Here is a 72,089-nt window from a genome sequence, read left to right as displayed (position 1 = left end):
ACTCCTCTTGGATTCTTGGTCTACTCCCAGCTCTACACTTTAACAGTTATCTTGTTTATTATCTATCCCTTAGATTTATTTAGGTAAGTTCATCCACACTGCTACCTAGCAGAATATATTCAGGCGATCTGCTTATATTTATAACCTATTTCCAGACCAGGCACACAAAACAAAGTAGTCATATTTTTTATGAAACTAAGTTATTGTCTGATCTTGGAGCTGTGATTCACTTTTTATCAGGATATAAACAAAAAGTACATTTGGAGATGATAGACTTGATTTTGCGAGTTACGGTTTAAAACAGAGGTTATTATGAATATTTTGTAAAACGCTATTTGTGTGGGGAAATTGAAGCTCATATTACTTTCAATAAATTGTAAATAAGATCTTTAAGATCTTTTCTTGAGAAAAAAAAAAGGAAAACAAACAAACAACAAACCACACTGTGCCAAGAAGCAGAAAGATCACTTCAGTGCTATGGCATGATGGTATTTATTTGCTAACTGCTAACATTTATGAAATATTAAGTGGAGAATCTGTCTACTGACCTGAAAATCAAATGTAAAAGCTACAGACAGTGCTACAAAGTATTTAGAACAGTCTGGCACAGGGGAAAATAAAAAAAAACCAACAAACAAACAACAACCACCCAACCAACAACAATGACAACAACAACAAAACAAACAAACAAAAAAAACCCCAAACCCAAAATAGCAACACCAACAAAACTCTTCTGTTGTTTACAGTAAAAGGACTACTGCAGTTGCTGGGGAGGGAGACTATGAAGTGGCGAATCCAGGCTCACTGATCTCTGTTACAGTTTGTGACCTGGAGGAAGCCACTTAGATTCAGAGACTCAAAAGATACACAAGTTCTGTGCTACTTGGTGCTTCAAGACCTGTACGATTTCAGTAGGTAGGACATCTTTAGAAATTAGAGGTGCTTGGAAGCCTGTAGCCCTTCAGTAGCTCCCCAGCATCTCTATGACAAAGCAGAGGTTATACAAATATATGCAATACTCAGATGTTGCCTGCTGAAACACACTTCAACATAGATGTAAATATTTTTGTAAAGATAACAAAGAATGACCTAGAAGGTTTGGTGTTTTTAAGCTGTCTTGCAAGACAGCTTGCAAGAGAGAAGGAAAAAGAACTTAAAAATCAATATTTGAATGTAAATGTGTATGTGAAAAAATAGTTTCACAACAAATGGGCCTCAAAACATTCCCCAGAAGGAATGATGCATGTCTGTGTGCTTGTGATGTAGCCGAAGGACTGAGAAAGTTTAGGAGACATCATGCACTAACCTTCAGCTATACTTCACTGTAACTCCTTAAGTCCACATTTTCTATAGCAGCTTCCTAAAGCTTAACTTAATAAACTTAATTTAGTGGCTTTGCAATTAATATACACTACAAAACCACACCTTTTTCTTAAAATTAGTCATCATTTCAAAAAAAAAAAAACAAAACAAAACAAAATTCCAGCAAATAGACTGATACCAGCTAAGGAAACCCATTAGCAGAAATTCTATTTTGCAGATATTTGAAATGGTTATATTCCTGTTCTGCTTAAGCCCAGATACAACATCACTTCTCACAACTGCCAAAACCAAACTCTGTTAATTTTAGAGATTTGTTGTTCTTTATGTGCTCAAAGTCAGTTAGAGAGAGAAGTCAACCCATCAGCTCAGGAATTGAGAGTTTCCATCAGAGAAACACTGAGGATAGTGGGCATATGGTGAGACAACTGAAGAGCAGAAAATGAAAGTATGTAAAGGAACAGTAATGTATCTTGATTTTCAAAGTCTTCTGCATTTAAAGAATAAATTCTGGCAACGCTCATTGCCACTAAATTATTGGAGGATGCAAGCTCTCAATGCCATGAAATGTGTTAAAGTAACAGCCTGCTGACTCATGGCTACATTGCATTGAAACGATCTAAATATTTTATGAAGCATAAAATGAGCAATGAACTGTGTAGCATTTCAACACTTGCTTACAATTCCAGCAATTACAAACTAAAGCACAGCAAGTCTTTAAAATGGAAGAGAGAGGGAGAGAAAAAAGAAACATCCTAAACGCTAGTACCACTAGCTAATAGATTTTACAAAGAATTCTCACTCAATGTATAGAGGAGTAAACCCTAGAGGGTGATATGAAGAGGTTGCAAGGTGGCAGAAGAATCTCACATCAGAACAACAGCACAAAATAAAGGAAAACAAATTTACTAGTTTAGGGCAGGTTTTGCGTCATCAGATTTCAATTCCCCCAAGTCTTAGGGCGATGTATAACAGGGATGCCACATCCAACTCTGGTGGTGATTTGGTGCAACGTACACAACAACATCCCTTGGACAACAAATTCATACCATAAGCCAAAAAGCTTCATGTTGCTTTCTTTGATTTCCAACACTATGGTGGCTGAGAGAAGACTACAAGCAGTGATTGATGTAATAAATTTGGTACAAGTAACACTTCATAAAGGAGTTTTTTATCTTAGTCTACTTGTGAAACATACTGAAGCATGATTTTGGATCTGGTTTCCCCTTGTCATGCTTCTGATGAGTTCTTTTGTTTCAGTAAGTGAATAAATAAAACTACTCTGTATCTAACATTATTAATACAGTCCCAAATTCCTATTTTTCATTGTATGCTTCAGCCAAGCATTCCACTAATCTCTGCAGCTCTGTGGCAAATTAGAATTCCATCATCCATCTGAGTCTCAATTACCAGCTTTGTTTCAATTAGCCACAAAATTTTTTAGTCAAAATCACACCAAATGACTCCAGACAAATCTGGGTCTAGTAAGGACTTTTTTCTAACTATGATTTTGACAATGTCTGCGGAACTTGGGACTTAGAAACATAAACTAATTTAATTTGGAAAATGGCATTGTCTAGTGAAACCTAAATGAAAGAGGGACCAACTTCAACATTGGATGTAACTCTGAAGTTAGACTACGGTTTTTGACTACCCTGAAATGGTGACTTTTTTTTTTTCTTATATCTAATTGGATTCTGCCTTACTGCAACATGTGGATGATGCCTCCAGTTCTTTCCTTGTTCACCTCTAAGAAGAGTCTGGGTTTTTTTTTGTCTCTATATGCTCTCCCAGCAGGAAGCTGTAGACAGCAAGAAGATTCCTCTTTTCCTTCTCTTCTCCAGCCTCAAAAACCCAGTGCTCAGCCTATCCTTCCACATGCTGGCCAGGTTGCTTGTCCTTGGCTGGACTCTGTCCAATATGTTAATGTCTGTCTTGTACTATAGAGCCCCAAAGTGTGGAAAGTACAGAAGATAAAGTCTGAGAAGGGTTGAGTAGAAGGAACTGTAAGCGTAAAAAGAATGGCTATCTACCAAAGAACCCCAAAACCAGCCAAAACCAAATTGCCTTAAAAAAAAAGAAGGAACCCTGAAGCTTTAGTTCTTCTGTAGTTGTACGAAACACAACTTCCTTCCTTACAAGAAGCACAAAACAAAATTTGTGACCAGCAACACAAAAATCATTATTTTTTAAAAAATAGATAAATCTATTTTTTTTTTTTAAGAAATCTGTATTTACATCCAACACAGTAACTGTGGGAAAGCTAGGAAAGGAGAATGAATGTGCAAGACGAGCCACTGTAAATATATCAGGGGTTCAGTTCCCGAATGCAGTTGGCAAAACCAGGCCTTCCTTGGTTCTGCTTACCCGTAGGGCAGAGTCTATTCAGCTGCAGAAATCCTGTTGTAGCCAGTATTTCTGTTGACATCAGAAGATTGGTTGGGCTCTAGGTAAGTAAAAAGTCTCTCAGACTTCCTCCTCATTTGGTGTGTTGGAGCTGCACTATGACAAATTAGCCCATCCTTTAGAATATTTTCAGATTTCTGACTTGTGTTTGCTTTGCAGTTGTGTACAGATGTACACTGTGTTCAGCTAGTGATGGGAATAGGAATTATTCTCTGAGGAAGAATATAATTTATATTTTATATATAATTTCGCGTTCATATTTTGAATTTTAATGCAAACAAAACAGATGTGGACTGGTTAGGTCTGTAGCAGGTTAAAAGGCTGCACTCTACTGTTCAGAAACGATACTGCACAATGTTTATAAAATCAATCTATTCTTGAATGCTTTCTTTCTTTATGCAACTAAATTTGCATATCCTGCAGCTGAAAAAGTCATAATTAGTAATTTGTGATTAATTTAAGCGGGAGCAGCTATAAAAATTGTAGGTATTTTCATAGTTCTCATAAATTAGAGTCACAAACTGTAATTTGTTAAATTGAAATTCTGCTAAAAGCTTGCATTTACATAGATGTTCAGATGTTAAAGTGTTGACACGCATTTTAAAATCAACACTGCTGGTACATTAATAATTTATGCCGATGAGCTGGAAGGTTTATTTGGGAAGTTACTTGGACAGTAAAATATGATGGCCAGTAAGAAACTGCAAATGCAACAGCTCTCAACCAATGACAACATGCATCTTCTTTATTAAGAGCTGAAGATGTTTCTGTGAAAGATCTACATGCATGATCATTGTGAAAAGCAGAGCTACACTGGCTGATGTAGGATAATATCCTGAGCTACTCCCCCAGTCCTGCTTCATATTTGTTACTTGCAAGAAAAAAGATCAAGAAATGGGCTGCACAAACCTGTCTAGACATGTCAACCTTTGGTACTGGATGAAAGTTTGCAGATGAAGACACCAAACAAGGTGTTCACTGCAAGAATGGAACATGAAAAATGTAAAACATCAAAACTGTCTCATTTTAAGATCTGTGTCAGTGCATCTGGATTCAAAATGGAAAGGTCATGTTAAGGTCTGGGAAAGCTCTTTTCTAAATTTTTGCAACTGTCAGTGGTACTAATGCAAATAGCAAGACTGTTAATGGACTGAAAGAGAAACATCAATGCCAGGTCACCCATTAGCTCACAGAAGTCAGCACAGATCTACAGAGGCATAGCTAGCTTTATGTCCTCTAAGAATCTGCCACCTAATGTACTAAAAAAAAATTAAATTTTACTTCTTAGCACCGATGAAACAATGGTTTAGTACATTAAAATACTAATATCAAGATTCTTTTAGGTAAATCAGTGCTTTTTCTTGTTTTGTTTTCAAAGAACACTCTTTGTAGCCAGATATGACTAATTTACAACTAAGTGGCTATGTATACAAACATTTGTATATCTATAGAGAAGTAAGATACTGTAGAATTCTCTTCTAAAAGGTCAACATGGTTCTGTAAGAGAATAAATGGATAAAGTAGCATTGAAATATGACTGCTATATAGATACGCCAACTGTGGGAAAAGATGGAAAAGTAAAATGCCTAGTCAGTGCTTGGTGATGGTGTCAGGTGGGATATTCTCCCAAAAGTCTTTAGAAATCTCTAGGAAAACACGTTTCTTCTGGCACTGCTATTTATCCACACAGAACTGGTGAGGCAACAGCTTCTCTCTTGACTCAGCAGAGGATTTGAACAGAGTTGCCCAGATTCATCTCACTTGGTATGAAGTGCTGACACTAGGAACAGTGTCACTCTTAATGCAGTGAAGGGTAAAGACAGACCAGTTCAGGCCCAGGTAAGATCACAGGTGGGCTGAAACTCCCTCTGAAGACATCTAGCTCCTTTCTCTCTCTCTCTCACTTGCAGAGTCAGCTCTTTTCCCATCCAGATGCCTAAAGGTTAGTGAGATGGATCAACACCATGGAATTTCAAAGAAAAACAAGAACTATAAATTCTTGCTTTATTTTCCAAAATTTGGGGTTTTTTTTTTTCACTCCTCTTTGACCTTGTTCCTTGTTGGAAAATTGCATATGCACATCTGTATATAGTCTAGCCTTTTACCTACAAAGGTGTACAAATTTATGCCTTTCATTTTATTGGATTGTCCAAGCTTGACGACATTCTGCTAATATTTCACCCATGTCCCTGCCTATATCCAGAGGCAACCTTCCAACAGGGCAGTCTTCTGTCTCTTGGGTTCCCTTTCTGCCCAACTGCCCTGCCAGAGCCTTTGCAACCCTTGGTAGCTGCAGAGTGATCTGTGCCTTGTTAAGTTAGATCCTCAGTGAACGTAATACGACTTTGTGCCTGCCTCTAACCCCAAAAGCACTGAAACTGTTATTTGCATACTAGAGTTGCATCAATGTTGACTTGAATCTGATAATCTTTAGCATTTGGTCACAGGTATAAGTTAAGACAATGCCCTGGATATTGGCTGTAACAATAAGCTCTTGATGGGTCTAACAGTACAGAAGAATATCGTCTGTGCAGCCAGAGCCAATGAGCAGTCTGATGCTTTACATTGCAGTACTTATCATGGGGTCAGGCTATCTGTAAGGTTTAACCGATGTATATGACAGCAGACAAGCTGCTGATAGTAGGTGTTGAGAATATTTGTCAATGAAACCAAAGATTAAAAATCAAATTTAAAAATATACATATACATACATAATTTTCAAAGTACTAATTGTCTATTTTTCTTTAGTTTGATTCATGAGGTATTACATTTCCTTTCTTACTCTGTAACAGTTTACTTGAGATCCCACAATCTAGTGTACTGTAAGCTCCTTTTAGAGAACAGAAAATTACATTATGAGTGCTTAATTTTTGTGCACAGCTTGCCATAGTGACTAGCTCTCCTTAGAAGAGAAGCTGAGTTATTTGTTACTGCAAAGCATGCTGCTGATAATAAGATTAGACATTATGTGTACTCGTATTTTCACCATTACCAATAAAACCTGGCTCCCATGTGTTTAACTGTTCAAATCTTCACAGTGATCTGCTTCATAAAATGCCAGACACCCAGGAGCTTCCACAAAAGTCAGTGGAAACAGTACTCAGCAGTTTCAAAAATAGGTTTTGAAACCAGAATAAGCATATAATCTAACATTTTTCATCCTATTGGCCCCATAAACCATATTTAGATGCCTACATAAGCTTTTAGAGACTTTCTTAAAGACAGCTGTATCTTAAAAGAAATAAACACTGGCTCTGTTTTTTAGTATTGGCACTATTAAATACTGCTGCAATGTTCAAGGGACATTTTAAAATTTTTATCTATCTTCTTGGAGGTGGCATTAGATTAATTGACTTTTGCATCACTTGAGTTGTGAGTTTCACATAATCAAAGAAGTATAAATTTACCTCAATTTTTTAGTTTTTATCTTTTTACTTAAGTGGAATGGTAAAAACCAGCTTGTCAGAGGTTAAATATGGTTTTTACAAGATGCTAGGAGTTTTGGAATTGTTTGCTGTAAAGAAAAGAACGTATAACATATAGTATAGAGTGACAAACTTGTTATTCAGTCTAAGAAATTTACAGTAGAGCCAGTAGGTGAAATAGTCAATAGTCAATGACAACTAAATTATTTTATTTTATTTTATTTTATTTTATTTTATTTTATTTTATTTTATTTTATTTTATTTTATTTTATTTTATTTTTTATGTTGTTTTATTTTATGTGCCCATATATCATTGCATCACAACTATTGTTAAGTCACCGAAGTAGTCTAATTGAAGGACCACCAAACGCCTGTCAGTGAATACTGTGGAAGGAGATTAGCTGTATTTCTGGCAGGAATGGTTTAGGCCGAGGTGATCTGTGGAGGGGAACAGGGTAGATGTAGGAAGAAATGGTCACCAGAAGTCCACTCTTTCTGTCAATATCTTTTATTAAAGGGAAACAGAACTGCTTATGGACACCATGCTAATGTATGCAGTTTCTTACATACACCCCTCTGTATATGAGATCCTTTGCTCCTCTATAGTGAAGGGAAAAGGCAGATGGTTTCAGAGAGAAATTTAGATTAATATTTTAATCCCCAGCTGGTAAGAACTGGCACTTTGCAGTTGGAGCTAGTGGCAAGGATTAGCATATCGGACAACAGTCGATTGCAAAAGTGCCTACAAAACATTTTAATTGGTGTTCCCACCTGTTCTCGGTCCATTTTGTGATTGCCCTGTCAATACCTAGCTTTGCCTCTTTTCTCTGGCACAGATTATACTGACAGTCTCAATTCATATTCTTCTGTCTCTAGTACTCTAGTACCTCTAATGATCAAGCACTGAATAAAATTGTGCTGTTGGTTTACAACATGGCTTTGGCTATGCTGAACGTACCAAGACCCAATTGTCTTAAGCAAACACATTCTTAGGAAAATATCTTCTTCAGGCCACTCAGTTTAGTGGACACACATGTAAATAGAAATCTAGGGGAATTATTTGGCCAGGCCTTTGTCCCTATCCCAGAGTATAACTCAGCTGTAGATGAAACGAAAAACTATCAATTTTCAAAAGTGCTTGAATTCTGAAGTGTGGTAGACACTGTCTAGTGTTTTCAAGGACATTTTAACATTTTTAAACGGCTGAGGTTTCCAAAAGGCCCAATCCAGCAAGAGATTTCTGAAAGTACCTTAGTATCATCAGATCTGCCATGTATCAGATGTATCTGTTTTCTTTCCAGGATGATGGTGATGTTGCCCTCTCTGCCCTCAGGTTGCTCAACCAGAACACAAGAGGTGTAGGTTCAACCAGTCAAAGCCTCCAGGCATTTAAAAACAATTTGCAGGAGAATTCATGAATCAGCAAACCAGAGATTTGGCTTAGAGCAGGGAAGTTTCCATTCTTTCCTGCTGAACTCCTGCTCCTGAGCAGAAGGGAATGAAGAATTCAAGTGGCCAGAAAGATAGAGGGAGAGGGATTCAGCAGCTGAATAGTTCTAAAAGTCTTTTGAGATCAGAGAGAGTTTTGAGAGTCTGCTTCTGTTCCAAGGACTGTTGAAATTTTTCTGTTAAATTGAAATGATCTGGGGAGCAAGGAAGATAAGTACTGATGAAGACTCATCATCTACTGAGCAAGAATTTTCTCCAACTTACCAGTTAAAGTAGAATCCACACCACAGATAAATATCTAAGCTTTTGTGAGATTATCTGACTCAAATAAGAATTTTTGGGCTATACCTGGTAAAATGTACTAAAAGTGTGGTGTCAGCATCTAAGGAAGGCAAAGAAAAACACTTAAGCTTGTGTCTGGTTCAAGAACTAAACAAAATTTTTGAAAGCTCTGTAGCATTCTTAAGGGCAGTGGAGGTTCATAGGGGTAGATGCAATAGTTTTCAAAAAAAGGTGTATACAGCAATACCACTATGCATCATACTTGCAAATCTAAATCAAGATCCAAGTGGGAGCTTGCTTGGTCCATAATCAGAAACCTCCAGTAATGATTCAGTCATCCCACTCATGATACTGTGTCTTAAGTACCTGCCATAGTAATGATATCCTCCTTCAATATGCTTTTTTAATTATTATATTTAAATAACAATGAAAAATAATTTTGCCTGACCTTTCTCTAGATTTAATTAATGCTGACAACCCCCATCTCTGAATAGCCATTCCTTTAAAATTGTCCTGGCCCTATCAAAGACTCTAGTTAATATTTTTTTTTTATTTCCAGGCTCCAACTCTCTGCACAGTTGTTCTTGCTCTTGGGAACATTAGAAAATCTCTCCCTAATTGGTCATATGCTATCTTTTAAAGGTCATACCCATGATTCTTCTTATTCACTTCAGAGTAATTCTTTTAAAGGGCAGGCCTTGGTGCAGATTTATAATCATGTTCCTATATTTTTGCTGGATGGAAAACAAGAAAAAACATAAGCAATGCTATAAGGAAGTCAATTGTCATAAGATTCCCAATCTATAAGACTCTCAATTGAGTTCCAGCAAGTTTTTCAGAAAAAAAAAAGATCCAAACTCCTAAATTTTTCTCTATGCTGTGAAATTTTGGACATTTATGTCAAGGTACATGAATTCACTTTTATTAAAGTGATATTACATCCCAAAGCTGACTTCTTATTTGTCAATCAAGAAGTTATTTTAATAATATTTGAAAATAGTAAAGGGCATTTATTTATCCTTTGAAAGAAGTGATTCAGGTCTCAGCAGGTAATTTGCATATGTCACTAGTTTAACTAAGTAAGGATTATAAAATTAAAATGTAATTAGGCTCTCTTTTTTTTGCATAATTTGTCAAAATTATATGCTTTATGTGAGTGACAGGTGGGTGGTAAAGCTTTTAATACAAAGTGTATTCCAAAAGTTTCCTTGACTTCATAGGAACTTCAGTGGAAAATTTTACTATTTTATTTTACTGAATACGGCTCTCTCACAAGCTCCTGGTTAATGTAGAGAATTAGATAACAGTTTATAATGTTTATCCAAACTGTAAGACAATTTATTTTTCTTTCTCATAAACTCCAGGAGCACTTCAGTATCCTACCCAGAAAAGCTTAAAGTCTCATCAGGCTAGACAGCTTGTCAGACAAACAACAAAAAGAAATACAATTACCACCTTACTAGCCCAAAGGGATTATGGGACTTGTTCAAAATCATGTAACAAAACCCAGAAGACGGAACTGGATTTTCTGGGTCTCAGAGCAGCAACTTCACTGCAGTCAGTGCCTTCAAACTCGCCTCAAACTGGCTTTCTCCCAATTACTGCAGCACATTCAGGCTCATGCTACATTCAAAATTATGCAAAGAGGTGATTTAGACTGTGTAACCTGTACAAGTGCATGCAGTATTAAGAAGGTATAAAATTATAATTTTGTATGTTAATCCCATGGAATGTCAAAATAACAGAGCATCAGAGAAATGTTTTTGTAAATCTTATGTGAATCATCTATATTTGGTTACCCTTCATAGAAACTGTTTCCTCTCATAGATGTGTGTTTTCTATTTAATATGCTGATATGAGATATTGTAAAAAGGCATAATTGTGAGACAGTCAAAGGAGAAGGATCCTCATTCTTGTTAGTCACATAGTTTTATGCATTTCCTATATTTTACAACAACATAGGATAGGATACTTCTGCAGAGGCCTCTTAAATTTGACTAAAGAACTGCCACACACACGAACTTGCAGTATTAACAGTATCTACTCATTAGTCAGTTGAACCACCTGAAAACGAAGGTATTCTTGGAATCAGAGTTCTTAAAACATCAAAAGTTGAATGTATTGCAAAGTAGTCCAGGGAGCAGTCCTTAACATATTCAGTCTTCAGTGCACTCCAAAATGTTTTATTGTTAACAGTAGTGTATCTACTTAATGCTTGCATGTCATTTTGAGAGGACAGAGAGGAACTCCTGTTGCCTTTGCAGAAGGAAAGAACACAAAGAAAATCAGCTTGGGCTCACGGCCTGATCCAAAATGCATCCGGGGTCAATGGAGCACGCACTTATTTCAGTGGATTTAGGTTGCATCCTGCGATGAAAAGAACAAGAGACTACTCTACAGAAACAACCCTGAAAATGACATATTTCAGCACAGGGAGAAGTACAAGGATAATGCTGATGGCTCATCTTCTTTCTTTGCTACCATCATGTCTCCACTACGAAGGGCCACTACATAAATTCAACCCGACTTCTACAAATAATACAGATGATACAGAAATGGCAAAAATGTTCCAAAGTTTTTCAGTGGCTGACAACCACAGGGGATGTCCTGAGAGCTGTCCATCTACCTACGTATGGGAGCCAGCCACCATTACTCTATGATCACATTGCGGTCCAGCCAGCAGCTTTAGGCAGGCAGGTACTCCTACCTGTTTTAAACTCATTAAAATAATGGTCTTTTTTTTTTTGTTATTATATTATTTTACTACCTGAGTTAGATTTGCTAGTCCAGAAAGCCACCTTTGACCCTAATTGTCAGAGTAGGGTAAATAGCTTATGCTTATACATAGGTTTTGGCTGATCAAAGTATGAGGAGATTTCAAGAAGTGTTTGCAATGTGGATGTAAGGTATCAAGAAAATCCTTTGTGTGTGGCTAGAAGTAAGATTCAGATTTACACAGACTAGAAGCATCAGACATATTTCCTAAAATAGCTATTCACTTACTAAGGGTTCCACCGAGGCTTGAAGGATAACAGAGTGCCGTTATGAATAAGCTGTTGTCTGCTCAGCTTTGGATGACAAATTCAGGTGCTACAATGTTTTGCCTTTTGCAATACATCATTTTCTTAAAGCATGCAGTGGTTTAGGCAAACCTCTGCTCAGGTGCTAAAAAATCACAGAAGGACAATTAGCCGAAGTAGGACAATTGTGTCTGACAGTTCTATAATAATACAAACCCTACTGAGTTGCCCAAAATAATAGTGGCAAGTAAACCAGAGCCATAGCGTATGTTTGGTCTTTTGTCTATAATGTAAAGGATAACTCACATCTGCTGTGTGATAGCACAATTAATTATATTTTACCACAGCTGCCTATTTTTAGTGTTGGAAAGGAATAACGAAGTTGTGACTGTAGAAGGAAAAAAAAAGTTTTGTTGAAAAGAGTACAAAAGAGAGTGGTACTGTGTGGCTAAACCGTCTCCTTGTGCAAGAAATATTAGTGTTGCCGCTTTCCAGCAGACCACCAGGTCTCACTGAGATCAACATCAGCTACCTCTGCATCTGGCAGTTGATCTCTAGTGCAGCTTCATTGTTCATATGCCAACATAGTTGCAACAATTAAATGGCTTAAAATGAATAAATTAAATTACTTTTTTAAAACAAACAAACAAAATCATACCCCTTTTCCCCACTAATTCTCCAAGGAGCTTCTCCAGTTGTCCTTAGAATAAGAACCTATAAAAGGTGCAGGGGCTGCTAGAACTGCTTCAGTGTCTTCTAAAATATTTTCCACTCTGGAATAAAATACATAAGCAATTCTCTCTTTTCCTCTCCTTTAGGCTTGCTAATCTTGCATACAAGAGACCAAGACACTGAATGCAGTTGCTTCACTCTCAAAAATGTCTATACTTTAAAGGAAAGGAATAGGTATGTACCCTGAGTTGCTGGCTTGTGGCTGTCTGTTCTGACGGGCAAATGCATATCCCTGCAACCCAGAGGGATGTAGCTCAGTTCAAGACTTACGCTTTTAGCATTTCTCTGCGGCTAACACAAGGCAGTTATAGACAAAGTACTTTAAGTGACAGGTTACATAATGTCCTGCTTTAAGCCTTATTCTGAAATATCCACTTCTCATGTACCACAACAGAAATTAATATTCGCAGGAGGATAACAAGTGGTCATGGTCCTTAGAGTTATGCAAGTCCTTTATTGCACCTACATACCTGTTAAAGAACTCTGGATTTGGGTGAATGATCATTCAGTGGTTCCTGTCCACCCAAAAAGGATTCAAATTATTCTGTCTACACACAATCTCCATGTCCACAGTCAAGCACATGCTTAAAGTCCTCTTTCTCAAGGAAAGACTTGATACAGTTAAGATTTCAGTGTTTCTACAATGTTTATTGTTTGACAGGTTTAAAGCATCGAGAATCAGCACAGACATATCTTGGGACTTGTCCTGGTTCCAGTTAGGATAGAGTTCATTTAGAGTAAATTAACAGGACCAAAATCCCAAGAGTAGATAAGAATGCTTCATTAGTAGAATGAAAAATGATAACAGACTGAGAAATGTTTGAAATGTGAGGACAGGAAACACAATAAAAATAGAAGACTTCCATTATCCTCAGTAACTATGTAAATATCACATCACAGTGTGATCTTAGGCATCGCAAGTGCCTTCCTCATGGATCAGGTAGTTAAGGTTACAAAAGGAAAGAAGCAGCTCTTTATTTGATTCAGAATAGAAAAAAAAAAGGAGCTGATTTAAAATTTTATTATTAAAGAACATTTCTGTTACAGTACATGTAAGATGTTTAGAGTTAACAATCCTCATAAGTGAGGAGGACTGGTGTATAGGCTTGTTACAAAGGAACTAAGAGCTAAAAGGCTTAAGTATTTGCAGGTGGTGTAGAGTTTAAGGACATCGTTGTAGGCACTCTAAGCCCAAGTATGTCAGTCAGAAAGTTGTATGGCAATCAAAAAACATTACAAAAGGATCAGAAAAGAAAAATAAAAAGAAAACAAAGGGCAGTTAGACTTGACAGGAGGACAAAGGAGGCTATTAAAAATACAACATTCCTTAAGAAAGCTATACTCATGTTCAGCCAAGGAAAACAGAAAAGAACACAAATATGAGTGGGGAAAACATACAGGGCAGGCCAAACCAACTCTGAAAAAGAATTTGCTAAAGGCATGAAAACTAATGTGATTTGATTGTTTGGTTCTTTATTTTTTTTCAAACACACCCAAAGCAGTAAGTTTTCCTGCTAGCCAGCACAGCCAGCATGCATTTAAGACATCAAAGCAGCACAGATTGATTGAAAGTATAACATTGACCAGAGCAAGTGGTTATCTGTAAAATATGATCAATACTGGGTAACAGGAAACACAGAATATGCCAAAAGCTGGCATGTGTTACAATTTCTCTGAGGCTACCACAAGAAGCACATTGCTGAAAAGAGTCGGTTGCTATTGTTTACCTCCTTGGATGGCCGAACACTTTTGATAAATCTCCCATTAACGATTCTTATAGAAACTAAGCTTCTGTAGGACATGAAGAAATTTATCTTCTAAATTAATATAAATAGATGAAAATATAGAAAGCAAAGTTTAGGAATAGATTATCAGTTTTGAGAAGGCAGAGAAGATTACCACTGAAGTCCCACAGGAACTAGAGACAGCTAGAATGCTAGAGACCTGTGCTAGTAACTTATACTGGTTGACATCTTTATAAATTACCCAGGAAATGAGTTAATAATGAGGTAATAAAGCTTGCTGATCAAACTAAGCCATTTAGAGCAATAAAACTGAAAAACTGATTGAGAAGAACTGCAAAAAAAACCCCTTATGATACTGAGAGTGCCATTCGTCTGACTGAACTTGTGCATCTGCAGTGCACAGAGGCCTTTTCTCCCTTTTGGCAATCAGTGGAAGGAAACAGGTACTTTTACAGAGTGACTTGTCTCCCCGTAATACAAGGTGGGATAAATCATTCCTTAAAAATGCCGGTTTGTCTCCAATGATTGTAAAGGGAGCCAAAGGCAAAAAGTTCAGACATCAGCAGATGAATATAACTTTGAAAGACTTGGACATAAAATGTCAGATAAAATTTTCTGTAACTATTTACAAAGGGATAAATAATCCTAACTCTGCATTCATAATATGGAGTATCAACTAGCTGTTACCACTCAGGAACGAGATCTTAAAATTATAGTCCACAATTCCAAGAAATGTCATTTCAGTGCTCAAGAGCAGTGAAAACCAAATCAAACATCAATAATTAGCAAAGGAGAGAGAACACAGCAGAAATCATCATGCCACTGTGCAACCTCAGCAACTTGAATATTGTCTTTGTTTATGGTTCTTTCTTTCGAAGAAGTGCAGATTAGAAATAGAAAATATTCAGGGAAGATGACAAAGAGGATCAGAGCTACAAAATGAGACCAGCAGTCTCTGGTCTGAAAAAGGGAGGATGGAGTGGGCTGTGATAATAACTAGAAAACAGAGTGTGGCATAAAATAAGTTAAAAGGCAGTGGCCGTTCACTGTATTTTTTTCACTACATGGCCAGGTACATTAAATTAAATTACTAGAATGAAAATTGTAGCAGAAACAAAAGCAACAGCTTTTCCACACAGCTGGAGTTAAGGTGGGGAGTCCATTTCTGCAGAAGACTGTGGCCTTTAAATGTTTCTATCAATACAAAGAGCAATTTGAAAAATTAATGGGAAAAAAACCCACACAAGTGCTGCTAAAAACAAAAAATACCCTTCTTGCTCTTGCCTCAGAAGTCTGTAAGATGTAGAATTCAGGTTGCTGGGAGGATATAGTAGATGAAGTGTACCTGCGTGTTTGCCCTTTTATTATATTCAGTCATTTTTTCCAGGCCACTGCCATAGACAGTGCACTAGAACCAAAAGAACTGCTGTCTGACTTAGTAAACCTGTTCTCACATTCTGTTGTTAAACCTTTTGACCTATTATTTCCTATCACATTTTCCAAGGGAGGTATAAGTCCCTTAAACCTATTAACAGAAACTTGCCTTTTATAGCTATTTTTCCATAAACTGAGCTGCATTAGGGCAATGATTTGGTATTAAAATAGAAAGATTAATTCTGTTAGCATTATGGATGGTGTGTATAATCAAAGGTGAAAAATGACATTGTTGTAAAAGGATTGTTGTAAAAGCATTCTAACCAGTCTACGATTCTATGATTCCATTGTCTTTATAAATTTTAAGACCATTGTGTATTCCTAGAGTCAAACTTTTCATTAAAGCTGCTCTAGAAATATTTTGACCCGCCCACAGTACTGATACAATATATTAAATAACAAGCTTCATATCATAATGAGTTAAGCTTCATCTATTCCTACTGAAATGCAAGGGTTGTGAAAGACCACGGTACCTGGCAAGATCAGGCTAAAAGGTAAGTTAGCACAGACATAGGTTCACTTTTGCTTTGTTTGAGAGTGATTTGAAGAGGAATTCTGCTCTAACGTGAGCACTTAATGAATTCTATAAATCCCATAAGGTTTACTAGAGCTGTACTCACAGAGATTAATATCATATTGCTTGCTAGAAGTGTTTTTCTGTACATCTTGCACTTCACATCAGTGACTAACTCCATTATCAGATGTTTCAGTTTCCTAGAACATTTATTTACTGGCCAGACAAGAGATCACATACAAAGGTGTCTTCCCTTGCTGCTCTGTTCCTGGCAGGGGGGATTGGATGTAGATAATTCCCTGTCTCTCCTGCTGCCAGAGATTTTTTTACCCATAGGTTGACAGAAATCTGTACGGAGCCTCCAGAAGTTATATGCACTTGCCACTGACCTTTGTCACACATTGGGCAGCAGTCAGACATCACGATGCTCTTGCCATGGAGGGAGCAGTACTAATGGGTTATCAGCTCAGTATGCAAAGAGCATTCAACAGATGAGCAGAAGCAGAAGGGACCAGATAAAAGGAAAGGAATCTATATTCTGTTTATTGAACTTTGTGCTTCGTCCAGAGTAACAGCAATGTCTTTTCCTTTTAATTTTTCCTTTCGAGTTTGATCACAAACCATGCAGATGTTGTTTCATGCTTCAGGTGTTTAAACCAACTAATTTTAAGGATCTCCATGGAGCATGCCTCTTTTAGCACTCTGAGCAGCTTTTCACACTTCTGCTGTCTATCGGCTTTGGGAAATATTGCTTTACACTTGAAGACACTTTTGTTAAGTGGCCTGGAAGCAGGAATTCTGTCCTGTCATTTTAGCAAATTTAGACTTAAGCTGAAAATAAAGAAGCCTTCAGAAAGTCAGTTTTTCCCATTTTAGAAACCCAGCAAATATTTCCTCTCTGGTTAATTAACATGAATAGCATGAAAACTCACAGTTGAACTGTACATGTTTAAAGCCCTTTCATCAAACTGAATTTATGGAAGCAATTACCTTAGTGAAATATAGGAAAGAAAAGCATTATCAGGACACAATCAGAAGGAACTAAGACTCTTATACTGAAACAAAACAGAGATGTACCGAATTTTTTGAGCATGTGGAAGAACTCAAATAAAGTTCAATGGTGGTCTTCACTAAAAATAATATATACCATACCAGTATCATTATTACATGTATCATACATATAAAAAAGTAGTCCAAAGGAAATCTCAGGTGGGTGGAGATAATCAATTTGAGGTCTTAAAATGTCTGATATGCAGCTGGAGACTGAACTGGTGGTGATTTAAGCAGCAACTTTGCAGAAATATGGCTGAGAAATGAGATCTGGGACAGATGGATTATATCCTGTATACTCATTTTCTCTTGAAAACTTTCTTGTTAGTACACAGCTCACAGACCTTTCTTAAAAAATCATCAGCTAAAAGAGTGCAGAAATATAGAATCATACAATCATAGAATACTTAGGGATGGAAGAGACCTTTTAGGTACTGGAAGGCCACTATAAGGTCTCCCCAGAGGCCTGGCTTCTCCAGGTCTGTCAAGGTCCCTCTGGATGGCATCCCTTCCCTCCAGTGTGTTGATTGCACTGCACAGCTTAGTGTCATCAGTGAACTTGCTGAGGGTGCACTCTGTCCCACTGTCCATGTTGCTGACAAAGATGTTAAACAGGGCAGGCTCAATACCGACCCCTGAGGAATGCCACTTGTCACTCATCACCACTTGGACATCAAGCTGTCGACCACAACTCTTTGAGTGCAGCCATCCAGTCAATTTCTTATCCACTGAGTGGTCCATCATCAAATCCATGTCTCTCCAGTTTAGAGACAACGATGTTGTGTAGGACAGTGTCAAATGCAGTATATTTAAAAGTAGCAAATTAGGTATATTGAAAATATACCTCAACCTTCAGTGTTTCCTCACTAGTAAGTTCAATATCTCAGTTGTTTTGGATGCTGCTCCCTTCTGACTCCTCTTGTGAGGAACTTACTACTGGGATGCAGCACCCACTGCACTGCAATTTCTGTCTCCCTTTGTGATTTGGGGTACATGTTGCTATTGAAAATGAGCCTCTGCGATTTTTCAAATGAGACTTTCAATTCTTTGTGTGCATTGCAAACAAGACGAAATGAAGTATAACTCAATCAGTCATGAACTGCAATCCTCTGTTGTTGGGGGTTAATAGACCACTGGGAATTTTGTCACTGCCTTTCCTATTACCTTTATTGTATGCTTTCTCAATGCTGAGAGCATTTCCCCTCATTTTTCATTAATGTATTTGTAATTTTGATAGACTTACTGTATCAGGACACCAAGATTCAGCACCCACAAGTGTAATTTGAAACAGTATTTTAATTGAGAATCTTCCATATAAATGCTGTAGTTGTACTGGACCAATTTTTTTATTAGTCAAGTACCATTAGGCTATTACAACAGTAATCTGATTTTACAATATAATATAAGCTGGAGAAAAAGAAACATTAAGTGTTATTTGTCAAGAAGAGTGATCTTTATTAGATCTGACCTTTCTCTAAGCCAACACAATAAAAAGGTGAGTGTCATTTTTATACATATAAAGATTAGTTTTGCTTACAGTAAGCAAAAGATTAGGATCTCAGGGGGCTTAAAATTCTCATTGGAAATAATTGAATCTCATTACCAAGCATGCGCTATGAAGCTCTTATGATTTGCCCCAATCAACTATTAAAAGCATGTTCCTACTCAGAGCACTACCTTTACCACCTCTGCTGCTACATAGTATAGTACTAGAGAATTGACCTTTTATAAAGACTTAAAGCACCGTGTAATTAACTTTTTCTATGTACAGAGTTAAGACTTAATGAAACTGTGAGGTTAAATGTCAATATGTCCTTTGCAGGCATTTTTTTATATTACAGTTCTTGGCTGTCAGATGTTAATGATACACTTTCTGTACTCACCTTGTTTTTAAAAAAATATAAAAATTGCAAATTTGTATTGCAGTGCATAACACAGTCCAATTTCACTCTTTGAGCAACCGCAGTCAATGAAGTATAGCTCTGAAATGCAAAAAAACCAAGCCATGTTGGAGATTTTCTTGTGATCCTGATCCAAAAAAAATCTATTGAAATGGATGGAGATGTATTGTACTTAAGGTTGCATGGGTTCCACATATCTCATTCATTTTAACATCCAGGACACCTCTGTGTAAGACTTCTAGATGGTCATCAAAGTGTTTTTGCAAGATTAGTAAATGATTTGCACACCTCTGAATTGAAGTGTTTACCCTCGAAATAGGCATGTGTAGATAGCAATTTCATCAGTGAAAAGTCTTATTAAAGGGATGAGTATTGTTTTCCCTATATCTTAATGATACTTGAAATTCAGTGAAGACAATCTTCCATGTCTCACTTAAGGTTTTTCTATTTGCAATTGAAGATCTTTCACTGACCGTAGGATTTTTAGGGTTCAAATGGATCTTCTTATATATTTATCTGAGTATTCTGAATTCAACTAGGAACAAGTCGTGGTATATCAGACACTGTGAGAGTTGCTTCCTCTTGCGTACAGAGAAGCTGAATGTATTTCTTGATAGAATTAGACCCATAAATATTAGCTCCTAAATTGTAGCTACCATCATTTAGTAGTAATAGTAGTACTAGACACTATAGTAGTAGACACTTGTCGTAGTTCAGCCCCGACTGGGACCAGACTACGCAGTCTCTCTCTCACTCCCCCCACCCTCTCAGAAAATAGGGGGAGATAATATAAGAAAAACAGCTCGAGGTTTGAGATAAGGACAGGGAGAAAATCCTTAAAGTTACCATTACGGGCAAAACAGACTCGACTTGGGGAAAACTATTCATTTATTACTACAAACAGCAGGATAATGAGACAGAGAACAAGATAACCTCCCCCCACCCCTCCTTCTTCCCCAGCTTAACATCATCTCTACTACCTTCCCCCCACCCCGAGTGGCACAGGGAGAGAAGAAGGAATAGGGGTCACGGTCAGTTCATCACGCATTGTTTTACACTGCTGCTTCATGGTCGGGGGAAGAACTCCTCACATTCCTCCCCTGCTCCATTGTGGGGTCCCACCCATGCACCACAGTCCTTCATGAAACTTCTCCAGCGTGGGTCATCTCTTCCACGGGGTGTAGTCTCTCCAGAATGGCTGTCCCAGCGAGCCCTCCACAGGCCACAGCCTCCTTCAGGCATCCACCTCCCCGGTACGGGGTCCTTCACGGGCTCCAGGTGAATCTCTGCTCCTCCATGGACCTCCATGGGCTGCAGGGGGACAACCTGCTCCACCACGGTTGTCGCCACGGGCTGCAGGGGAATCCTGGCCAGGAGCTGCGTTACTCCTCCCCCTCCTTCTGAACTGACCTTGGCGTCTGCAGCTGTTCCTCCGACAAGAAAAGCTCTTCACAACAGGCTGGCAGATGCCTCTCAGAATCTCTTCACGTCATCCATCTCATCTCTCCACTTCTTGCAGCCGGGCCGAGTCGGGCCCAGTCAGCTGCCTGGCAAAAGGCCAGAGGGTGATGCCTGCAAGGCCCATGAGGCCTGCGCCTCCCCCTCCGCACCTGCTCAGCTTCTTCACATCTTCTCTTCTCTTTTTTTTTCTGTTTTTCCCCTTCTTAAGTATATTATCACAGAGGCGTTATCACGGAACATTCTGCTACCAGTTGGCTCGGCCTTGGCCAGCAGCAGGTCCACCCTAGGCCCAGCTGAGTCCACTGAGCAAAGGGGAGCAACTTCTAGCAGTTTTCTACAGAAGCTACCACCTTAGGCCCCCCCTCACTAAACAAAACCACAACAACACTATTGTATCACAGTTTCATATCAAATTAATGAATTCCTAATACTCAGATTGTAATCTGCCTAAGTTGATATGCACTGTGTTTAACAGATAATTAATTCTAATTAAGATAATTAAGAAAGATCATGCTTCTAGGGCAATTTTGTGATTATTTTTTTAAACATCATTGACTAACACATTTAACAAAAAAACCAAAACAAACCATGCTGCAGATCTTGTCAGACCAGATCCAAACCCAGTTTTTCATATGCATCAGAACAGCAATTGAAAGTGTATATATCACTCAGGAGCAGTTAGTTGTTATAATGGACAATTTAAAGCCAAATAAGGGGCAACAGGATATAGGCCAGAAAGGCTAGACAAGAATCTGCTGAGGCCTCTTGATTCCAAAGAATAAAGTGATCTTCTGGGGAAAAAAAAAAAAAAAAAAAAAAAGACAAAGCAAAGGAAGCAGATTTCTGAAACAGCTAGAAACAAAATCTTAAATTGCATGGAAATTGTGCTTCAAACATTGTCTAGCCCATGGTGCCACAACATATGAAAAGACCAATTGCTTCAAAATCTATCCTTTCAGGTTTTTGGGGAAAATGTCTTTTATTATAACTAGCAGTGGAGAAGTGCTTTTGGGAAGCTTTACAATACCAGTTGTCATACATCTGTATCCAGCACATTAATCGGGTCCCAGCAGACAATTACAAAGTAGCAGGGAAATAATTTTGTGAATTATAACTAATACATTGCTTGTGGGGTCCTGGAAGCTGCAGCAAATTATTCCTGAGTTAGAAGTCTTTGGACATCCAGCACTACCTACAAGACAGAATGCACCTGCATCTTTAGATGAATGCTGCATCTTTAGATGCAATGTAAAGGAAGTTTCTCAATAGCAGCAGAAAGAAGATTCAGAATTTCTGAAAGTTTTGGTGTTTGTTTTGATTTTATTTGTTTTAAGCAAGCAAAAAGTGCTTGTAATAAAGACAAAATTTAAATAATTTTTTTAAAGTCCAAATGAAAAAAAAATTTTCAGGCATTTTTATCTATTGCACTTTATCAGAAGAGACATGAATATTATTCATTAAGAAAAATATATAAACAGAAAGTGTCTATAAGCATATGACTTACATACATAGACATATTATTTATAGACACCCTAAGCTCAGACTGCAAAGCAGACTCATAGCCAGGTCAGATATAACATAGGTACAGTCAAGGAAGTTCCTAACAGAGACTACAGTCTGGCCTTTTTATATTCCCATCCACCTACTGAAGATTTGAACTTTTACATTAGTTATCCCATAAACTCTTCCAATTGTTCACCCATAAACCAAACTTTATTCTCAGAACCATTTTGCTTTAGGATCACATTGCATCAACACAAAGGAATATTCTTCTTATATCTGTGCTCCTGAAGGAAAAAATGCTGTAAAATATTGTGTCTTACTGTCTTTATTAATTTCATGGAAATCTTCAAGATCTTATTTAGAATATCACCAATTCCTGGTTTGAACATTAATTATGAATGACTCATAAATCTGTTGGAAGTTAACTTAAAAACCTAACTTGATATGACTATCCCAGAAGAGAAACAAGAAAGCCAGGTATGCTTTACTAAACATTATTTTTGACAGAGCAATTTTCATCTCTACATGTGAAAATGGAAAGGAAGTTAATTATCATTATTATAACTTTTCTTTTGGTGAGCTTAGTCAGAAAGAGACTACATAACTCAACAGAGATCCAAGCTGAAAAGTAAGGGAAAGAAGTTGTATCTCTCTGAATACCTGTCTGTTTGTTTGCAACTCAGCCAACCACAGAAAGATTTAAGGCAATGGAAATGTAGCAATCAGCATAACACAGCAAACTTGTCAAAACGTCTCCAAAGTGGCCAGCTTTGGTTAGACCTCTCCATTTTTCCTAGGTCTGAAGTGCCAGCTGAAAGAGGAGGACATGAGGCCCAGTTTACAGTATTATGCATGGGCCAGCTTTTGATAAAACCGTGCAGGTAATATTCAGCAGTGGCATAAAAAGACCTGATCTTGGAATAAAAAATTCCTATGGTGTGATAAGAGTATATTACTTATTTTCTTTGTATTACATATAGCTTCCCTTTTAATTTCATTTGTGATGTGGAAAACATTCTTGATTGCAATTTTAAATCAGTTGCTGCATATCTCTAATTTCACCTGCATGATTCCATGAAGTTGCATACCTTGAAAGATCAAAAGTTACATATAAAAGGATAGAAGAAAACTATTGGCTTTTTTCCTGCAGGTTCAGCAGTGATATCTTTTCTTGATGCTGTTCTTTAGACAAAAGAATTGTTTCTTCTGAGATTAATAGCACCCAATAACACAAAGCCACGGGTACAGGTGATATCAGAAAATGCAGACTCCAAAAACATCCTGGTTCTATGCATTTAGGTGTCCTCCTTTGCTTTTAACTGCCTTTTGCAGACTGCAAGTTCTTCATAGTCTAGTTACAAAGTCAACTTTCCTCTGCAAAGCCATGAAATGTTGCAGTCTTCCATCTAAAAGCTCTCAGAAACCATTCAGCAAGTACTGTGATAACAGGGTATTTTTCTATAAAAGTGAGGTTTCAATAAAAATTTTACAATTAAGCATCATCTTGCAAGTAGATTTTGACAATGTGTGTGTAGGTCTGCCTGTGAGCAGAGAGACACTGTAGAAGAAAGTTCCATTAACAGCAATTTTCGCTTTTACTACATCTCTTAGAAGAAAACTCTTTGCTTCAATTGCTGTCCCTTCCTGAGGGACTTTTCCCTCTAGTTTTCTTTCCTTCTTTCTCTGGTTTCCTTCCTCTTCCTTTTCACCTATTTTTCATCTCTTTTTTGTCCCACCATTTTCTCCTTCTCTCATTCATCTTACTGCTTTTTTTTTTTTTTTTATTAAGCTGATACTACATAGACTGTCAAGATGGCGTGTTACCACCGCAAGTCGTATTATCGAAACGGTACCAATACTTTGACTTTTGCTTTCTGTAAAAACTTCTGTACAAAAAGATAAGAAAAAGTTTTCATGTTCTGAGGGAATCAAATTGCTCTTTAAACTCTGATCATCATGGCATGTGTTCTCTGATATTTATGTCTGCTGATACTAACAATATTTGTAAATAATGCAAGATACCATTGCAGATGGAAGTGTTCACCGTGTGAGCATGAATGTTGCATATTCATGTTAGTCTCACGGATACCACTTGGGCTCCTGATCTTCTCACCACATTTTTATAATCTCTTTTTTGAAGAAGCAATGAAAAATTTTTGAAATACTCACATTAGCTGATGACAACAAGCCCAACAGCTCGAGTTCATGTCACGTCAGCTGAAAATCTAGCTACTTTTATTATCAAACTAAAACTAAGCTTTACTCAGTTCTCTGTTTGCAACATTTATGGGTTCCTTAAACACTCTGAGGTGTACGATTTTGTGAAAGACACTTCGAATTGTGTCTAACTCTATGAATCAAGCAGCTTACGATGGATTCTGTAATGACCTCTGGTTATCAATAAATTGCTTTTGTGAGCAGACTTTGATGAGAAAATGTTTTTAAGGGAGAAACAGCTAGTGCTGAGAGCAACTTAGATTTCAAAACAAATACTACAAAAGGTAACAATCTATAAAAGTGATATTACTCAGGAATCAACAAGAAGAAGCTCTTTTATTTCATTGTATTCCTCTACCTTGATGCAGGTATATACAATAGTGATTTGTTCTCTGATGCTATCAGAGGCTGACATTTCAAGAATAACCTGTGAAATTAGTGCCCTCCTGCAGATCTCTACCAGCACTTCCCATAGGTCATCTGAAATGAGAGGAATTTTGAGGGGTCTTTTTAGTTCAGTTTTATTCTAGAGCTTATCTAGTAGCTCTTCAAAAACCCAATCAGGGAAAAAAAAAATCTACTTAAATAAAAAAGGCTATGTCATTCATCAATTTATCACTGGGAAAGTTTTAAGTTAGGGTGAAATTATACCTCTCTATACATTTCTTTCTTTCTTTTTTTTTTTTTTCCCTCAGCTTTTTCTATGGTTATATTCCTGTTTAGTCTTTTGTTTGGTTTCTTTTTACTTATTAGCTCCAGTTTTCATCACATTCACTAACACAACAGTTCTCTGTCTGTGAGATATACAGCACTGAAGTTTGGTCATAAAACAGCATGAAGATGGAGGTTCCAGCTCCTGTAGCTCTGAGGGATTTCCTTCACTGGTAGTTTGACTTCACACCAACACTGTTCCTTTTCCAGTGAGCCATTCTTGCAGCACTGCCTCTGATGTTCCCACCTAAGTAATATAGTACTTCAAAAACAGGCTGCATTGGGAACAAATATCGGAAACGTCTTCAGTAAGATACTTTATTGAAAAGTACCTTCTGCTGTACTCTAGCTGACACTAGCTAACATTTGTGGAGCACACATCTGCTGTAAAGAAGGGAGCATGCGATGGCAACAGAAGATCAGTGACACGGTATTGAAGAATTTAGGATAAAAGTGGATATTTGTTGCTTTAAAAAAGCAAGATAACAACTTAAAGGATATCTAAGTTAATTAAAGGTACCATGTGGGGGGAAAAATTAACCACAAGGAAACCCATATGGATAATTATAAATGAAATTCAAATACTAATTATAGTAATAGATGCTCACTTAAAACTCACAATCAATTTTATTGAGTCTATGTAAAGAAGAAATACAGGCTGCAGTTTTAGAAGATGATAGCATTGGCAGCAAAGCTATTGCAAGAAGTTCACAACCCCAGTCCAGCCCTCACTGTTCACTGCTTGTAATTTAATTATTCCAGTGAGGCAGTTAACCACAAACCCACAAACATCTGTAATAGCATGAGAAAGAGAGTCAAACAGCATCGTAGGAAGACAGGACTGTAGAAATATCCTAAGCTGCCTTTTTGTGCCAAGCAAACATCTTATGAAACTATATCTTAAAGGTAGATCCACAAAGGAATTTCAGACGTTGTGATAAATTGTCTTTACCAATACTTCTTGGCTGCCTGCATCCTGATGTGAAGCCTGAAATGTTGAGTTAGGTAGACATCTCAGAGTCAGATTCAGAAAAGCGAAATGTTAACAAGAAGAGCGTTTCATAAACCTTCCACTTCACTGTCCCCTGAGCACAGCCTGGGGCTCTGCTTATGTGTACTGGGTCTGCCTGGGATGGAGTTAATTTTCTTCACAGAATCCTGAATGCTGCTGTGTTTTGGATTTGTGAGCAAAATGACCAAAGGGATCTCTCGTATCATATGACATCATGCTCAGCAATAAGAGCTGAAGGAAGAAGGAGGAAGAGTGAGGGGATGTTTGGAGTTATGGCATTTGTCTTCCCAAGTAACCATTAAACATGAGGAAGCTTTGCTTTCCTGGCAATGGCTGAACAACTGCCTGATGAAGGGAAGTAGTGAATGAATTCCTTAATTTACTTTGTTTTATGTATTGAACTATCTTTACCTCAAACCATAAATTTTCCCTTTACCCTTCTGATTCTCTCCCCATCCCACTGGGACAGACTAAGCTGCTGTGTGGGGCTTAGCTGCCTACTGGCATTAACCCACAGCATTATGTCAGATTAATTTACTGAGGACTCTGTTCTCTCCGAAGAGTGTCCTAATCATTGGTGCCTCTTTCTCCTTTCTGGTCCAGTTGATCTTAAATTAATATACTGATAAGAAGAATTTCAGAAACAGCAGAGTTTCTCCACTCTGCTTTGTACATGCACTCCATGTCCCTTTCTGATTAGTCAAACTCTCCATTTGCAGGTGGACTCAGGACAAGTTCCTCTTCCGCAGCAAATGCAATGATATGCAAGAAGACCTGGGCAGGAGCTTTGAAACTTTCATGTTGAGAAAGAGAGAAAGTACTTTTCTGCAAAGCAACGGTTTTATAAAGGAGGGCACAATCTTCTTTTTTATATATTTTTAAGAGGTGTTGGACTAGATGACCTTTGAAGGTCCCTTCCAACCCTAACCATCCTATGATTCTAAGCCCTTGTACTATGCTCTGCAGAGACCCTAGTTCTTCCAGTGTTGAGGTTAGGTTTGCTTTGGTAGACTTCTCCCAGGGCCCTTTATGCAAGGAACTACTTCATCTGGTGTTTCTATATGGGCTAAGGTTAGTTGTGAGCACTCACTTCTTTTCCCTGTTAATCCACAGCAAGATCAATAAGCACAAATGCACAGAGATACACCTGCTGACTGCAGGTGTAGGGCCTATTTGCTCACATGTAGACATCTATAAGGAAAATAATCATCTTAGGCTCCTATACAGCCAAAAGAGGTAATGGACACTTTGTCACACCCTAAAATAGACATTTAAAAAAGATCAGGTGAAAAATATCTTCAAAACTCTGCCTAAACTTGAGGTAGAATAATATGAGGCTTTAATATCCTAATATTTTTTTTTAATCTAGCCTCACTTTAGGTGTATGAAAGCTGTAATTCGTGAAATCCATAAGACATATTTGTGTATAAATTATGTCACAAATCACCACAAACAAGACCCTCAAAACAAATCTACTCAAAATGTAGAGGTATTTTAAGTCCAGATGATGACCTACATTTGATGAGTGTCTGCATTTTATTTACTGATGGGATTACATTTTTTGGCTGAACTTTAAAGACAAAGCCATATTTGATGGTTTGTTTTCAAGACCTTACTTAGAATGGCATTTCAGCTTTAAAGAACTGAAGGTCTTCTCTAACATCCCTGGGACTTCAGTTTACAGCATGCTGAATTGTTGGCTTGAACAGTGATGCTTTTCTGAACTGCATGCTGAAATCCAAGTGCTCCTTTAGGGTCCACATCTCCCTCATGCAATGTATCAGCCCTCCTGTTCAAAAATCAGTAATAGTTTGGTATATATACAGTAGTGAAGGTAAAATTGACCCTTTACATGAAAATTGTGATTTATATTTACTGAAATGTGCATGGATAAAAATAGCAAGGTAAACGCTTCAGTATTGAGAGAATCTGAAACACATTTTTGAATATTTATTAACACACTAGATCTTTGCATCTTGTGCAAAACCAGCATGACGCTAGCTCACACACACTCTTCAGACTTCACTGTTTTATTATTCAGCCACTCTATGCGCTTATATTTCTAACATACTTTCTTTCATCTGTATACACTCATAAAGAAAACAGTATCTGGGGGTCATGAGGGATTTGTGTTTTTCACCATCAGATATTTTAAAAGCAAATATTTCCCACAGATAATATAATGAAAACAAAACAAAAACTTCTGAACACTTTTAACAGATAAAGTAGCCATGCAGCATTTTATGAATAATTGGCTCTGAAAATCCCCTAGTAAGCTTCAAAACAACCCAAGATTTGTATGTGAAGTTCCTCTTTTTTTTTTTAGTGCAATGGTGTCAGAGCGTCAAGGTATTCTGTCACATGTTCTGAACTTCCAGAAAAGGTTTCACAGAATGGATGGCAGAGGGGTTAATGGTTTTTGATAAGATGTTATCACAGTACAATGAGATTTTGTTTCTGTTTTTTTTTTTTTCCAAATCAATGCAAATAAAAAGCATAAAAAGTGTAGTTTATATCTTAAGCAACTCATTGATTTTGAGATGTTTTGATGGCAGTAGCTAGTGCTTTGATTTTTCAAAAAATACTAGCATTAATATGGCAATCTCACCACTGTCTTCCTCTTAGCTTTTCCTTGAGCCATGATTGGGTTTTATTTAGTTTGTTTCTTTACTGAATCACAGGGATTAAAGGGGATATTGCTAACAATTCACCTGTGTGTTCGTCTACATCCTCTCAGAATCTCTCCATTTCTGTGCAAATATACCAAGAGTGATAGAGACACTTCTGTCAGAGTCTCTGTCAGTGACTCTGTCCTGGTTTTGGCTGGGATAATTTTCCTCATAGTAGCTATTATGGGGCTATGTTTTGGCTTTGTGCTGAAAACAGCATTGATAACACAGGGATGTTTTTGTTATTGCTGAGCAGTGCTTACACAGACTCACGGCCTTTTCTGCCTCTCACACCATCCCACCAATGAGTAGGCTGGGGGTGCACGAGAAGCTGGAGGGGGACACAGCTGGGACAGCTGATCTCAACATATCAAAGGAATATTCCATACCGTATGGCATCATACTCAGCAATAAAAGCTGGCGGAAGAAGAAAGAAGGGGAGGACATTCAGAGTGATAGCGTTTGTCTTCTCAAGTAACCATTACGTGTGATGGAGCCCTTCTTTCCTAGAGTTGACTGAACATCTGTCTGCTGATCGGAAGTGTGAATGAATTTTTTATTTTTCTTTGCTTTCATGTGTGGCTTTTGCTTTACTTATTAAACACTCTTTATCTCAACCCACAAGTTTGCTCACTTTTACCCTTCCAATTCTCTCTTCTATCCCACCAAAGGGCGAGGGAGTGAGAGACTACGTGGTGCTTAGTTGCTGACTGCGGTTAAACGATGACAGACCCCTTATCATTACCTTCAGAAAATGCATTTTACTTATGGTTTGGATTTATACAGCTTTCTACTCCCAAACATAAGATTGGTAATCATTCAGTCTCTTAAAGGACTTCTGTTGTCTTCTCTAAAGATCCATCTGATCTTCCACAGATCTATGTCTGTGGAACTGACATGCTACCTACTGTGTCAATGTGGCTTTTATTTGGACATTGTTTTGAATCTAGCATGTCAAAATTTTCTTTACATATATGGTGTCATATAAATAAGTGCCAGTAATAAAGACAAATGGTGGCTTGATCACGGCTAGTAAAAGTCTACTTGGGGAGAATACTTTTTATAGAATTATTTTTTAATCTAAGAAGGAGAAGACATAAGAAGATCCAGAGGTGAAAATTGAAACTATGTAAACTAATTTCAGGCTAGAAATGAAGACAAGAATTTACCACTAAGACAATTAATAAAAGCACATCATGTATTTTTCAGCACTTGAAATATGCACACTTGAATACCTACATGAAAGTGCACTTCACTAAACTATGAGCTTGAAACAGGAATGACTGGATGGACATCTGTTCCTGTGCTGTCATGGAAACAAGTTCAATAAACAGGCCAGCCCTTTTCCATCTCTAATTGAGATGAATAAAATAAATAAAATCTCTAAAAGAACTATAGTAAGAGAAGATAAAACTAGAGAGCAATGCAACCTACAAACAACCCTACCACAATTTGGTCATTTTTTTTTTCTTGTCCCAATAAACCAGCTCTCTTTAGTCATAAAATGATCAAAGAGAGAAACAAACAACATCGTTTTAAAATACAATTAAATTTTAGTTGTATTGTTAAATTACATAGGTATGGATAGCTATCCCATATGTCTTTTTCTGTAACTGCAATATTGGCTTTATCTTTTTTACGCCAGTAAGGATGAAAGCTTAAAAATACAAAACATTGAATACTGGTTTAGACTGGAGAACATCCCACTGTCAGCTCTGAGAGAGGGATTTTGTCCCATTTTTTTTGGAAGGCTGATGGAGAAAAAAAGAGATAGGGAAAAACTCTGTAGAACATTTATCTTTGATAGATGCTTTTTGTAGAATTACTTAAAATATACATGTTATGGAATCAAAGAAAGGTTTAAGAAATCCAGGAACTTATCTTTAAATCTGATGGGCTTTCTTGGAAGAGGAAACAGTCTGGCTATTTCTACACAGTTCTGTCAATTTATATTTGTTTAGTCCCTTTTCAGTTCCTTTCACTTAAGGAACCTCAGGAATAGCTGTCATGCAGTGCTGCTGAGGTCTGTGGTTCTCAGAAAGGAGAGTTTGTTTTGATGCCTGAGGGTACAGAGACATAGTGCTGTCATATCTTCTATATATTGCTAATATACATCCTCTGACAGCTAACAGGAGTGTGAGGTCCCAAGCTAAACTATACAGAGCATCAAAACAGAGAATCTGGAGCATGTACAACAGATCTACAGATTTATTCCTATCATGATTTTCAATTTGATTGAAGCATTAACCTTCTGAGACCTGCTCCTATTTCTACCTGTGCAAGCATGAGAAGGGTGTCATTAGCCACCTGATTTCATACTGATTTTGACTACTGTTCCTTAAATTTTCATATGGTACAACTGAATGGACAGAGGCACCCAAGATTGGCACCTGGTCCTGTGTGAAATGGAGAGGAAGAGCAAATCTTAACACTCCATCCCACAGACTAGGTTTTATGAAGACTATCCAGCTTTTATCATCTCCAGAAGAGAGTGACAGTCTTTTGAAAAGCTATGCCAAAAATGTATTATATATGGAAGTAACTTTTAACTTTACAGGGGAAATTAATGTGGAAGTGACTCCTTTACAGAAGCAATGTTTGATCATGGACCTTGAGTTTTACATACAGCTGATGTCTGGCATCAACCAGGTGAGAAAGTAGATTTTAAAATTATTAAAATGTGCCTTGTCATGATCAGTGCAGACATAAACAGCTCTTAAAATAGCCGAATAACCAATAACTTGTTTAAAAGGACAAAAATCTCCAGTCAGTCTATTCTCTTGCTTTGGACCTCTGATGTTAACTTGATGTGATAAACTGAGGTGGGATGTTGCGCAGAACAGAGTGCAGATCCCTGCACAGTGATTCATCTCATTTATTATTAAACACTTTAAAGAAAAGAAAGATCACCAAATTCTGCTTGTCATCTATCTCAGTTCACATCTCAAGGGGCTAACAATTACGAGTTTATAATTATCCTTCCTTCATGTGATACAAAAACTCCAGTCTTTTAGGGAAGATCAGAGATTCAGGCAGGAATGAAAAATCTCATTTTATAAACACAGAAGAAAACATATTATGTAAAAACTCTGATATTATACTGACATTAAAAACTCCCCAAAACATAAAATTTATTGCATAAATATGCCTAAATTAAGGGTATTTTGGAGGCAATTTCTTCCCTAGTGTTAGTAAACTCAGAGTTAACACATATGAGGACTGTTACGACAACATAAAAAGGATATTCCTGAAGGATCTGTTACTCCCATCCCTCTGATCAATCCTCACTAAATGTAACACTAGATTTCACAGGGAAAACTAGTTCAAAATTTTAAAAGTTTTTAAGGTTTTCAGGAGAATAGGAAACTTTCAAAAAGTTGCAAATAACAACTGAAAGTAATCTTATATTACTGTGAGTTCACTTGAGTTTTATATACTCAAAAGTGTTCTAGGCACTTGGAGTAAGAGTTTTTGAAATCACAGTAATAAATACTGCAGGAGAAAATATTGGGGAAAAAAATCTGCCATAGACAGGGCAAGAAGTCATTTCATAAACCATCAGTTCAAGATTTGAAAACAAAATTGATAATACCAAATCTGCACTATGAATTTGCTTTTGAATAAACTTACATCAAAGTGAATCAGGAGGAAATCCAAAGGAGCATATTTAACATACAAAGATACAGAAGATGAGATTATTTTATCTGAGTCCCTGGAACAGAATTTATGATAGGATACTTCTAAGATTTTCATTGTAAATATTGCTTTCTTCTTTTCCTTATTAAAAATAGCTGATTTCTACAAGATCTTTCATCTTCCACTCAGCTCAGAAGTTTCTTTATGTAAACACAGAAAGAGGCATAGACTCCATGCATATGTTTTCTGAAAATAGGTAATGAAAGGACTAATACTACCTTAAAATGCCATTGCCTGTCTCCTTGTCTTCTATATTTTTGTCACTGTCTAAGCATCATAATATAAACTGATTATTCCATAGCCTTTTGTAAAGAATTACGTATATTGGAGCCTTTACAATACAGATACTCTGCATCTTGGAACTGGGAGACTAAGGGATTTTTTGATGCAAAGACAAACTCCACTTGCAGGAACAGAAGAGAGAATTGCTGAAAATATTACATTTGTGAAGTTTTGGTTTTTTTTTTATTAGAGAATCTGATTTGTGATTCAATCTCTGCCAAAAAAAAAAGAAAAAAGATTGCATTTTTTTCCCTCTTCCTGGAAAACCTTGTACACTTTTCATTTCTGACTAAAACTACAATGTTTTTGCTTTCTTATTGCTACTTCACGGTTCCACATCTTAATTTGCTAACCATATGCTCCTCTGATCAAATCAGCAGATTTTTCTTTTCTTGAGCTCAGCCTGCACATATCTCAGCAGTGACAAAAGAGCTACATCCCAGAATGCTAACTAAACTAAACGTGTAATAGAAACAGATAAAACCTTTATCGGTCAAATTCCTAGGTTACTTCTATTATTCTTTCATAGCTATCATTAATCTGATTGAAAATATAACTGTGACTTCAGAATTTGAAATTCTGTTTGTTCTCAGCATCAGAGTATCAGAATTCATCTTCAGGACATGATACTGTTTATTATCTCAGACACTTTAAAAACAAAAAGCCAGCAGCATTTCTTGACAGGTGACAGGCCAGTCAGGCTCAGCACACTCCCTGGGGTATTATTTTTTGCATCATTTTTGACCTTGTATACTAGGCCTGTCACATCTTTCTTACCCCTATCAATACACTAAAGTATGTATTTAACATTTCAACCCTTTTTCCCTCCACTCTGTTTTATTCCCTTTGAGCTAACAATCTGTATGTAACTGTAGTAGCTGGTGAAAGAAGTTCACTGCATTATCTAGTTTTGTTTGCTTTGTTTGAGTGCTGGAGAGAATATTGATGTCCATGGCTGTCTTATTCAAAGTACTAATTCGTTAGTCATATCTCTTCATGTACATATTTTACAGTTGGTGTCTGTGTCCTTAGGGATTTTTAAATAATATTGTTTTCCAAAATGCTGCTCTTTTTTAGGCAAACCACAAATGAGTATGAGAAACAGTAGTTCCTATACTTACCTGCAAATGAAGAAAAGAATGATGGATGATTTAGATCTTCAAACATTTTCACTTTTGTCTTGAGATACTGACATGCAGTAAGAAACATCTTATTCAAAATTCACTGAGCCTTTGAATTTTATTTCTTTGCATTTTGGACACACCTGTACTGATGGTCCAATGCTACAAATTCTCACTTCAAGAAACCCATATTTACTTCTATTTCTAGAAACACTTTGATCCTCATGACCATGAGGGATGGACTTCTGATAATATGTTTATGTCTATGATTCTCTAGAAGACTGGATTCTCCAGCTGCTAAAGGGGATGCTCCCTTCCAGCACCTATATCATAATCTGCTAAGTACACTTTAACGTAAGTGATATCATTCTGTCGTGGTCCTTTTAATCACTTCTAAGGTCCTTCTTGCAGCTCTGTTTACTTTAAAATGTCCATGGCAGATGGCAAGGGTAACCTCAGAAATGACACGTGTTACGGTGCTTCTATCTAAGCCATAGTCCTAAGGTTTGTCTGGCACAAAAAGTAAAGTTATTCTAATATATTCAGAATCTAGCCTCAAATGCATTTAACATTCTTTAACAGTAACAGGAAGATTTCAATATGGTGGACAGGAAGGAAAAAAAGGCAGAAGGACTTTTATGAGTGTGGAGGAAGAAAACTAAGTAATGTTTCATAAAATCAGGTAGAAATAATAGTTTCTAAAAGTGGAGACGACATATTCACTTCATTCACCAGCAATTCTGTTGCCTTCATTTCCATTTGAATGCCTCTTCTGAGTACCTATAGAACAATATAGCTTGGTTTTATGCTAGCCTTTTCCTGGTCATTTTGCTGTTAAGTTAGCCATATCCACACAGAAAAACAATCATCTAAGCCACCAGTGAGCATTTCTCTCTCTCTTCTAACTATCTGTTCTTGGTTATTTTTGTTGTTGTTTGGTTGTGAATTGTTGTGTTTGTTTTTTTTTTTCTTTTAAACTCTATTTGTATATTTCTATACAAACTCTTTCCTGGAGAAGAGGAGGCTCTGGGGAGACCTGATAGCAGTCTTCCAGTACCTCAAGGGGGCCTACAAGAAAGATGGGGAGAGGCTGTTTAGTAGGGCCTGTTGCAATAAGACAAGGAGTAATGGTTTTAAAATAGAGGGGGGTAGATTTAGATTGGAAATTAGGAAAAAATTTTTTACTATGCGAGTTATAGAACACTGGAACAGGTTGCCCAGAAAGGTGGTGGAGGCCCCATCCCTGGAAATGTTCAAGGCCAGGCTGGATGAGGCTCTGAGCAACCTGATCTAGTCAGGGATGTCCCTGCTCCTTGCAGGGGGGTTGGACTAGATGACCTTTGAAGGTCCCTTCCAACCCTAACCGTTCTATGATTCTATGATTCTATGATTCTGTGATTATTTGGACAAATATGAACACAGCTGCCATTATTTGGTCATCAAGAATCAAGCAGATGGTAGATAACGATCTTAAATCAATGATACTAACTTAATGGATTAGCTTGCCAATAAAAAAAAAAGTTGCAAAGGCTCTGATTCAGAGTCAGAACATATCCTTTCAATCCTAATGTGTATCTGACATTTTTCATTGCTTGGGAATTGAAGGCATCCAGCTCTGACTGGGAAAAAACAATTGTGTATGCCAAAAGATAAATTCACATATCTTTCCTAAACTTCTAGCAATTCTAAGTTTCAAGAAAAACTCTTCTACTACGTCACTATCTTATTTAATTGGATGTTGGGGTAGGCTAAGCTGAGAAGAGTTGAGATGAAGAAAGAAGCCTGAAAATCTTCAAGAAAAGGCACTTTTTTTCCTGCACCTCTAGGCACCTAGCAAAACAGAGCTGTGATCAATAATTAAGGATATAGAAATAGATTTGGCAAGCTAATAAGCAGCATTTATGGTGCTGCATAAGATATTACTCTTTCTTCCTGGAGTCATTAATGGACATGCATGTTTTTCCTCATTCACGAGATGTACATCAATAATCAACCCACTCATGAAAAGAAAAAAACAAAGACCAATATACAGTTAAATATACAATATTTCTTCTATCATAAGAGATTACACTTTGCTAGGAAGAGAAACCATCAGCAAGCTCACAAATGACAAATACAATTCAGTTTATTCACAGTGAGATGAGCAGTTCACTTCTGGCAGTTTCAGGTTATTGAACTGAAGAAAATGGACACAGTTCCTTTCAAAGCTAAGAAATGCTCTTTGACAGGTGATTAATATGACAATCAAAATAAGCACATTAAAAAAACCAACACAAAAATTTGGATTGGGTAGGTCAACCCTTTTATGCTACTTCTAACCCTGCAAGTCAAGGGTCAGAGCTTAGAGTCCACTGGGATTTAGATGGGTGACACAGATCTAAAGTGAATAACAATGAAAAATAATGGGGAAGGTTTGGTCAGTGAGAGATTAATTCCTTTGACAAGTATAATGTTTTCTACAACCTCAGTTTCATGGTTGAGAATTTTAAGTGTAATTAACTTTCTATAATAAATATTGAGAAATTCCCAGACCATGTGTTGTAGAAACAAATTTTGATAAAACGCATACTTCACCTCATAATCAGAGGGTAACTATTTTAATACACAGGAGCTTACACATATTTAATATCCCAAATATAAATAAACTCAAATAATAAATTTTATTCTATTTTTTGTTTTCTTCTGAGTCTCTTGAGAGATTACAATATACACTTCTTTAGGGGAAGAAATAGAAAATTTTAAACAATAATTTTATATCTTATTATGAGTATTTCAGCTTTTTAATGACTTGACCACAATGTAATTAATGCTAACTAAAATGCATGCCTCTAGTATTTTGGAGAAAAGAGGATTCAGGGAAAACTACCTTGTAGCCTTATCTCAGGAAATTTACTGAAGAGATCCACAGCACATGTGTGCACATGCATGTGTGTGGGCATGAGTCAAGGGGTCTCTTCCAGCCGCTGGACTGGGGCTGCAGCCTCAGAAGCTCCTCTGTTCAGGTGCCAGCAACCGAGGAGACTGAGGTCTAAGGGCAGCTACCAGACTGACAGAGGGTCTGAGCCCTGATGCTGGATGGGATCCACGTTGTACATGAGTACATACATGGATATATTTCCCCCTAACAGACCTTCATCTTGATGAACCAGATGAAGGAACAGGATGACACTGTTGATGGTTTTTGTGTTTGTGTGAGTGCTGAGTGTTTGCCTGTGTGCCTGGTCATGCGTGTGTGTGCATATGTGTATTCCATACATGTCTTTGTGTGTGTACCTACAGGGAATACATGCTCAGCATGACTTCTGGCTAGAGCTGGGAAGACGAAGCTGGGGCATCCTGGCATCTGCTGATCTCTCAGATTTCACAATTGCTAACAGAAAGAGTCCAACTCACCCAGAGCTACAAAATAGGTTTAAAAAAGAATATAGGACGACATCAAAACCTATAGTCCATTATCTATTCACTAGGGTTTTTTTCTTCCTTACATAACATGGAAGTTTATGCTCTGGATGTTTTAGATAATTATTAGTTCTTTAAGAGTGGAGATATTTCTATACAAATTAGCTATAGAAAACAGATGTTAACAGTTCTTGGAGCCCTGTAGTATAGCACTTCAATTCTTTGTAAAAGGCCATAAGCTTTCTGCTGAGCTTTCAAGACCTCAGAACTGAGACTTGTCAGGCTTGCTCTGGATGAACTTTTGGCAATCTGCATGAGCTTCACTTTTCTTGTTTTAGCTGTAACAGCAATTTCTCTAGTAGACCCAGTGTCTGTCTATGTGCAATTTGTAATAATTTTGTTTATCTTTGTATAGTACAACTACAGTTTTATATAAACAGAAATAAGAACCAGTTATTCCACAGAGAATGAGATATTTTTAGCTCTGGTAGGACAGCAGAGGCCTTCAGAAAGGGAGACACAGGATGTGGCACAGAGGATTACAGGCAGGGGATGACAAGAGATGGGGAACAGGCTGGCAATAAAGGCAGCTCATCCATGGTCAGTTAAAGAAATGCAGACCTGGAGCTGGACAAAACTGAGTTTAGGAGTTACAAAGAGAATTAAGTCATATCTGACATAGGTACCATACACAGTAATTTTTGATGTAATACACAGCTGCAGACAGATGAAAAACTAAGAGTGAAACCATGTCAACAAACATCTGAAAATGGACCCCAAATGGATCCTAGGCCAAGCAAGAGAAAACCATCAACATGAGCATTGTATTCCTCTTGGTGAAAGACTCCAGATGCTGATTATTTGCTATAACACCCTCTCAAACAACCACTACAAGAATGAACCTGCCAACCTTGGGACCCAGAGGAGCAGAGGAAGGGTGAGAACAACACCAGGAAAAGGGGTAGAGAATAAGTGTGTGTACAAAAAATGTAACTGCATAATTCCATCTTTTTCGGTAACATTTAGATGTGAATAAATAATGATTCCTGGATTTGACTGATGAGATTTCACTTACACAAACAATAAATTCTTGGATATATACACACATATATATATAAAAGTGTGCTTACTCTTTTCCTACAAACAAGATTTTGAGCATAACATTCTCACATTAAAGTTACTGAAATTACTGAATTATACTGGCTGGAATGAAATCTATATTGTGCCCAAAACAATAATGTATGATTTAAAAAAAAAAGAACCAACAAATGAAAGAAAATTAATCTTTTAAAAGCCCCATGAGATATATAATAGTAACTACAAAAGCACTGTAAAAGTAATATTTCTCATGTGGTGCATCACTGATTTTGAATTTGATCTAGAGGCAAGATTTTCAACTGATCTTTAACTAGGCATCAATTTAATACATGTAATTTTGTAGACAGAAATAACAACAGATGCATTTTATGCTTGCTGTGATACAAGAAACCAAAATCAACTAAGTAACACATGTAAAGCACAGTAAAAAGAATACAAACATAAATGGAGAAGACAGATTCAGCTCATTCAGATCTTTTAAGCGTGTAGTGTCACCTGAAGAAAAAAGTTGTTAGTGCTTTGCTCTCACTTTTCAAAATAACTGTTGGTGGCAGGAGATTTAAGTTACTATTCCTTATTTGAAATGCAGGCACTAATTGTGTGCATATTCTCCGTCTATTGTAGCACAAAGTAGAATGGGTAAGTGAAATGCATAAAGCAACAGTAATTTCTTTACAGTAATATATTTCGATTCATATTTCAGTTCATTAAGAGCATGCCAAAAGGAGTTATTCAGGCTCAGCTGAAGGTTGGTAACATTTTGTGAAAAGAGGAAATTGCTTCGTTTTATATCCCTGCTTGATCACTTGTCCCCATCTGATCACGTCCTTAACATTTGTTACCACTTAATAGGTCTCTGTGTAAGTGGCAGCAACTGAATTGCACACCTCAAACCAGCTCATCTACTCAGCCTCTGTCCAACATACTTTTTTTTTTTTAACTTTTTTTTTTTTTTTTTTGTATCAGGACATGGTCAGAAGAAGGAAGAAGTGATTTAGGGACTTGGTTGATTTGTCTGTGTAAACACAGGCATCTCCTGAGATTTGAGATACTCTTGCTTCCAGCTGTCACATAGGGGATGTGTACAGAGTCTTTCCTAAATCCCACATTTTGTCTGCCAGCAGATGTGAATGCCTCAGATACACCAGAATACCTCTTAACATAGCTAAAAATGTCATGACATACCTCTGTTTAGGCACTTGAATTACTCCCACATGGTTTCAAATCACTTAAAGTGGGAATGAATGACAATTGACACCATCAGAGTAAAGCCTTTAGTAAGTTTTTATTAAGTTATTATTTCTGGAGCTGAATCCTAATTGGGTTCCCAGCCAAAATTCTGAGCATTAGGGAAGATGGCAGTGAAATCAACAAAATTATGTCAATAAGACCAAGATCATACCTTGGAACACTAAAAAAAAATAATTTCAGCATATTTTCCTTCATAGGGTACTTCAATTTCTGTGTTCCGGATGTCAGCACATTACTCTGAATCATAACTCCTTTAAATCTCTTTTTCTAGCAAAGCTTTCAAACAAACAACAGTTCTTCCTGCTCTCTTTCTCTCCAGAAGTACATCTACATATATTTTCCAAGGCTATTATCTGCCTCTTTGCTTTCAGAGGCCTGTTAATCTTTTTTTTTTTTTTGCTATTGAACTTGCTGTCTTTCAAATGTGGCCTCTGCAGGATATTACACAACAAAAGAAAAAAGAAAACTCTCATCACATATAGTTACCTACCAGTAGGAAAAATGTGCATGTCATCAACTTGCTGAATGTTCTTTATCAGGCAGCTTTTACTATACTACGTGATGTCAGGGTCAACAATTCATAACTTGTACGCGGGTGGTCAGGTGAACATAACTATGTTTTTGTAGCCCTCCACTGCAGGCTCAAAGGAACCACACTAGATGTGAACTGTAAGACTGAAATTTCTGCATGGATGCCTATTCTTGCTGTAGTGCTGAGATAAAGGTTAAATAGACATCAAATGCAAATATTGTGTTCTTTTTCTATTATTATTATCGTTGTTGTTATTATTATACCTGATATAACAATCCCTCAAAGTGTCAAGGAAAAATCAAGACTGAGTTTTATACCAATCTACATGAGGCATCACACTGATTTTTTTTTTTTTTTGTAAAATATTTTGTATTTATTTTAAAATCTTTTGTAAAATATTTTGGTGCTATTTATTGAGTAATAGTTGATCATTATTGTGAAATAATGAATTGTGATTTTCAGGAAGAGAAATTGTTTGATTTTTCATTTAAGCGATACATGTCTCTCCATATACTTAGGAAATAGTTCTTCAGGAAATCTCAGCATAGTCTCTGTTTCATTCCAAAACAGGGAAGTGGTTGTTCTTTTGACTCTGTGTCCTAAATACTCCAATAAACCTTTTGACTGCTTTGTCAAGATATCCCAAAGAGCCTTGTGAATGTGTTTACTTCTTCCTAAATGTAATAGCACACCTGGATGGGCCAGATTCTCAGCTGGCATCAGCAACCTTAATTCTCCTGAAATCAATGAATCTGTATGCATCTATGGCAAGTAGGAATTAGAAAACCACTCCTTCTAACAGTACAGATTTGCAAACAGCAACATCAACTGAATCAGATATTATTATGTCCCTTAAATAATTTCTCTGTATTAAAAACATATATTTGCTGATTGCATTAAAAGCAGGAATGTATTTTAGCCTGATCAAATGACTCCCTTAATAAACAACAGGTGACAGTCTATGCTGGATATGAGTCTACAGCATAAAAAAAAAACGTTTTAAAAAAAGCAAAAGTGGTGCAGGCTGTTGTAAGCTAATATTTTTCAAGAAATTCGTATGTGCCTTCTAAAGTAACCACCTCAATCTATAGGTAAACCTTGGAATATTTTTTATTTTATTTTTTTTTCCCCTATGGATTTTAAGCAAATTCTGTTCTGGGGGGAAGGAAATCCTTATCTTGAAAAGAAGTGCACAAAGTTAGGTAGTAAAACGGTGAGAAATGCTTTTAATGACAGGGAAGCTGGCTTAGGGACATTTTGTCCCTTGAATGAAGTACGTGCTAAGTGGTTTCAAGCCACTGTGACTAGCAGGGAGAGGCTGGAATCAAGAATGAAAAGAGGGAAATTATATGGTCAGAAAAGTGTCCCAAAAGCACTTGAAAATTATGTAAATTAATGCTGAAGGCCTCAGTAACAGCCCAGGCCAAGAGGTCCTTCCACTCAGCTGCTCAGAAGAGAGGGTAAATTTTTTCATTGCCAGGCTTTTTAAAATGTCACATTTGATAATAATGAGGAGGTGCAGGATTTACTGAAAATGCAGAAATCTCAGCTGTGTAGAGGAATGTGGACTTGTTCTGAATTGCATCCTGCAAGGACAGTATCAATGTAAATTGTGCAAAATCCTTAAATCAAGCACAGTTGTGGGACCTGATCTTTAAAGCCCCTGAATGCTTCAGAGGAGACTCTGAAACATTTTAATCATCACTGGCTCTGAAGTATGTGCAAACAGAGGAGAGGAAAAGCAACATCTGCCCTTTGACATCTGTCTAGATGTCACAGCACAGTGCCAGGCAAAGATGTCTGAGTGGCTTCTGAACTAGTTCAGCCAGAAAAAGCAACAGGGTATTGGTGCGATACCTCACCCAGAGAAATTAGAGCCTGCAAAGGTGTTTTGGGACATGGGATTATTTAATTCAGCTCAACTACCTCTGGCATCCCAGTTAGTAAATTGGGACAATTTGTATTTCAACTAACAATAGTTCTTAGTACTTCAATTGTCTCGTATTATTCTCGCAGTTCCAAATGCACATTCACTACCAAACTGCACATTAAGATGTCTCAGCCCTTTTCCTGGTCGAAGTGTATTGCCTGCATCTAGTATTTACAGCATATTATGTATAGACACCTCCAGATTGAAAGAAAAACGACTTTTTTTTTTTTTCAAATATATACCTAATAAAATAAAACTTGAGTAAAAATATACACTTTATGGGGAAAAAATATTAACATTTTGAACCACACAAATAGTTTTTTTCAGCATAGCTTCACTAAAAAAACCTGAGAGGATTTTGATCTATCAGGTTTTTATAGTCCAACATGACATATAGTGCAATATGAATGCCCATCTCTGCAATCTAAATGGAATATCTGTAACATCAAAATCCCATCTGTTATCACCAATAAACATAGTTCATAAGAAGCTAATGAGAGTAAATATGCTCTAAAACAAAATTGGGAATTAATTTTTCTTTCCCTCATTCAACATCAGAAACCAGTATTGTTAAAGCTCTTCATTTTCTTTATAAATGAAAATAGAAATGGCATGATGGAAAACAAAGTTTTTAAACCATTTAGTTTTATTTTTCTCCTGGAACAGCAGTACGTGAGCCTGGCCTTGAGGAGCTTCTCTAGGGGAAGAAACATTGGGCAGACCAGCCACTGTTGAACTAGAGCTGGCAAACTCAGCAAGCATCAAGGAGTGTTGATGACTGTCTTGTGGGGGCAGATAAAACACAAAACTCAGAGAGGCAATGTTTGTCGGTGGCTGGTGAGGCCAGGAAGAGCTGTAGCCAGCAAGACTGGTACAAAATCAGATCTAAAAAAATCTCAGAATCTCAAAAATAAGATACTCCATTTATTGAGATCAGGTTAATATGCTTAAGAGCTAGACTCTTCTGAGTCTGGACTGAAACTGAAATAGAAAGAATGAGCTAGTGTTTAAAAAATTTGGTAGCAACCCCAAGAAACTGAACAAAATTCATGCTGCTGTGAATTAAGCCCTGGAGGAAGGGTTAAGTTCCTCTTATATTTTGCACAAGGAAGGGGAAGCACAGGTTTATATTAAAACCAGAAGGCTGAGACTCTACATTTAAAGTATATTGGTATCCCATTACTTGAATACAGTAAGAGAATCCTGCCGCATATATTAATGTAGCATATGATCATTTCCATTTTGCAGCAAGAGAGCAAAAGCAGTGATGTTAAGCATCCAAATTCACACCAATAACCGTATCCAGAACGCTACTCTCTTAATGACAAAACCAATGCCTTAATCACTTTTCTTCGCTGATTTCCATTTCTTCATATGCCACATTTTATGACCATAATCAGGTCCCTTGACTTATGTGTATCATCATTTAACCATTCATCGTTTAAAACACTTGCCTCACAAAGCCTGCTGGAGACAAACATTCCATGAATCATTAAATACTTTCATTGAAAATCACTCCAAACATGACTATTACTATTAGCTGTATTAATAATAATTAGTAATGGCCATTAGATCAGATGTTGATAGTGCTCATGATTCTTTTCACTAAAGAGCATCTATCTTTTAGAGAACAACTGTTGAAAGTTAATTGTCAGGTGCTTTTAATGACACACATTCATACTGAGGTTATAATGGACCATAAAGTGAAGTTCCCCAAGATGCTAAATCTTCAGTATAAAATGTTACACTTAGAGATGCTTTTTATTTCCAAGACAAGTTTAAGACAGTAAAAATAAGTGCTTAATAACTGATAAGCATATAAACGAGTTTCTTGCTTTCTGGAAACCTATAGGAATGCATCACTCATTAAAACCAAATTAGTAATGTGCAATAAATGAAGCTCAGATATTAGATAAATTATAAGAGATATCATCAAAGATTTTTCTCCTGAGACATGAGCATAGAGCACTGAACAGCAATATAAATACACGTAAGGATTGGAATGTAATTGTCCTGTGGAGCAGGACTTGGTTTTTTAATATGATTTCCTCTGTCCAAATAAGCTTCAATTTTGCATTGCAGAAAGGAAACTTCTCCTTTAAGTACCATCAATAAAACTTGCAACTGACCTTTTCACGCCTTCTATAAGGAAGCTAAATGTTACTTGCTTTCACATTCAATAAAAACTATTACTGTGTTCTAGTTCAATGCATATCTGTGTCATCATAGGGGAAAGTCACTTTGCACTATGCATTACTCTTGCCTTTAAAGTTCATTTCCAAACTTTTGGGTTGCTAAATATGTTGCCTTGGTTTATTCATAAGCCCCACATTTTGTGTGATAAAATAACTTGAAGTTCATCTGAAGGTCTTCAAATGTTTGGACCATCAGATCTATTTGTCACAGTTTTTTTCATTTAAAAAAAAAAACAAAAAAAAACCAAAAAAAAACCCAAAAGCAACCAGATTATATTCTGCATTTAGCTTAATGCCATACAGAATGGCATTGAGTTTCAAAAAATTCTATGATTCTATGATTCTAAGAACCTTGATGACTTCTTTTGTCTTATATCCAGTCAGTCAGCCACAGCAAAGTATGGCTGAAGACATAAAGAGTTAAAGGGTAAAGTATAGAGTCATGAAATCATATTTATCACAGAATCATAGAATGGTTTGGATTGGAAGGGACCCTTAAAGATCATCCACTGCAACCTCCATGCCATGGGCAGGGACATCTTTCACTAGATCTGGTTGTACAAAGCCCATGCAACCTGGCCTTGAATACTTCCAGTGATGGGACATCCACAACTTCTCTGGGCAACCTGTTCCAGTGTCTCACAAACACAATCATAAAATTAAATACATTTCTTCCTTTCATCTACCTTCTTTCATTCAAAAACTGTTGCCCCTTGTGCTGTTGCAACAGGCCTTGGTAAGAAGTCTCTCTCTATTTCTCTTATAAGTTACCTTTATATATTGAAAGGACACAATAAGAACTCCCTGGAGCTGCACAGGGACTAAAAAAAAAAGCTAAACAAATATGCATGATTATGCTGTAGATAAATACTTTTTAGCTAGTTGCACTATATTTTCTTTATACCAATGAAAAGAAGTAAGTGTCTTTAAACATATCTAGTTCTGATGGGTATTTTTGACTTAGATAAATTTTAGTCTAGAAGTGACTACATCTCTCAGAGACTACAAGAGAAACCATTTAACTAGGTCCCTCCCTGGATGCTCTTCCTTTTCATCCCTGAAAAACATGACATGCAACGAAATATATGAAGAAGCAGCAAAAATTTCATAGAAGTGCAAACCAAGAGTAGTTTAATATCTCAGGTGTTTGCATTTCATTTGGTTAGTCTCAGTGATCTTAAATACTCTCAAATATCCTGAAAGTTGTAGAAGGGAGTGTCCCTCAAGTGGAAGTATAAAACAACATAAATCTTGCCAAATATTTAAACCTATGTAAATACGAATGAAATAAGAAGTGGATTTCCAAACATTTTTTGAATCTCTGTTAGCATGATGAGCCAAGAACAGATTTTTCAATACTTGCTTTCACCTGTGATAATTACTTTAAATTTAATTGTGCTGATTACTGGACTTGAACCTGAGTTGCAAAGGATATGCTGCTTCAATGGGCTCTGTCCATCACTTCCATGTCATCAAGAATCTTTCCGGCATCTGACCTCACCTCCACCCAGTAAGCCAAGCGTGGCAGTGTGAGCCAGGTGCTCGTGAGACGGTGGATCCAGCCCATGTGTGGAGAAAGCAAGTGAGGCTTTTCTACTGTGTGCATTTGTAGAGAACCCTGGTGAAATTTGACTTGGGATAAATAGGGAGAGGTATAAATACTTCGGTATACATGTGTGTGAATGGAAGATAACATTTCAAATAGCTAGTAATTGCTTTATATTCTTCTCATTTACATTCTTGGTTTTGATTGGAAGTAAAAATAAACAGCTTTGTTCTCTATCACTGGCTAGAAATGTCAATGTTTCCTTCTGCAAAGGCTACCTCTGCCTTGACATTTACTCCATGTGCCCAAACATAGATGACATGACCCTTTGGAAAAGTCAGTTAAAGAAAAGGGAGAATGACAGGATCACAAAATATTGTATCTTCAGTTCTTTAGTGCGTACCACTGCCTTCTGGTGGAAAATGAAACTCTGAGCATATCAGGTTTGTGAGGAACACTCTTCCTTTCATTCATGTAGAACAGCAGTACCTGGCTGCTCTCGTACGCAGCTTCCCCTCTTTGTAAGAACCTGAAAAAATGTTTAATTGGCCAGTGGCCTTAATGTCCTATAATCTAGGATTTATTTATTTATTTATTTTAGTTTACTACACAAAGTGCCAAACAAACCTAACTACCCGAAAATGGTGTTCAGCTGCATTATTAGAAATTTCAGTACCTCTCACGTGTACTCTGAAAGGCTTCTCTTTTTTTTTTTTCAAGAAACAGTAACCAGGATTACACTGTAATCACTTTTTCATCAACATCAGTATTAGCTGGCTACTAAAATACTGGACAAAGTCAAAAGGAAACCATTTATTATTTCAAAGAGTGTTCAGTCATATTCTGAAGAACGTCAGTAAAACTGTGGAAGACTAAAATTTACTTCTGTGCTTAGCAGCATGTGCAGTACAGAAAGAAAATTCTCTTACCTATGTAATATAGTATTATATAAATAAATAATAGCAATTTGTCCTAGTAATATAAGTCAGCTTGTGCAACTGAAGTTAACAGACTAACATAAGATATCTCAATGCAAAATTTCATCCAGATGCCCTGAAAAGGGCAATTTCTAGTTGAAATAGAAATGGTCAGATCTAGATGGGATTTCCAACAAACCCATCCAGTCTTAATGGGGACATTTTGGAAAATCCTTGGCTATTTGCTCCTCTCTGTAGCTCAAATCTTCATTCTTTTCCTTTCCTCCCTCCCTCACTTCATATTAAAAATGGCTGATTTAAAATACTGAGTCACCAGTGTCTTGCATTTTCCATCCTCATTACCTCCCCTAGTTCAAATCAAAATAAACCTTGAGTAGTGTTCTGTAAAAAAAAATACATCAGCCTCTGTTTTTCTGTGGCTTTAGTCAAAGTGGTTGCAGTGAGATTGTGCCAAATTTTCAGTGTCAACTCCCTCTTTTGTACCACAAGGAGGTAGGCACTGTGGGCATACCATGTTTCAGCCTCTCTGCTTTTTCTGAGTACCAGTTTAACTGTTTCAACCAGAGGGGAAAAAAGTTGTTTCAACTCCAGTATTATCCACAAAACATTATACAGATTTAAATAACAGATCCATACTCTGTAAGTCCTCAAAAGTAATTATAAGCAAGTTTACAGAGAGCACCACAGACAGAAAAAAAAAAATCTTAATGTCCAGAAAACTCTCTAATAGTATTAAAAATTAAAAAAAATATATATATTTTAAATAGTATTAAAGCAGCCTGTGATGTGTGGTGTATCACTCACAGAGAGACTCATCCTGCTTAACCATAAACATCTGAAAGGTAGGTGTCTGCCTATGATGGTCACTAGATGCTACTTTTATCATCAATGATGAAAAGTAGGTTCTTCCAGTGTGTAAATTGACCATCTTTTTCAGACATACTGTAGGATGAAATTAAGCATGTCATAGGAGTGCTGTGTTTCTTGACTGATTAAAAGGCACATGGAGATGTTAGCATTTGCTCAACTTAAATCTTCAGAGATTTCAGAAGGAAAACATCTCCATTCCCCTCCAAAACCACCGCAGTCCCAGAAGGATAGTTTTAGGACCTTTACACAGCCTCACTCGAACTTGTGGATGAACAGCTGTCAATTCAACAAGAGCCATTGAAACTAAATTTATATATTGTATAATGTATGATGCATACACTGCACACAGGACGCAACGTACACAAAAGTTTTGTTCATGTTTTACCTATCAGCTGAATCTACAAGACTGTCCTTAAATCCTATATTTACATCTTTCTTCCTCTAATATTGGTTAGACCATCTCACAGATGCAGAACACAGAGTTTTCATTCCCTTCCACCGAGCCTCAGAAATAAAAACAAAGAAGTATGAAGTCCATGAGTTACATGTGCAAAACTTGCAAGTATATTTTTGGTCACTTATTCTCATAGCAGTTACAAATCCACAGCCGAGTATGAACAAAAGACTGCAAATGTTGCAGTGTTTAACATATTTCCCCACACATTTCTACCATAATAGAACTGTTAAAATTTTACTGATCACCAGTGAACTTTTGGGTATCTTCTGGGAGCAAATGAAAAGCAAAGCAAAACCAGGTGAACATCTGCTTGTGCATGTCACCCAAAGTTTACTTCAAATCTTCACACATCTGGAGTTTATTCAGTTGGGCACATCTCAATTGGGAGTGTAGTATTCTAATGTGAATTTGATTTCCTATGTTGCATTAGCACTTTGCCAACAGACATTAGAATTATCAGAGAAATATTTATAATGCTTAGAGCAACATCCTGTAGCTCCACGGACAGTACAGTAGAGTGCAGCATAAAGAATCAGTAAAATGAGTTCTTCAGCAAGCAAAGAATTACATCCTTCTCCCCCCAACTCCATTCCTAATCATTCAGGACAGTCGGAAAAATAGCTGTACCTCAGAAACAGCAGATAGAGAAAAAGTCCAAAGCGACCTTCAGTTTGCTTACTTCACATTATTCAAAGTGGCTCAGAGGACAAAAGCAGCAATATATTTCCTAGTGGTGCTCACTACTGCAGTTGCAGAATGCAATACAAACAGTAATGAAAATATTTCCGCAGTTCAACTTGAGTTGTGGCATATGAAAAAAAAAACCAAAACAAAACAAACAACAAGATCAAAATTGCTAATTTATGTTCTTTATCTAGATTTTGTTTGAGCTTAGAATTTCCCACTGTGTTTAGTGCTTTATACATTCATGGCAGCAGTCCCATTGGCTTCACTGGCAGTTGTGAATAATCAGCACTTCGATAAACAGCAACTAAAACTTTCAGTCAGGCATCCTATCCCAACCCTGGCAGCATCCACAGCTGAGTGGTCCACAAGTTTGGCTTCAGTTCTAGATCTCCTTCTGCACTCATATCAGATTTGATTCTTTTTCCATACTGGCACCCTAAAGGCAGGACATAGGATAAGGAGCACAGGATTGACAAATCTTCTGTTGCAGCCTAAAGCAGGAATTTCCCTATATGTTCTCTACATTTTGGAAAGTACCATACTCAGTTAAGACATAACTGAAAAAACCCACATCGTGAACTGCGTCAGATTTCTACTGGGCATGATAAATTAAGATTCCTGTAGATGAAAAGTTCATAGTAGATATCCAGGTTGGATAAATTCTACCTCAAGCAAACAGCATTTGAGAAAATAAATAACTGAAAATAGGAAGTTAAAGAGAGAAATTTCATATAACCTTCTATTATGACTACATTAAGAGTTGCATCAATAAACAGAAAAACCCTCTGCTGAAGTTAACATCATAATACATTTTGATCTGCAATTATCTCACAGAAAAACTGTCAGCAGGTCCCTAGAAGATACTCTCTGAAGTAGTACATTTATTAATACTAAAAGCTCGCAGCATAGATTTTCTTCTCTTTTTGTTAAGTTTTTTTTAAATTTATTTTCCTACAGTATTAGAAATCTTGCATTTAAAGACATCTTATGGGATCACAGGTCAAGATGTCTTTGGTGGATCTCATAATTTTACACAAAATCTCCTTAATCTGTGAGAGTAAATACGTAAACTACTAATCTCTACTTTTCAATTAGTAAAAATAAGCCATTTAAAGATATCTCTAAAGAGGTTTTCTATTTTACTGATACTTAGCAGAGTTACAACAATGGTCTTAAAGCTCTTATATGTTATTCTTATAAATTACTAAAGCCCTACAACAAAATTATTGTGAAATCTCAAGTGTTTATTTTGGTCATATCAAGAAGTTACAACTGAATACAAATTTACTCCTAAATAAATTAAATTAAAATTAAAATTTGTCTAATACATTTACATTTTATCTTGATGATGCTTCCCATTAAAAACATATAACCTTGGTGAGTGCTCAAAATATTTCACAATAATTCTTGCCTGAGTAATAAAATAACCCTAATTGCCTCTCTATATGACCATTTATCTATTTATCTAGCCATTCTTAGACTCTCAGAAGGGAAAGGGATCTAATACTGTGGGACCCACGGAGGGGTCATGTACCACAGCACCTACACTGAGATCCCATTTTGTAAACAAGAGTCGAACACTCTCAAGCAGTGTGACAGCATGGAATACTTTATCTTCATTGAAGTCATTTATCCTACAACATTTCACCCAAAATGTGGAAAATGGCAGTTCTGAGCAATGACAGTGCCAGTATTTTCACCTAGCCTTTGACTATCTACTAAGTACACAAACTCTCCTCTTTGGTTGCAACCTGCCTGGAGCATGTAGATGATCTCCTATACTTTAGCAAGTGGCAAGGCTAAAAATGGGACAGGAAATAATGAATGAAACACGGCTGAAGGTTAGCCCATATACACTTGTTCCTGGTAGTGGCTGCTGGAGGAAACAGTTCAGAAGTTTCCAGGAGCAAACACAGGAAAAGCAGATAGCTTAGACCTTCTCAGGTCTTATGGGCCTTATACTATAGCCCATAATTGCACAAACCTACATGAAATAGTTACAACAAATAAACGTTTCTCAAGAGCTCTCCTATTTCTGATTATTATCTCTTTCCTTATAGAGCAATGAGTTTTCACTGCTAAAAATGTTCATAGCCTCCTTGAAAGCACCTGACCCTTCCCTTCATTAGATTGCTTTTACATCAGTATTATTTAGTTCCTCATCATGCTTCTACAGATTTCAATTATTTTTTTCCAAGACCTCTCTGTACTCAAGGAGTATAAACATGAAATTATAATGCTGGATGGATAAGACCTGTTTCAATTTTTTGGCCCAAATGAACCTTCATTGCAATTGTTCCTGGGAATGAACAGCCTCTTAATGTTTATTAAATGCCACTGATAGAAGATACCTGTAACTATATATAACAGAGCGTGAAAATGATTCAATGTTTCAAAACTAGCTGGAACTCATACTGTGGCTGACTTTCTCAAATCGATTTTTGACAAAGTAATTCAAAGTTACGTGCTTAAACTGCATTATACCACTTGCTCTGGAGTCTGCCATTGTTCACTGGTTCTGCTGCGTGCTCACAGATGACAACACATACCAGATCTCATCAGCTACACAATTGTTCGTGCACCAGGAAGATTTAAGAAACAAATAGAACATGAACAAGTATCAAAAGAGACAGAGTTGGTGGAAGGCATTATTTAGCCTTGAAGATAATAACAGCAGCAAAGATTTAGATGTCAGATGAACTGCTATCACAGATGGTCTGGATTCATAAAAGATATCTACAACAGGCTGAAACACAGTATGAAAGGCCAGAATTGTATTTCCTTGTCCATTTGGGCAGAACAGGAGTGAGTTTGCTGGAGTCTATTAATGTTAACATTACTGAAATGGGAACTTGGATTCACATCTCTGCTTCTAACAATGTATGTAGTTCATCCTATATACCTTTCCCTCAGAGTTATCAGAACCCTTCCTCTGCATCTAATTCTTCCCTGATACTTCTATAATTATGTTTGCAAACAGTGAATCAATATAAAATCATTGTTCTTTTTAAAAAGCATTTAATCAACCCAAGATGTGAGACGTTCGCCATAAATGAGTTTTGCCCTACTACAGTAAATTTTATCCAGCTGTACAGGTTATATATGTTGCTGACTATTTCACATTCATAGTGACAACATGAACAATTTTTTTTTTTATTAACTGTGGTGGTAAAGACCCCAGCAGACAATGAGCCCTTGAGCTGTACGAAAACTTGGACAGATTAAAGAGACTTTGTCAGGAGGACAAACATAAATCTATGAAGGTGAAGTCGCTTGTCCAATGGATGACAACATCAGATTAACTCCACAACAAGAGACTGGAACAGAACTGGAGAGCCCTCTCCAAATACTTTTTCCTCCTTTTAGTATCAGACCTGAGTCTTTCTCCTTCTCATCTGCAAATAGGGGAATATGAGTATTCAGTCTTCAAAAGTACCTTGAGATAAATGAATTTAGGGAAAAATCTTCTGTTGCCTTGATCTTGAGGCTGAATACCTCACGCAATTAATAGCTACAACAATAAAACAACGTCACACCATTTTACAGATATATAGTGCCTATAATCCTCCATCAAGAATAGCTCGCATCTTAAACTGTTTTCACAGATTTGGCTCTCTACAGAAGATGATGTTATGTGATGACATAAAAGTTTTATTACCAGAGATTTGAAGTGGCCAAGTAAATTACTCATCCGACCCAAACTTTTTCCAGTAAAAAGCTTTATAACTTCATCCTGTATTTTCCTTAAGCCTCACATTTTATAGAAAAGCTATTTTAGAATTTTTTTTTTTATTGAGTCTTTAAAAAAATGTATTGGCACCATAATTTGTATTTCAATGCCTGTAAAATCCAGACTACCTTGGTATCATGCATCTAACTATACTGTCAATTAGAAAGAAAATTTTTAAAAGGCAGTGATTTTTTTTTTCTTAACTTGTAGAAAACATTTTAAATCATTGAGGTCAGATTCTATGCTGTCTTTCTGGTGTAAATAGAGAAGTAATGCTTCTCATGTCGACAGAAAGACACTGGTGGAGAATGAGAAATAGAGAAGGATCAATCCTTCTTAATATAAATCAAAATGTCACTCCTGTTTTAAGGTACAATATTTCATCATCTGCCAGATTTCTAAAAAATACTGCATAACACTTGATATATCTGAAAAGCTGAAATTTCCAGCTCTCCAGTGAATCAGAAAGTCTTTTTCTAACCCTGACAATTCTCAGGAGATTGAACCTTAAAATTATCAGCAGAACAGGGCTGAATACTGCATTAATAGAACTTTTAGCAATATAATTGCCAAGCTCTACTTTTAGTAGACCTACCACTGAGGAAAGAAAAGGGGATCAAGAAAAAAGAGAAGGTTAAAAAAGAGTAGGAAAAAAAATCACCACCACCCATATTAAAAGTTCAGGAGATATGTTGTGAAAATCTGAACTATATCTATATGTACACATATATGATCATTTTTAATAGGGGAGGTACACTGGCAGGAAAAGGAGCAGAAATTGTGTAGATTCTTAGATGTAACATTATCTTTGTTGGGGTTTTTTTAGTGCTGAGATACTAAAATATGCAAAGTGCTATGTTATAAAGAGATGATTGTACATTATAGTACAACAACTAGTTGAACAGAAGGAAAAGAAGGTGGAAAATAATTACAATTTGTTTAATGTTCCTTTGATATAGCTTTTGCCAGATAGTCTTTTTCATTTAGTTATACATTTCTACTCAAGTTGAGTTTCTGCACATTTCTTTCAACGCTGGGTTGGATTTTCTTTTTAGTTTCTTTTTCTAGAATCATGAGGAAAAAAATGTGGTTTGGAGAGGGTTAGAACTTGTCTTGGCCTGAAAGCAGAACCACTACATTCTGCTGTGCAGCTGTCGCATTAGTATGCTGTACTCATTATAGTATACTAGTGCATAGGGCTCTATAGGGTTTCACCTTATTTTTTCTCTTCAGGAGGCCCCAGAGGTTTCATTATACATGGTTGCTTGTAGCCTAACATTATTTCAATGAAAAACACCTAAGATGACAGTGCATAAATATCTAAGATGCTGAAGAGCACTGAAGTTGAGGAGAAGACACCAGCAGCAGTGACCCAGAAAATCCCTAATTTAATTTCTGAAACTGAGGTCACATCAGATTCTCTAAAACACAATGTTTCAGTACTGTGACCTGAAACACGGGACTGAAATCAAGATACCCCAGTTCCAGGGTGTACTACAGTCTTGCTTCCAATGGGACTCTACTATCTGTGGGCACGGCTATATGATCTGGTATGGGCCATTGCCTATACTCAACAGCTATACTCCATGCATGGCAGCAGTACAGTCCTACTATTCTGGTGCTAAGCACACAACAAAATGCCCTAAGGAAACACTGTAGAACAAGATATATATCACCAAGTCAACATTGCAGATGCCATGCAAAAAAAAAAAAAAAAATTCAAAATGTCTTTCTTTAAATATCTAAGATCCCATCTCTCTAAGAAGAGATTCCCTGCCTTTGATTTTGTTAGGCTGCCACTTTGTGATATTTATTAATGCATGAGTAATTTTATGAATCTAGATAAAGATGATCCAAACTTTGCATTAGTTCCTGATAAAATGTATATATCTTCATAAATATCAAAGAAAAGAGAGACATCAAAGACTGCAATGATTTTGAAAAAAAAAAAGAAAAACAAAACAAAACAAAAATATGACTGGTTAGTGAAATAAAAATGTTTATAATTTGTCCTTAGACACAACATTAGGGGGGTGTGTGTGTGTATATATATATACACACATGTACGTATATGGAAAAGAACTGTAAGAATAGGGTCCGCAACCTACACTGAAGTCTCTGTGTTCACGCTGAACAAACAGATAACCAGCAGTCACATCAAATCAATTTTTGGGGACAAAGCCAGAAAAGAAGCACAGTAGCTCAACACTTTTGAGAATTCAAGTCAGAAAATATAAGCATTTGTTTAAAGTGCAGCTTATACAATTAACAGTACCAGCAGACACAGTATTTGCTTCAGATGACTGCTGTAAACACTGGACTGCGGAAGCACTTCAAATGCCAGTTGGTTTTGTGCTTATGAATTCAGCAGTACAAGCTACTTCGCAAAATAAAAGGAAAATTTAAAAAAGGAAAAAATGTGATCACAAAAACAAGCTAGAACTGTTTATTGCTGATCAGTATTGCATTAATTCAAATGAAAATCTATTATATATTACAGGCACTAAGTACAGACTATCAACATCCTGGAGTTTTTTCTGCATTCACAAACTAAGCTGCAAAAATCAGGTATCGGTGGAGAACGCATCTGGTTTGTAGCTAGCTCTTAAATTAATAAATCAACTGTCACATAATTGTGACTTCTACCTGAACGACAGCTCAAATTAATTTTGTATTGGTTCTCAGTGCAGAGGTGAGTTCAAGATATCTTTTGGCCGCATTCCTAAATTTAAACACCAATCTCATCCTCCTGGTTAAAAGTAATCAATATTAGCAATTTATCATAATTTGCTCTGCAGTGCACACTTATGCTGTTTAATCAAGTGTCCTGCCTGATTTGTTTGTTCATGGTTGCGTGAAAGACATCCACTGAGCATGCGCCATGCATTTTTCTTTTCCTCATAACATCTCTACAGTGGCTATTGCCCCTTGATTCATGCTCTGAGTGAGCTGCTGGATGATTTAGGCAGATTGACAGGGGCTAGAAATGAGACACCACTCTAAAGATTTCATGATAAATGAATTGTTCCTGGCAACATGTTTCCTGGAAAAAAAAAAAAAGAAAAAAAAGAAAAGAAAAAAAAAAGCCCCCCAAATCCCCAGGAGTTTGATTACAAAATTTTGATTACAAAAATCCTCAATGAGATTTATGGTAGTATAGTAGAGGCTGTCAAAGTTATCAGCTGTGACCTTTTACAGTCAAAGTGCAGACAGAACATTTCCCGTTAGGAGATATTCAGTTCACTGTAATGGAGTATATAGACTCTTTAAGGATCAGGAAAGCAGCTGGCTCAGCTCTTTAACAAAATGGCCAAACAGCATGATTTCCAACTCAGGAATTAACTATCTGTGTCCTAGCCCAGGGTGAGGGAGTTAGACAAGGCACAGCATGATCTGTTAATCTCATTTCTCTTGAAGAACTGCCCTAAGAGTAGGTCTCTATCAGGAGTACCTGGGAGACACACTGGGGCATGCCCTGGGATGCTGTACAGTTTGAAGCCCTGCTGAAGGGTGATAATTCTCTTGTATGTCTTTTGGGTCTGGTCTTCTTTGGTTTGGAAATTGAAGCATGGAAAAAGGGAGAAGGGTGGATGCTCTGGCATTGCCCTTATATGAAATCTGAACATAGATAGGATGCATCCCGTGTATCCCTAGATCTAGGAACTGGTAAGAACTACCTAGTTCTTCTAGTTTTTCAGTTAAGCAGCTCTGACCTAACTAAGCAAAAAGCCATCAGCTCCTAGGAGAGTTGTTGTTACCCTTTTGTACAAGAGGCAAGCTTGTCTGACCTTTTATTTTTAGTCTATTAAATATAATTTTATTGAAGTACTTTTTCATTAGAGTGGTAGTAAGCATCCTCATCTGTGTCCTAAAGGAAGAGTAGCCTAGATCACTCAGTTGAAACCTGAATAATTGATGTTTTGTAGGGGAATAGAAGCTATTAGTTTAGGAAGCTACTGCCTAAGGGCAGTATGAAGTATAATGTCTTGTCTTGCAGTTTTCCCATGCATTGAGAGCTGTGCTACAGGTCCAGGAACAGAGGCAGCTGAAGTGGTGTGGATGGGATATACACAAATGTCTTGCAGTGTGAATTGTTTTTTCTAGCACAGGAGTACCAGCGTTGGTGATCATGTAGGTATGTGATTACAAAATACCACCCAAAAATGGGGTTATACCTCCATGACTAGGGATCTCTGCTGTTACTGTAATCCAAATTGTAGATGCAGTCCTCAAGCACGCTAAGAAAGTGAACCAAGAGAAATAGGAAGCAAAAAAAATGATAGCAGGAACTCATAATAATCCAGTTTTTACTGCATTTTCTGAAATAGTACAGTTTTTCCTGTTTGCCACTGTATCTTTCTCTAGGCTGTAGAGAACACACTGCTGGTGTGGTTTTTTAAAATCTCTCTCTTGCTTCTAAGACAGAGTGGGTTTCATATTTTTGAGAAAGCAGGAGTTAAAAAGAAATAAAACCTCTGTTTATACATCCAGTTTATACATCCCTCTGTGAAGCCATTTTTCCAAGTGTTCTCTTGCTTTAGAGAATGATTATCTGTGGCACTGTGCCATCAATGTGTTGGGCCTGAAAGCCATCCAAGGTCAATACTATTCTATTCTGGAAAAATATGTGCTATATTTTACCTTCTAGAGCTAATTTGCACAAACTACTGATACTATAAGTTAGGGTCAATATCGAATATGTGAGCATCTGAGGAGATACAGCTTTACTAAAAGAAGTGTAATATAGTAGATCAGCACGGTGAAATTTTGCTTTCATTAAACTATGTGTCTGTTTATCACCGACTCTAAATGCTACACTAAAGCTAAAACAAAGCGTCAGCTATACCCCTAGCTGGGAACTAGGAAAGACAAATAATTTGCAGTACAGTGGACTTAAGTCTTCTTTCCATTCCTTTGTTTCCCACTCAGATCCCAAACTCTTGTAAATCATTCAACTTCTTCTACCTGCATCTAAAGTTGAATTTTAATTAAAAAAGCTTCTGAAAGTACTATTCTGGGTTTATTACACCTGTGGAAAGTCTCATAAAACACATCTCTAATGCCAATAGTTTGGGGAAATTTGTGGTTTACATGCCTAAACAGACCTTGTAGCAACCTATAGTTTTCCATCAGGACTATGCCACATCTCCAAGACCAGCACTAATGTGAGGGTATTAAGCTGTAACGACTCCCCACGAACACTGTGGGACAATGAATTGGGTGAGGTCTTTGTAGAAATAGCAAAGTTGAATCCGTCTAAGAGGGTTAGAGAGTGGAAAAATCCCCTTATTAAAGCACAAGGAAATGCATTCCATATATATTGTATCTTTAAAAATTCTGAGGTTGAGCAGTGAAAGGATTGCTCAGAATTACTCACAAATAAATAAATCAAAACATAGAACAGAGGAATATAAAGATGCTTTTACAGCTTAGACTTCTATTTCATTATAAGATGAGCTGAGAAAAACTGAGTACTATATCTATGAGAAGGAGATAGGATCCATGATTTGGAGGAGAAACCACTTACATAAGACAAAATTAGAGATTGCTTGTTGGATTGTCGTCACGGTCACTGAAGATTTCACAGCAGTGAGGAAATTAAAGCAGGGAACTGCAGGCAAAGAGTTTATTTATTTTTTTTTCCAGTTCTGTGCATCTTTTCTGATATCTTTAAAGTAAAGAAGAACTTTGTTCAGAAAACTTCGCAAAATCTTTCTGTCCTTTCCATTTCAACTGTTCAGAGCTGAAGCGGAAATCAAAGCATCCAGAGACTTAGAGATTCAGCAAAACTCCTGTCCAGACTCTGTGGTCATTTCTGGGCATGAGACATTTGTGGGCTGGGGGACAGCATCCCAGTTCCATGAAGAAGTAGCATCCTGAGTTTCTAACCAAGGCAGGTTACAGATGAGCCAGAGATGGTCACTGGAATCTGCTAATACATGGAGAATATAATGGCTATAAACACAATAGGCCAAGGACCAAACACAGCAGTTTGGTCAGCCTCCATCCTGGAGAACTTAGTCTGTGGTAAACCTTCCAGGGAAAAAATCATTGAGTAAAAACCAGCTGGACGGTCAAGTCCAAAGAGTTGTGGTGAATGGAGTTAAATCCAGCTGGCAGCCAGTCACAAGTGATGTTCCCCAAGGCTCAGTATTGGGGCCAGTCCTATTTAGTATATTTATCAATGGTCTGGACAAGGGGGTTGAGTGCTCCCTCAGTAAGTTTGCAGATGACATCAGATTGGGCAGGAGTGTTGATCTGCTTGAGAGTAGAAAGGCTCTACAGAGGGATCTGGACAGGCTGAATTGATGGGCCAAGGCCAATTGTATGAGGTTCAATAAGGCTACGTCCTGAGTCCTGCACTTGGGTCACAACAACCCCATGCAATGCTACAGGCTTGGGGAAGAGTGACTGGGAAGCTGCCTGGTGGAAAAGGACCTGGGGGTACTGGTCGACAGCTGGATGAATATGAACCAGCAGTGTACCCAAGTGGCCAAGAGGGCCAATAGTATTCTGGCTTGTATCAGAACTAGTGTGACCAGCAGGACTAGGGAAGCGATCGTCCCCCTATATTCGGCACTGGTGAGGCCGCACCTCGAATACTGTGTTCAGTTTTGGGCCCCTCACTGCATGAAAGATATTGAGGTGCTGGAGCACTAAAGAAGAGCAACAAAGCTGGTGAAGGGTCTGAAGCACAAGTCTCATAAGGAATGGCTGAGGAAACTGGGATTGTTTAGTTTGGAGAAAAGGAGGCTGAGGGGAGCTGTTATCACTCTCTACAATTACCTGAAAGGAAGTTGTAGTGAGGTGGGTGTTGGTCTCTTCTCCCAAGTAACAAGCAATAGGATGAGAAGAAAGGTCCTCAAGCTGTGCCAGGGGAGATTTAGATTGATATTAGGAAAAAATTTCTTCACCAAAAGGGTTATCAAGCATTGGAACAGGCTGGCCACAGAACTAGTTGAATCCCCATCCCAGGAGATACTTAAAAGAAGTGTGGATGTGGTGCTTAGGGATATGGTTTAGTGGTGGACTTGGCAGTGTGAGGTTTATGATTGGACTTGATGATCTTAGAGGTCTTTTCCAACCTAAATGATTCTATAATTCACCTTTGTCTTGGTTTCAGCTGGGATGAAGCTAATTTTCTTCTCAGTGGCTGCTATCTTTTGGATTTAATATAGAATTTGGTGTATGAATAATGTTGATAATACACTGATGTTATTAGTTGTTGCTAAGAGATCAAGGACTTTTTTTTCACCTTCACAGGTTTTTCTAATGTGCAGGTGGAGGGAGCTGGGAGAGGTACAGCCAGGTACAGCCAGATCCAAACTGTTCAAAGGAAATATTCTTTACCATAGATGTCATACTCAGTGTAGAAGTGGGATTTGGCTAGTGGGCAGAAATCCAGAAACTGCTATTCTGAGATTGCTGCTCAGGATTGTTCTGATATCACTCTCAGTTCTGGTCCATGGTCACTGCTTGGGATGGACTATATCAGTTTTTGGTCATCAAGGAGTGAGAAGTTGTTCATCGTTCATTTTGTATAATCTGTGACTACTACAACCACTACTATTACTAAATATATTTATTTACTATTATTAATTTTATTTCAATCATTAAACTGTTCTTATCTCAATCCATGAGTTTTATTGTTTTTTACCCCTACCAGGGAGGAGGAGGGTGAGGGAGTTGCTGTGTGCTACTTATTTGCTGACTCGGGTTAAACCATGACAATCTTTTAGGGTGTTTTCCACTAAAAAGTTAAAATCTGCTGGAGACCAACTTTGACTGGTGTACATCTTGAACAACAGCCAACCATGTCATTTCTGCTAGTGAAGCTAACTCACAGGAACTCACAGATATTTCAGAGTCTGTGCTTCAGTGAGGGCACAGCGAACAAGTTTGTCCCAATAAACCTGCAGTGATGGGCAAAGGTTTTTCAGGCTGTACTAGCAAAAGAGTTTTTGTAAACAGCTTTTCTGCTGGTTTTTCCATCCCATAGACCTTTCCTCAAACCTGCAACAGCAAATAGGTTCACCATGTAAATAAAACAGGGCAGCATATATAATTTCAATTTGAAACCCGCACCTACATTTGGAAATTGAGAGAGAATCTAGAATTGTATATTTTTTTAATCTGCACAAAAATGAGCATATAAAGCAATTTTCCTTTGTAGCTGCTTTTCTCTTTATAGATATAGGACCCATCTGAAGCCAAGTGAGAGTTTTTCCATTTCAGTGGGCTTTAGATTATATCCTTAATACACAGAGGAAGCATATGCACTTTATAATAGGGGAATGAAAACTGCATCTGCAGAGCAAGATGACAGAGTACGACTGCTGGAATTTTGGTAAAAGAGAATGCATATTACACGCTTTTCACTACTACTTCATGATTCTTATAATCAGAAATGCAGATGATATGGAAAAGACATTGTTTTCACTGAAGACAAAGGAATTCTAAACATAAAATCGGAAGACAATAACATTACAAAAAATTTAAAATGCCCTACACTACACCCAAGAGGAAAGATAGGTTCACAAATTTCTCCTCGTACGTATGTTTCTTTCTCTAGGTTTGAACACTAAATCACAAGATTCACAAATCAAGGCTGCATTTGATTATTATCCATCAGGAGAACATGAAATACAGTGGATTTCTGCACCAAAGCACTCAGCTGTGTTTCTGTCTGAGCCATTAACTTGCTGAAAATGATTGTATTATTAATACTAGATATTTCTCTCAATGTCTTTTGCAGCCCTGAGACATAAATTACACCATACATGTTGCTAAGAACTTCAGTGCTTTGGAGGTGAAAATCATATTGAAGGAATACATCACTAAAAAAAAGAGAAATTTGGAAGCAAACGCAGAAGATTAGTTACTGGGTAAATAGAGAGAAGGTACTTCAGAAGCCACATTTTTGGGAAGACTGAAAAGCTCTATCTACTGCAATACAGATTCAGCCCACGTTTGCCTAGAAAAGGCTTGCACAGCCATAACTCAATATGCCCAAGACTTACTTGCAAGGACAGGTCCACCTGGTACAGAGCAGAGCTGCCCTGTTGAGCCATGATTGTTACAGACCTTGACTTTGGGGATGCAGCTGCATCCCCATGTACAGTGATGCTGTCTTTTCTGGACGCTGCAGTACGATGCTGCAACATCTTCCTCCTCAAATGAGAACATAGACTTGAGCCTAATCCTTCTTTTGTCTAAAGGTTTCTCCCACTTGCCACTGAGAGTGAAATTCCTTGTTTGTATAAATGATTTTTGCAAGATTTAAACATAATTTATAGCTCATGTCCTGTATCATGTCTTCAGGACATTTATTTGCAAAACAGATTTGCTCTTCTGTACAGGAATTGTTTGTGTTCATTTTAAACAGCTTCTGTATCTGGTAACCGCTTGCCTTTTTTGACTTTATTGCTTGGGTTTTTTTACAACTAAAACCACCTTGTAAAACTTACTGAAGGAACTAATTGTTTCTTTAAGTATAAAGTTCCTGCACCAAGTGTCAGTTCCAATCTTCATTCGTTCTTTAACCCTTCTTTCTTATTATTCACACTCTAGTGCTGATCTCAAGCAGTTCAGTTGGATTTTTCCTTGAGCTCCAGGGAGTTTTCCTTTGTACTATTTGGTAAATATATAATTTAAGGAGTCCTTCTAGCCCCTCACATACGAAACTGCTTGTATGCAAGAACCTCAGATTTTCCAAACTCTGACTTTTTCCTAATTTTCCCTCTTTCAGTTCCAGACTTTCACTGCAAAATATATGAGATTTATAAGCCTTGACACTGACATAACAAGGATTCAATGCCTTGCATCAATTGCTTTCCTGAATGCTCTCAGTTAGATATCAGCCCCACACTTGAAAGTAGCTCTCAGTGGCTGTTTGGCAGCAGTTAAAACCTGCCAAAAGCCAAACTGATGCGATAAGTGAGAACGTTAGGGAGAAGTGACAGAGTCTGCAATAGGAACAGGGACTAGTGTAAAACAGTGGGTCTGAACTATTTCAGGATCTGTGCAATTCACAGAAGTTTGCAAAAAAAAAAAGAATACAAAACTGAAAAAAAAACCTCAAAAACCCCTCTTAAACTAACATTAAGGCTTATTCTTGTGGAGTAGAAATTGAGATAATTACACTTTTTCAGATTTCGTCCTTACTTACCAGGAAGTTGCTCAGTAAGGCAAATGTCTTGGAAATTAGTGGTGAAGGTTAGAATAAAGGAAAATATATGCTCCCTGACTTACTCCTAGTGCCATGTTGCTCATAATGACAAATTATTTAAATGCAACATGAAAAAAAAAAGAATAAGAACAGCTACAGGGGATGGACAAAATAATAAAGAATTTGCTACTGTGCACTGTATTTCATAAGGGAATGTGACTTGTGCAATGGCACTGTCTGTTCACTATCAGTCTCCTTCCTAGAATTATTCAGTCTCAAAGTGGAGAGCTCATTTATATATATAAGTCTGGGGAAAATGCGCAGCTGAGAAGAAAGGCGCAAGTTCATGATCATTTACCTCAATTTTTGTACCTCCCAACGTGACTGCAGCAAGGGAAAAGTTGCAAAAGGAGCTCAATGCCTAGATATTTTGTTTGTCTGCTATCAAGTCAGTCAATACATTTATATAAGCTGACCCATCAACATATAGTTATCTCAGAGCCTGTTATTGCTTTTGCTGCACCACTGCACAAGGGGCATTGCAGAGGAGCAGAGGTATTCTAGGACTGATAATGTAACAGAGAGGGAAGATGCTGGGAAAACTGGGGATATTGTAGTCAGGATGGGAAAATTAAGTAACTCATTACATATTTCCACCTGAAATCATGTTTCAGTAGTTCTACTACTTGTGTATATAGTGAATAAATTCTCACTAGTGTTGACATGAGGTTGTCACATCAATTATTACGTAAAGAAATGGGAAAAAAAAAGTAATTAAGATGAAACAAGGGAAATTAAGACACTTTAAGACACATTCAGATTCTGTCTGTCTGCTTTGAAAAAAAAATATATACCACCTTTTGAAGACATTGAATTACTTCAATGAGGAAATACCATTGTATTAGTATGCCACATCATTTTCCTCTGGAGTATTTAGCAAATCCCTGGGAGTACAGGGAAGTGCCTGAATACAGCACTTTTACAGCAGAGGTTGCATGTCACTGCAGTTACTGTGGGCTTTTTCAGCACAAAGCTGCAAGTTATTCATCTGCTGATGTTTTTAAAGAAGTTTTGTGTTGCGGAGACTGCTCTGGGGGAAATATGATTTATCCTGCGGCTTTATGAATTCTTCCCTGCTGGATACAATTTGGGGTGGGTGGAAACCTGCAGTGCTTCCTGCAGCACAGGCAAATACATGCTTCACAACAATGTTGCTGCATTAATGATTCCTACATGAAATTTAGGAAATATATGAGAGATAGTTGTAGCAAGCATGAAGAAAGCTGCTAGAAGAAAATGCTAATTCTGACAGACTTCTGAGGTTGCCCTTAGGGAAGCAGACAATATAGTCTGGAGACATAGCATCTTTCTTGGATGTTTAGGGCCACTAGCCTGAATACTGTCCAAATCAACTAATTGTCCAGGACAGTGAAACAAATTTGCCGTGACAAGCTAAAAGATAACTTGTTGACTAAAGTTTGGAAGTTTACATTGACTGAATTGCCAGATGAATAAGAAATAAATCAGGCAGGAAGAGCTTATTACGGTATGATGGATGCCTCCTGTAGGGTATAAGCACCATCATCTGGAAAAGTGCTGTCTTCAGGCTTTATGAGAACTTGGGGAAAAACATCTATAGATAGGGTTTATGCCATAGTCAGCACGCCTGGCAGCCAGGCACGTACAAAGCTTTATAACTGGAAGACTTCTCAGTTGGTTCCCAGACATTGAAATAGTAGCAAATCCCTGGATAAATGTATGTGCCAGTGGCAGCAACTTTTTATTCATTTTCATAACTCTTCCTGAGGTGCTAAGTTCCTGTAACTGTTGCAGAGAACTTCTGGTCAGCTTTTCTGTGAACTCATTCAGTAGCGCTGAAATTTTATGCCATGTGTTGTGACTCTTTGATTGCCAGAAAGATTGAAATCAAGGTGCTATCAGACAAACCATTATCTATAATTTCTTTTACCTAACAAGCAGTAGGAGTCTACCAGGGAAACCTGATGTTTTGTGGATATGTTTTTAAAAATCTTGCAGGACTTCCTTAAAAAAAAAAAAAAAAAAAAAGGTTTCTTTTTTTTTTAAGATCTTATTCAAGGGGAGACAGACATGGGGAAATATTGTTCCTGAAAATTAATTTTCCTTATGTCACTCTGATTTCCAGCCCCATTAGAGTCTTATAATGTGATAACCTTAGCACCCGTGCAGTAGGTTTCTGGTTTTTAACATGGATACTTGATGGTATGGGAAATATTCACAGCATTGAGGTTGAAGGGTCTAATTTAGCTGCCTGCCTAATATTCCTACAGTTTATAGTCAACAAGGGCTTCAGAGTCTTCCAGATTCAGTGTCCAAAATTTAGCTCAATGAATTGCTCTGGTAAATCCCTCTTCTCTTCATCAGTAAGACGAAGCTCAGCAAGATGAGCCAGCTGAATTACCTGGCTAAGTTGGTTACCTGGAGGTGGCTGAATATACCTCTAGGAGACTTTGTCTAACCGACAGTGATGAAAGCTAAAAGCAAAATAGACAATAGTCATAGAAGTGTTAGTTAAAGTAGAAAGTTAGAGGACACCCAGTCCAGCCTCCTGATAAAAGCAGAGCTATCCCAAATGCTTGGAGATTTTCAGAAATGCATCTTTACTGTTTACTCTTAAAAACAGTGGATACTGTAATCATATTTTGGATGGCTCAAACCCATGAGGTATCTCCCTAATAGTGGGGAGCTGGAAAGGCAATAACTATGAGAGTGAGATGAGGTTAATTAAAAAAAAAATCCTTTCTGGAAAAATGGAGGTTTTTGAAATGAAAGTTTTAAATCTAGCAAGCCAGTTTTGATGTCACTGTATTAAAAAAAAAAAAAAAAAGAAACAAAACCACAAACAAATGAAATATTTCACTTAGGCAGATCATTTGATGTTAGAACAGAACCATCAACACTCACAACCTCTTGCTGTTCAATGAGCTACTAGAAACTGTTCAACATCTTTGTCTGTTCAACATCTTTGTCGGCGACATGGACAGTGGGATAGAGTGCACCCTCAGCAAGTTCGCCAACAACACCAAGTTGTGTGTGGTGCCGTCGACACGCTGGAAGGGAGGGATGCCATCCAGAGGGACCTGGACAGGCTGGAGAGGTGGGCCTGTGCCAACCTCATGAAGTTCAACCAGGCCAAGTGCAAGGTCCTGCACCTGGGTCATGGCAATCCCAGGCACAAATACAGGCTGGGCAGGGAATGGATTGAGAGCAGCCCTGAGGAGAAGGACTTGGGAGCGCTGGTGGATGAGAAGCTTAACATGAGCAGGCAATGCGCCCTTGCGGCCCAGAAGGCCAACCGCATCCTGGGCTGCATCAAGAGAAGCGTGGCCAGCAGGTCGAGGGAGGTGATTCTCCCCCTCTACTCTGCCCTGGTGAGACCCCACCTGGAGTGCTGTGTCCAGTTCTGGAGCCCCCAGCACAAGAAGGACATGGACCAGTTGGAGAAGGTCCAGAGGAGGGCCACAAAGATGATGAGAGGGCTGGAGCACTTCTCTTATGAGGACAGGCTGAGAGAGTTGGGGCTGTTCAGCCTGCAGAAGAGGAGGCTCTGGGGAGACCTGATAGCGGTCTTCCAGTACCTCAAGGGGGCCTACAAGAAAGATGGGGAAAGGCTGTTTAGTAGGGCCTGTTGCGATAGGATGAGAGGTAATGGTTTTAAAATAGAGGGGGGTAGATTTAGATTAGATATTAGGAAAAAATTTTTTACGATGTGAGTTATAGAACACTGGAACAGGTTGCCCAGAAAGGTGGTGGAGGCCCCATCTCTGGAAGCGTTCAAGGCCAGGCTGGATGAGGCTCTGAGCAACCTGACCTAGTCAGGGATGTCCCTGCTCCTTGCAGGGGGGTTGGACTAGATGACCTTTGAAGGTCCCTTCCAACCCTAACCATTCTATGATTCTATGATTCTATAACTTGCCCTGCTTTTTCATGACTTCTCCCCACCTTCAGCCAGATTGCCACTAGTACATCTGCATTAGCTTTTGTGAGCAGGCAGAGGCTAGTTCAGAGTTTTCACTGAGATCACCAGAAGGTGTGTAGTCAACACAAAACTATGCTTAAGCTAAAAAAAAGCCAGAACACTCCTGTTGCTGTAAATTATCCATCTCTTCTGAGTAAGGGCACAATGTATGTTCTTTGTGTTCATGGAAGGCTGCAAAGCCACACCTACAGCCTAGTACTAAAAATATCCAATTTGTAGATTTTGCAGTACTTAAGTAGATACTGTTTGCCGTGTTCTTTTGGGAAAAAAAAAAGGAAAAAAAGGAAAAAGAATAGGGACTATGACTAATGCAGAGGACCCTTGAGAGATCCTTGATTTTATTGCAAGATAAGATTTTTCAAAGCGTAAAGTTCCACACAGTCACTAAACATGCATTACCTCGTGATTTTCAAACCCGTTACCTTAGATGATGACAGTGAAGAGCATTCATTACAGTTCACAGAAAAGTTTCACAGAGAGGCGTTCAGACAGATTTATTCTGCACTCATTCAAACTCGAAATAAACAATATCAAGCACACACAGAGTAATACATTGTCTCCTCATGGCTGAAGGTCACTGGTGCACCTCCGTTAAGATATCTGAAGCAATCCTAACAAAGTTGTCATACTTTCAAGTCATATTTACTGGACCTAATCTTCTTTGAACCATGTCACTGCTGCTGGAATAAACAGGGACATGGTTGTCAAGGACTTTTAATTTTCAGTGACAGCTGTCAAAGAGTCTTTCTTAGACACCAGTCGTATTTCAGATAAGAAAATAAAGTTTCAGGCTGCATGCTGGCCACAGAACATGAGCAGTTGTGATTGCGTACAGTCTCATTTCCCCAGTTTAATTTGAAATTGCAAATGGTAAATTGGATTTTATGGCTCAAATAAGATAGAAACAGAGACCAATTATCTCCAGTTTATTTATGACTTTTACCTACAACTGTTTATTTGACAAATTAATGGACGTGTCCTAGCTTAAAGCCATGAGACTGGGCTTTTTTTTTTTTATAACCAGAATCTTGTATGCACTTTTTGAAAAGAACAATGGACTACATGAATTCAAAGCCAAGGTTGTGGGATATCAGTTGTGTTGGTAGGGAATCCCCAGGGCAGTGATTCACTGTGCATGAAAATAAAGTGGCAGATGAACACCGACTTCAAAGAGTTTTGTTTTATGGTCCTAGAAATGTTTCCATGAACCACAGGGAAGATGCATGCTGCAGGCTTTTGCTACAGGCTCAAAGACTGATGCATGAAACGAGGGAAAGCATAATGCTTTCAATTACAGAATCATAGAAGAATCATAGAATGGTTAGGGTTGGAATGGACCTTCAAAGGTCATCTAGTCCAACCCCCCTGCAAGGAGCAGGGACATCCCTGACTAGGTCAGGTTGCTCAGAGCCTCATCCAGCCTGGCCTTGAACGTTTCCAGGGATGGGGCCTCCACCACCTTTCTGGGCAACCTGGGCCAGTGTTCTATAAGTCGCATCGTAAAAAATTTTTTCCTAATTTCTAATCTAAATCTACCCCCCTCTATTTTAAAACCATTACCTCTTGTCCTATCACAACAGGCCCTACTAAACAGCCTTTCCCCATCTTTCTTGTAGGCCCCCTTGAGGTACTGGAAGACCGCTATCAGGTCTCCCCGGAGCCTCCTCTTCTGCAGGCTGAACAGCCCCAACTCTCTCAGCCTGTCCTCATAAGAGAGGTGCTCCAGCCCTTTTATCATCTTCATGGCCCTCCTCTGGACCTTCTCCAACTGGTCCATGTCCTTCTTGTGCTGGGGGCTCCAGAACTGGACACAGCACTCCAGGTGGGGTCTCACCAGGGCAGAGTAGAGGGGGAGAATCACGTCCCTCGACCTGCTGGCCATGCTTCTCTTGATGCAGCCCAGGATGCGGTTGGCCTTCTGGGCCGCAAGGGCGCACTGCCTGCTCATGTTAAGCTTCTCATCCACCAGCACTCCCAAGTCCTTCTCCTCAGGGCTGCTCTCAATCCATTCCCCATCCCAGCTCAATGTTTCTCTTGAGCTCATTCATCTTCTAACCTTAACAAGAGTAATAAAGGAAGTGGAGCCATATGCAAACAAAAATTGGAAAAAAAAAAAAAGGAAAAGTCACCTTCTACCTCTTGCAATTAATTTTTCTCCCTTGTAATCTACTGCATCACTCCTAGATTTTCTAAGAAAGTACCAGTTTCCAAAGGACTCCAGAGATGCAACACAGAGTCATAGATTCAGGAACTACTGAATGAGACCAATGGTGCAGGTCTGAGGGAAGGCTGGACACAGCTTCCTTCTACAGCTCAAAGCTAATTGTTCTGGGAGAAAAGAAGGCAGCACTATCCACAAGCTCAGAATGTTCCTCAAAGAACATCTTTTAAAAATTCTGCTTTCTACAGAAGACCTTCTTGGCTATGGCTCCAGTGATCTTATATTGGAGCAGGAAAATACTCACATTTACATTTGTTCCATAGTTCAGTTCTTCCTTTTACATTTTAACAAAAAAGTGCCTCTGAGCCTCAAAGGGAGCTGTGGAAACTCAAGACTCAAAAGAATCACTCAGAAGTTAGAGTGCTCAGCCCAGAATAAAAAGAAACAGACCTCCTGACAGACATGACTGACTATAATTTCTAAGTCATGCTACAGGTTGATCAAGATGAAAATTTGCAGATAGGCAACTGAACAAAATCATATATTTGAAATGCAAGTTATAAACCCATCTTTAAAAGCAAAACTATTCTTTAACAGTCCAGAAATATAGTAAAATGAAAGCTTCTAAGGGAAAATATAAAGGATATCTATTTTAGCTGAGGCTTTCACTAAAACTGTAATAAGAAAATGAAAGTTAAGGTTTAGGCTGTTTACCGAGAAACTGTTTACAAAGATCAGAAGGAGATTTCAGTCCAATAAAGGTCTAGGAACATATTGTTACACTTATTGTAAAAAAAAAAAGAATGTTTTTGGTTTTGTTTTTGTTTTTAATCAGGGATGTAGTTTTAGGCTTCAGATCTTAGACTGCTTTCTCAGTGTTAGAAGGAGCCCTCTCCATGGGGCAGATTACACAGATATACCTGTTTTAGGACTCTTGCACCCTCCTCCAAAGCCTCAATATTAGCTACTCTTTGAGGGTGCAATTTGATGTCTGACTGATCATTAATTAGGAAGAACATACATAATTATCCATTTTATGTGATGTCAGCTGCCTGAAGTTCAATGTCCTGTCCAGGCTAGTCACTGAGGCTCCCATTAATGTAGAGAGAGTTAAAAACAACTGCAGAGAGTCATTCATTTCATTCTGAGACTGGTATTTGAGGGGAGTGGGATGAACTCTTTTCTGGGTGCTGCTATTTCTTTAGCTGATATATAGAGAGTTCAATGACACGGCAGGACGAGATGCCAATCTTTTATATCCAAGGTGAGACAATCTCTGTTGAACAGCACAGAGATGCCCAGTGCTGAGGGGATTGAGCGATTAAAGCTGTTGTCTCTATTTATTTGTCCCTTCTTCTCTATATAGCTACTGACTAGAACCATTCCCAGGCTGCTTATTGCCTATATTAGATTTAGAAGCACAGTTTGCAAGTCTTCACATGAGTCCTAAGCATTTATCACTGCAATAACATCACCTCACTGCTCTGGCAATATGCTTAGCAGTTCTATATAGAAGCCATGATCATAATTTTCATTGCATTATGGAGCTCATGGAAGTACACATCACTGGGAGTTCTTAGGTCAGACACATCAAGGCAATAAGATTAAGTGTTTAATTCTTATTGTATTAATTCCCAATAGATTTTGTTATATATTAAATGTGTGTGTGTATATAAAACACCATCTTTATTCTGGAGTTTCCTACTTTTTGTCTGAACATAGTGCATAATCCTGTGGCTACTAGACGCATAAGTCTTTTGGTAAATCTGTCTTAGTCTTCCGTCAGTTTATTGCTTTAATTTCATCCAAATCCAACTACCAAGTCATTTTTTTTTTTTTTTAATGAAGAGCAAAAGAGCTGCTGATACCGTGGTAGCTCTAACAGGTTTCTTCAAGTAGACTCCACCAATTTTTCACATTCTGCAGAAGGTACATTTTGTTATTTGTTATGTGCTGTGGAGGAATGCGTTTGGCTCTTCGGAACTGATCTGATCCCTTAGGACAAAGATGAACTTTTCTCATTTAGTTCCACAGGGCTGACTAAAATGTCTGTGGGTTTCAACAAAATTTAGCTGTTAAGTGCACATATGCATTCAGAGACTCAAATCCCATAGTATATTTAGTGTTGTTAAAGCTATTAATGATGGAAAGCAGAATGTCTTTGCAACCTAGATTAGGTCTTTCCCAGGGGCAGATGTTACTAACTCAAAGCTCTCACTTGCTTATCTTTTCATGGCTTTGTGCTTAGGTTTGGCTGTTTTGTTTTGTTTGCTTGCTTCAGTAAAATAACCTGCTCTCTCACAAGGCTTTGATCTCTTCACCACCCACAACCAACTACAAGTGAAGAAAACATTTGCCTCCTGAATTATTCCTATATTTTTAATAGCTTTATTATTAGGGTAAGGCTAGCGTTTGGTATGCAGATTGCCTCATGTTTTCAGTTCTTTCTGCATTTTTACTGGAAAAATTTGGTGCAGATTTTCTCAGAAGGAAAGATAAAGACCCTTAAAGGATAGTCTTCTTAAAAGACTAGTCCTACTAGTCCTAGTAATTCTAAAGTATAATCCTTAATGAGACCATTACGTGTTATATTCAGTGACTGATTGACTGGCTATGTCTGTATTTATTCATGGCAAAAAATGTTTGTAGACTATTTTGCAGCTGAATGAGATCAAAGGTATATTCTCCATACACCTCAAGTTCTTTTGACATTCTTTAGAGCATTTTCCAGATATTTAGAATACAAATAACAAATTAAGCCTCTTATTCGCCTTTACCTGTGCGCATTTCAGAACAACTGGCAAGCAATAATATATTTTATTATTCTGGGACAGCCATGTTGAACTACTGTCACACTGTACAGCACCGTGATATAACACTACAAAGTATTAAAAGGTAAGGAGTGCTTTTTAGCTATTCACAGAAGCTTAGGAGCTGGTAATGAAAAGTTCAGCACAGGAAAAATATATTGCTATGAACTACCATAACCAGGAGCTCTTTGGTCTGCAGCATGCTATAAAGGTGTCTGAAGCTCAATGGATTAACAGCAGATCTCCTACACTTTATAATACAGGCAACCACACTAATTGCACTACTGAAAAGTGAGAGATATAGTATTATATCTTTTTAATAATGATCCTACAGAGTCAGTTTGTGAAG

The sequence above is a fragment of the Chlamydotis macqueenii genome, chromosome 1, assembly GCF_036417535.1.
Source record: "Chlamydotis macqueenii isolate bChlMac1 chromosome 1, bChlMac1.mat, whole genome shotgun sequence".
Lineage (NCBI taxonomy): Eukaryota > Metazoa > Chordata > Aves > Otidiformes > Otididae > Chlamydotis > Chlamydotis macqueenii.
The sequence above is the reverse complement of the archived record's forward strand: the minus strand, read 5'-3'. Positions refer to the sequence as shown.